This window comes from Medicago truncatula, chromosome 8, assembly GCF_003473485.1.
Source record: "Medicago truncatula cultivar Jemalong A17 chromosome 8, MtrunA17r5.0-ANR, whole genome shotgun sequence".
Taxonomy (NCBI): domain Eukaryota; kingdom Viridiplantae; phylum Streptophyta; class Magnoliopsida; order Fabales; family Fabaceae; genus Medicago; species Medicago truncatula.
The window spans coordinates 44,376,429-44,447,287 of NC_053049.1; the positions used below are offsets into that span (position 1 = coordinate 44,376,429).

At 32.3% G+C, this 70,859-nt stretch overlaps 8 protein-coding genes across 10 annotated transcripts in view; 3 read left to right on the forward strand and 5 right to left on the reverse strand.

The window, feature by feature from the left end:
* Positions 1-525, forward strand: part of LOC11438455 (chaperone protein ClpC, chloroplastic) — a 5,281-nt gene extending 4,756 nt beyond the window's left edge. The window contains exon 10 of the mRNA XM_003630534.4: positions 1-525. This exon is cut by the window's left edge and continues 947 nt beyond it. Coding sequence (XP_003630582.1) covers positions 1-232 — 232 coding nt within the window. The 3' untranslated portion in view covers positions 233-525.
* Positions 526-6,498: 5,973 nt separating this feature from the next.
* Positions 6,499-14,031, reverse strand: LOC11430156 (dual specificity protein phosphatase PHS1). Of its 2 annotated transcripts, none has more exons than XM_013591496.3 (11): positions 13,703-14,031; positions 13,362-13,433; positions 13,068-13,210; positions 12,174-12,369; positions 11,421-11,597; positions 11,154-11,317; positions 8,906-9,986; positions 8,119-8,265; positions 7,792-8,019; positions 7,517-7,674; positions 6,499-7,049 (listed from the first exon to the last, which is right to left on the reverse strand). In XM_013591496.3, the coding sequence occupies exons 1-11, from the start codon at positions 13,847-13,849 to the stop codon at positions 6,689-6,691; spliced, it is 2,874 nt and encodes a 957-aa protein (XP_013446950.1). In that variant the 5' UTR covers positions 13,850-14,031; the 3' UTR covers positions 6,499-6,688. The 2 variants fall into 2 exon arrangements, with proteins under 2 accessions (XP_013446950.1, XP_024629396.1); XM_024773628.2 differs by having other exon boundaries at positions 13,068-13,253.
* A 9,193-nt stretch (positions 14,032-23,224) lies between these two features.
* On the reverse strand, positions 23,225-30,850 carry LOC112417442 (magnesium transporter MRS2-F). Its single transcript, XM_024773136.1, has 6 exons — positions 30,461-30,850; positions 30,305-30,373; positions 30,055-30,183; positions 23,950-24,095; positions 23,588-23,708; positions 23,225-23,503 (listed from the first exon to the last, which is right to left on the reverse strand). The coding sequence occupies exons 1-6, from the start codon at positions 30,848-30,850 to the stop codon at positions 23,225-23,227; spliced, it is 1,134 nt and encodes a 377-aa protein (XP_024628904.1).
* A 2,303-nt stretch (positions 30,851-33,153) lies between these two features.
* Positions 33,154-36,620, reverse strand: LOC11436964 (serine carboxypeptidase-like 45). The gene is made up of 10 exons (XM_003630525.3): positions 36,277-36,620; positions 36,043-36,144; positions 35,872-35,967; positions 35,506-35,598; positions 35,319-35,398; positions 34,748-35,035; positions 34,496-34,620; positions 34,063-34,155; positions 33,859-33,976; positions 33,154-33,472 (listed from the first exon to the last, which is right to left on the reverse strand). Exons 1-10 carry the CDS (start codon positions 36,527-36,529, stop codon positions 33,323-33,325), a joined length of 1,398 nt encoding a protein of 465 aa, XP_003630573.1. The 5' UTR covers positions 36,530-36,620; the 3' UTR covers positions 33,154-33,322.
* Positions 36,621-38,920: 2,300 nt separating this feature from the next.
* LOC11442988 (acyl carrier protein 4, chloroplastic) lies at positions 38,921-40,855 on the reverse strand. Its single transcript, XM_003630523.4, has 4 exons — positions 40,690-40,855; positions 39,758-39,853; positions 39,555-39,683; positions 38,921-39,315 (listed from the first exon to the last, which is right to left on the reverse strand). Exons 1-4 carry the CDS (start codon positions 40,756-40,758, stop codon positions 39,190-39,192), a joined length of 420 nt encoding a protein of 139 aa, XP_003630571.1. The 5' UTR covers positions 40,759-40,855; the 3' UTR covers positions 38,921-39,189.
* Positions 40,856-41,786: 931 nt separating this feature from the next.
* Positions 41,787-45,232, forward strand: LOC11442987 (mitochondrial phosphate carrier protein 3, mitochondrial). The gene is made up of 6 exons (XM_003630521.4): positions 41,787-42,297; positions 42,717-43,078; positions 43,275-43,318; positions 44,108-44,322; positions 44,447-44,571; positions 44,934-45,232. The coding sequence occupies exons 1-6, from the start codon at positions 42,004-42,006 to the stop codon at positions 44,971-44,973; spliced, it is 1,080 nt and encodes a 359-aa protein (XP_003630569.2). The 5' UTR covers positions 41,787-42,003; the 3' UTR covers positions 44,974-45,232.
* A 426-nt stretch (positions 45,233-45,658) lies between these two features.
* On the reverse strand, positions 45,659-51,748 carry LOC11435625 (CCA-adding enzyme). Its single transcript, XM_003630520.4, has 14 exons — positions 51,565-51,748; positions 51,395-51,461; positions 51,132-51,242; positions 50,953-51,050; positions 49,766-49,849; positions 49,509-49,642; positions 49,301-49,373; positions 49,162-49,207; positions 48,911-49,020; positions 48,708-48,815; positions 48,572-48,631; positions 47,689-47,750; positions 46,668-46,980; positions 45,659-46,203 (listed from the first exon to the last, which is right to left on the reverse strand). Exons 1-14 carry the CDS (start codon positions 51,643-51,645, stop codon positions 46,000-46,002), a joined length of 1,551 nt encoding a protein of 516 aa, XP_003630568.2. The 5' UTR covers positions 51,646-51,748; the 3' UTR covers positions 45,659-45,999.
* A 12,946-nt stretch (positions 51,749-64,694) lies between these two features.
* On the forward strand, positions 64,695-68,089 carry LOC11433206 (transcription factor bHLH137). 2 transcript variants are annotated; one of them, XM_003630518.4, is made up of 8 exons: positions 64,700-65,272; positions 65,370-65,555; positions 65,755-65,820; positions 66,112-66,180; positions 66,275-66,364; positions 66,472-66,654; positions 67,222-67,356; positions 67,459-68,089. In XM_003630518.4, exons 1-7 carry the CDS (start codon positions 64,976-64,978, stop codon positions 67,312-67,314), a joined length of 984 nt encoding a protein of 327 aa, XP_003630566.1. In that variant the 5' UTR covers positions 64,700-64,975; the 3' UTR covers positions 67,315-67,356; positions 67,459-68,089. The 2 variants fall into 2 exon arrangements, with proteins under 2 accessions (XP_039684358.1, XP_003630566.1); XM_039828424.1 differs by lacking the exon at positions 66,112-66,180 and having other exon boundaries at positions 64,695-65,272.
* The last annotated feature ends 2,770 nt before the right edge of the window (positions 68,090-70,859 follow it).

The window sequence follows — 70,859 nt, forward strand, 5'->3', positions numbered from 1 at the left end:
GAGATTTAGGGAGAGAGTGGTCGACGAAGGTTATAATCCTAGTTATGGGGCCAGGCCTCTAAGACGAGCCATAATGCGACTTTTGGAGGACAGCATGGCTGAAAAGATGCTTGCTAGGGAGATTAAAGAGGGCGACTCTGTTATAGTGGATGCTGATTCTGATGGAAACGTGATTGTACTCAACGGTAGTACTGGTGCTCCAGATTCATTGCCAGATGCTCTTCCTGTGTAATATGGTCATCTTTGCCAAGTTGTGTACTTGTTTTAAGAGCCATAGTCTGTTTTGTTGTTGATGAACATAAAGCTTTTTATTTGACTATTGGTAGTCTAAGGCAAGTTTTGGCCATAGCCAACAAAGCAAAGTAGAAAATGGTTGGGGACCTTGGATCGGCTGCATAATTGAACAATTTCAATTCTTAATGAAAGCCCAGCATTTCAAAGTGATTTTACAAGTGCTAGGGGTTTGGTGGTCTCACATTATGTATTTCCTAAGGGAGTCTGTAAAAACTATTTTTAGATAGTTTATATCGCAATATGTTTAATTTAAAACAATAAATATATGACATTGGCGGATGATAGTGGTAAGAGTGGGGTGCGGTTATCATGCATAAGGAATCCTTATGCACCCTGCATAAATCCCAGTCCATTATGCCAAAACCATTTTGCAGTGGAAATGGTTTCTGTGAGTTGTACTCCAAAACCACGTACTTAATGGTTTTGAATTTTCTTTTTCATCAAAATTTCAAGAATTGTTGATGAATCAAGATCGTTGATTTCTCTTCTTCTGATCAATTCACAACAATTGAATAATTCAAGAAATGAATTGAAGTTGTATGGATCTCTCGCCGTCGTGTGAACCGCTAAGAATCCTCCGGTCGGAGAGTTCTGCATATCTTGCCAGCGAATTCCGCCGGTTTAACGAATTCTTACAAACCGCCTTTATCGGAGAATTCAAAATCAAAGGAATCACCGGGAAATGGATGTTTCCGTCCTTCTCCTTGAATAATCAACGGCGGTGACGGTTTCTTGAATATTCCGACGGAGTCCACAACGCCGATTTCCTTCAACGCTAACACATCTTCTTCGATGGGAGTGTCAATGCACAGAGCTTTAGAATTCGGCAAAAGTGAGCCTTCTCCGATGAGATCCTGGAAAATAGAGGCGTAGTGTTCAACGGAGCGGCGCCAATTCTTGCTGGAGAATGGATCGCCGGAGGTGGAGAGATGAGAGGGGGCGGCGAGGTTGAGATTTTCGGAGAAGAAACAAAAATCAGAGGAGTTGCATGATCCGCCACGGACGGTGACGATGATGGCGAATCAAACAGCGAAGATGAGATCCAACATGTGATGGTTGTGAAGTGTTTATGCAGGGTGCATAAGGAAATGACTTATGCATAATAACTTTGCCCGTAATAGTGCTTCTATTGCAAAATGATGTTAGTCATGTTCGGATAAACAACTTAGTTAAGTGCTTATAACAACTTAGTTATGCATAATAATTTTGGCCCCCTTATTTTAAAAATCGGAATTTTACCCCTTCAATTCAAAAAATTTCAGGAGTTGGCTGATGCGGCGATGCTGATATGGTTAAATAATATTAAAAATATATCCACCTATTTAAATTATTTATATAAAATATTCTGAATTAAAAAAAAAGATAAAAAAATAATAAATAAAAAATGTAACTTAAAATAATAATAATAATAATTTCCTTCAAAATATCATTTTCCTTATATTTTCCTTCAAAAAAAAAAAAAAAATCCTTTTCCTTATATTTGCGTATAAAAATCCTTTCCAATCCTTTCTTCCTTTTTTAATGGATTTTTTTCGTTTATTCTAATTTTTTTTCCCTACATTTTATCTCTATTTTCTAGTATTTTTCAGACTTTTTTTTTTTAATTTTATGGTATTTTTTAAAGTTTTTTTTTCGTTTTAAAAGAAAAATTAAATTTTGTAATTAAAAAATATTTAATTTAAATAATTAATTAGGTGGATAATAAGATAATATTTTAAAATCCATATCATCATTGCCACATCAGCCAAAATGCACTTTAATGTGGTGGGGGGCAAAATTCCAAAAAACATTAAATTGGGGTAATATTCCGAATTTTAAAATTGGAGGGATAAAATTCAGATTCAGTCAAAATAGGGGTGGCAAAATTGCACTTAAGCCTGAAAAGTATTATTAAATTCTTTGTGCTATATTAATGTTGTGCTATATTTTTCTTTAGTATTTCTTGTCACTGTAAAATTTTACATCATCATTTTTAGTCTTTGTAAAAAATTTCCGTCATCATTTTTGGTCCTTAAAAATGTTAAAGGAAGATGTTCTCGAGACTAGGTATGACAACAAAACCCATACCCGCGGTTACTCGCCTGAACCAAACCCAATTTGACGGGTTTTTCCCGTTTTGACTGGGTTTGGGTATGGGTATATGTTTTCCCCGATTTCAAAACACGGGTATGAGACGGATAACGGGTATATAGGTACCCATCCCGAACCCATACCCATATCCGTCCCAAATGTAAAAAATTACTTTATGTTGATATGTCATGTTAATAAAAACTACCATTGATATTTAAAGGATCAACTAAATCATTCAGTCTAACAAATGTTAAAGTGAGAATATTGTTGGATAATGTATTACAATGTTGCTCTTGGGATGCAAAAAAACTTCTATTTTTTATTAAAAAAAATTATTCGATACGGGGATGGGGATGGGGATACCCGAACCCGTCGGAGACGGGGATGAGATTCAATTTCTCATCCTCGTTGGATATGGGTAGGATAACGGATAAGTATATGAGAATCGGATATGAGGACGGAAAAGGTAAAACCCGTCCCCACCCTGCCCCATTGCCATGCCTACTCGAGACTAAAATGTGCGTTTAGTTTTTTTTTTTTGTAAGGACTAAAATTTATACAAATCAACTCATTTGATAGCTGCATCTTAAGAAATCAACCACATTTGACAAAATTAAAGCAAATGTTACAAAATAAAATTCCTCTCTACTTGATGAACCAAATCTTCTCTTGATGGAATCATTGAGATAAAATTGTCCCTCAAATGGTAAGAATCAAAATTTGTAGACAAACGGGAGTAACTATTTAGTTTTCCTGTTTTACATTATTATCTATCTTTCTCATTCTTGACATTTTTCCAAAATGAGAGCAACATGGATGCACCACAAACCCATGAAGCAAAAGATGCCTTAATTGAAGATGATAACGTGATTTCAATAGAAGATATGACACACCGGAGTTTTGCTCAGTCGGTAGGGATATTACATATTATATGTAGGGTCTGAGTTTGAACCCCGGACACACCACTTCTCCATAATTAAATTGTGAATTCTAGCAAAAAAAAAAAAAAAAAAAGATATGACACACCATACATGTCTCACACAAAAATCAGTTTAGCATTAAAAAATAAACCTAATATGTTAAAATGATAACAAGAATAAGAACCCAACCCAGCCTGTATGTAGAACAAAATGTACTCATATTCAATCCACAGCACATAATTACAATCAGACTTGAAAAACTGAATACTAAAAAGTGGTTATTCATCCTATAAAAGGCGAAAAATGATTCAAGGCCAAAAGGAGAAAACTCATTTATGTAACCACTTTTGATCAAAGAATGATCTCATATGTCAGAGATTATGTGGAGATATTTGTAGAAATGAACAAAAATATACCAAATGAAAAAAAATGGGGTATGCTTTAATATACTAATAGTAAAAGAGAACGAGGTTAAAACAATTTAATGTATTCAATGCACATAAAAAGAATTCCCTCATTCACATTTTGACATTTGACGTGAAGAAAGAATATGATTATAATAGGATAATTTTGTAACCAAAAAAATAGGATAATTTGAATTTTTCATTAGGAATATTTGTTTTTATTTGTCAGGTAGCCTAGTGGTTAGAATTCATCTTATAAGGTGAATAAGTGGGAGGTGTCCGGAGTTCGAACTCCGATCACTGCATATAATAATGCATTGTCCTACCAACTGAGTTATGCTCACGGGACAAAAGGGAATATTTGTATTAGAGTTCAATTAACAGACTGGATTAAAAACACATACAAGATTGATTTAATTGATCATTCGGTCTTTTAACTTAATTCTTTTTTTCACAATGACCCATAACTAAAAACATCTCAAACTGATCCCTTATATACTATGCTGTTATCTATTTTAGTCCTTTCCGTTAGTTTTTAACCCTAAATATCTAAGATGAATCAACATTATATGTGGTCCACCATATACCTTATTAAAATTTTAATTTTAACCCTTTGATCTTTTTTAAAAAAAGAGAACCCTTAGATCATGAAGATGGATTGTAGCTAATAGTGAACCACCTACAACTAAATTTGTTTCTCTTTCTTCATCTTCTTCCTTCCTATCCTTCAACATAATCATCATACCAACCCATAAACAAAAACAAAAACACACAAACCCAAAAGAAGAAGAAAAAAACCTTCAATTTTTATCCACCATTGTTCTTCCTTTTATTGATTTTGAAGAAACACACAAACCCACCTACTACTCCATTTTTATTTCATTATTCTTCACTACAAAATCAAACTCACCAGCCATCACCGTTCTTCCCTTTTCCCTCCATTTTCATTTCATTACTCTTCATTTCATTTCATTACCACTCCAAGATAAAAAAAATCACCCTTTAATGCTTCTTCTTTTTCTCAATCTTTGACCCTTTTCTCTTTGACACTCTTATATATTATCATGTTCAGATTCAGATTCATTCACATAAACATGAGATTCAGATTTAGACTCCGAATGAAGAATCGAAGTGAGATTATCAAGAATCTATGGGCTTACGACATGGATGGATCACAATGGTTGGTGTGGGAGGGGGTGGAGGAGTGGACGGTGACGATTTAGTTGGTGGTGGTTGTTTCATGGTGAAAATGAGAGGAGAGTGACTGTTGCTCTGGCATCTGGGCACTGTGTTGTATGCGATTCTTGAATTACGGTGATTTATGTGTATTAAGTGTGTGTTGTTGCTGGAGGCAGAAATGAATCCAATTTTCAAACTTAAGAAAATGAATTTAATGAGGAAGAGATGAATTAGGGAAGTTTTAACTTTCTGAATTGTTGTGTTTCAATTGTGGTTTTTTTTTATATTAACAATGGAATGTGATTAATTTAAGATTTTAGTGAATGGTGAAAGATTCAATTAATTTTTGTTTTCTTTGGGTTTGTTTGTTCAATTTTTATTAGGATTATATGAACTTAATATTTAGGATGATGAATATTAAGAGGAAGAAGATGAAGGGGAAGAAGAAAATGAATTTATTCGATCTTGGTGGTTCAGTGTTGTACACAATAGACCTGCAATTGAATGGTTGAAATCATATCAAAAATATTAGACATTAAAAAATTAATTGAGAGGACCAAAATACGTAACAATATAATACATAAGGGATGAGTTTGAGACGTTTTTTACTTATAGGATCATTATGAAAAAAATAATTAAATTAAGGGACCGAAATATCAAATAAGCCTACAAGATTACATGAGTCATCCAAGTCATACAACAATTAATGTAACATTTATATTCCAAGTGTACTTTTTCTTTTTTTTTTGGTAGAAATTCCAAGTGTGCTTTTTTTTTTTTTTTGATAAAAATATTCCAAGTGTACTTATTTCCCTTTTACTTGGCAAATAAGTACAATATAGAATATTATGTAAAAAAGAAGTATAATATAGAATTTAAATACAGATGCACTTAGTTGATTGACATCACATACATTGAGGCTTGACCAAATTTAAAAATCTCCTTATTCAATTATTTGAAAATATATATATTTTTTTGAGTGAATATTTGAACATATATATGTATATGGAGTATGTATGTGTGTGTATATATATCTATTTCTCTTATTTCATTATACAAGTACGTGTTATGGTACTATAGATCACGGAGAAAAAAACAAAAATGAAGAATCAAGCTGTCTTCACATTTCTCATAGTTTTGATGACGATTTTCTCTTTTGGCTTCGGTATATGTAAGTATTCCTGTATTCTCTACATTTCTCAATATTTGCGTGTGTCTACACAACACACCACTAGCTTATATGTTTTGATAATTGGTGCAGATGATGAAGCTAGCAAGACAGAGAAAGATTGTGCAACAGTAATAGAGCAGACTAATTGCGTTAACATACAATGTGGTAATGATTGTGCCTATTTCTTTCCACCAGAGACACATGGATCTTGCATTACACCAAATCATTGTCGTTGCTTTTACAAGTCTTTTTATTGCCAACCAGATGAAAATGTTTGAGGGCCTAGCCCCCCTTACCAAAAAATTAAATAAAAGTATACTCTATTTTTCAACACTTATCTTTGCTTAATTGTGTTCAATGAGTTGTAATTTCTTGTTATATTTATTATCCACATATTTAAACTGTATGAACAAGAGTTAGTTGCATAATTGCATCATTAACCTCTTAACCATTACGTTAGTTGGCCTGTAATGTTAATTTGATTACGATAACTCTCATGCAAAGAGTTTCAAACTTCCGATGAACATATCAACAAATAGGGACCGCCTGCAGCCGTCGGACCTACTTTCAAACTACGAAGAGAAACTACACGAAGACAGTTAAAGACAGGCATTTCACGCCTTTGGCTTCTTCATAACAATTAGTAGTTTCTACGGATCTATTATTGAATGAGAAGACCTTTGTGTGGGGCTGACACTCCCACCACGACTAATCTTCAAAGCTGTTAATGCCTTTTGGATCTCCATTGTCATGGCACTATCTACACTACCAGATGATAGCTTTCTATGCGATTTCTGCAGGTGTAGCTTAAGTGAGCTGCTGCTTAGCCCAGCATTTTTCCCACAGATGGGACAAACTTTCATCGTTGGTTTTCTCTGCTGCCATTCCATTGAAACCTTCCCGTGTAGTTTCTGATCCAATACTTGTAAGATTTTTGCAAAACCATCATTTGGCTGTGCTCGACGGTGAACTCGTTTCAGTGTTTGCCATGCTTTTGATAAAGTATACTTCCTGCACAGCGAAAGATTTCAGTTCATAACTTCCTCAGCATTAATAATCTTAAGACCACGTTTGAATACAGTTTAATCAAACACTTATAACATACGCACTTATTATATAAGTATTTATGTATAAGTTACTTATAACAAGAAATAAAACAAAGTGAAATTGTTTTCATAAACTATCATGGACATGTCACAAGTTGTTTCCATAAGTTCTTGCAAATGGTCTCACAAGTGCTTATTCCTGTAGATAAACAAAATAAACCATTCCGAACAGACCGAAATATCAAACAACACAAATTTTGGTTGCTGATATCATCCATGAAAGAATTGATGACTACACAACTAGTTTGTTCAAAAAAACTCGGCTGCAATACATATTAAGATTAACTATTTAAACACAGCAAATTAGCAATACAATATTGAATAGATTTGGAACATTGTATAATGTCCTAATAGTTTGCAATTTTTACTTACTTTCTGAGCATTAGGTAGGCAAGGACCACTGTAACACTTCTGCTTTTCCCTTCAAAGCAATGGACTAAAATCTTCTGACCTTTTTGTTCAACACAATCTATAAAATCACACGCTTCTTCAAATATGGTGGTGATGTTAAAATCTTCACTGTCAAACACCTATTCAAATGGGAAAGTAAATAAAACCAATACGAATACATTCCTGAAATAACCTAAAATAAAAAGTGAAGTTGTAATAGAAAATTATGTTGTAATACGAATACATTCCTGACTTACAGATAAATTTTTGTATTCAAATTGATCAGGAAATTGAGTTTCAGATTGTCCGATTTCATTTGTACACAAACACAAAATATGCGTGATTCCTAAGTATTGCAGAGTGTATACAGATCTTGCAGCCAGTGCCCCACCAATAAACAGACAGCTTGTAACAGCAGATGGTTTCTCTGTACTTGCAGCATCAGATATCAATGCAATTCTCTCAAGAATATGCTCAAGTCTGACCTGAAAATTGAAAGGATTATGCATCAAAAATAAGAATCCCTCATAAGTGGTAGGAGTCTAGTTTATTTCAAATTTGAATCTGCTGAAAGTGAAGATAACCTTTAGCTCATATGCGTCAACGACACTGTTATTATCACTACCCTCGAAGAATCCGGTATTAAAGTTGTTCTCTTGGCATAGCTTGATGGCGTCATTTTTAAGCATTTCATTCCATTGCTCCAATTCTTTATTAGATTCAGCATCAACCTGAAATTATGATAAACTATAAAACTCATGTAAGTTGCTTTAATATTCGTCTTTTCTAATCACCCTTAGACATTTGATTGGGTTGGTAATAGGACTCCTAAGGGAAGAAGCTATAGAATACTAGTTGTTTATTTAATAATATTATAAATTAGTAACTGTTACTTGTGTGCAGTAATTGCTGTCTGCATCAATTGTTATCTCTACTAAACTTCTATGTAACTGCTATAGGGAGTTCATATTATAAATAAGATGCAGAGGAAAAGAAAGGATTCAGGGATTGGGATAAAGGATTGGTAGGGAGAGACCAAGCTCTCAATTCTTGGAGGGGAGAGAACCAAGACTCTCGAATTTCTTGGGATTCTATTGTAATATTACTATTAATTTATATTTTGATATCTGTTTCTATCAAATTGGTGATAAATGTTTGATTTGAAAACATACACATTGTCTATATTAGTCAATTTTGTGTATAGACATGCAATAAAGTCATCCAGTTTTACATAATAGAGCAATATGCTATAGACGGATTATGCTATCTAAAAAGGAAATTGGAAAAGATTCAAGAAATCAACAATATATAGTACAGACCAGCATTACAAAACCATGTGACTAGTAAACAAGGTCATATTATAAGACCAACCTTCGCAAATTTATTGAAGTCACGGAGCTTAGCAGTCAAACGGAGATTACGATGTGGCTCCCCATTTCCTTTGTATAACTTTCCATGCCAATTTTCTCTTGACGCAGGAGTCGAGTCACCACAATCTCTATTACAAGAAGACAATGTCCTTGAAGTAGTTCTCTGTGATTCTGAATCAGTAAAATCTTGATTGTTATCGTTAGCATGCCTCTCCTTACTTGTTGGAGAGGAAAAAATACCACCACCAGCTAGTGAAGGCGAGTCAGGAACCAATGAGTTCTCTTTGTCAGGTTCTGCTGAAGATATTTTGCTTATAATATTCATAAATAATCGTAACAAGGTATCAAGTCTTTGGTGAAGGGTGAGTAGGAATATATGGAATCCCTGTAGATCCCTAAGAGCATCTCGGAAACCAGTGCGGAATGCATGAACTGCTGATGTTACTTCACTTGCATATATTTCACTTGTATCCATGTCTTCTGGTAGATGAGATCCTAATTTCCCTCCGGTTATATCATGTAACAAGTTTGATGCATACTCAGAACTATTGATCAGCAACTCAACCAACTTAGGATAATTAACCTGATCATTTGCACGTTTTCCAGCTGGGGGTCGCCGAGGAACACCAGAATCAATGACTACAAGGTTAAGGTCAGAAGACATTGATTCTCCCGATGTTTGACTTTTAAGGCTCATGTCAGTGGATCTTGGTGATTCCATGGCCTCTGAAAGATCAGAGGCTTGTGATATCAAGCCAGGATTATGGGAATTCAATCTGCAATCTACTGAACTTGACCTTCTTTCTTTTTGAAGTGCCTTAATCACCTTTGGTCTATATCGATTAATTGCTGAATCCAAAGCTGCTTGTAGTGTATTTGTATTTGCGGAGATCATCTTTTCAGCCAACAACAAATTTGCAGAATTCCCGCGCCACCTAAGCTCACGGCAAGGGAGCCTATCTTCATTTCGGATGACCAAGTCCAGCATCAATACCTTGCCAAGAGCTTCTGATGTTTTTTCTGCAGATTCCCGTGACTCAAAGGCACTAGTGTTTTCAAGCAAAGGCGAACCATGAACATAACTGCGATAAGATAGTAATTTTTTAGAACAAACAATCAAAATTTATTTGTACGTTTCTGTGTGTAGCTGTACTTTAATATTTCTCACTAGGGCTCACCAGTACAATGTGCTGCAAGTACATAGCCTCCTTTTCTTATTATAAATAAAACTAAGATGTATAGTGCTAATCATTGACATATACATAGAGATAAGGGTCCTCTAAGATCCTTTTCGCTTTCTACATATACTAAATTTAATTTCTCCCATTGTCTTTTCATGGTACTTACAGTCTTACACTATCACTCCATTGAGGCTAGATGTCTTCGCAATAAAACACTTCCTTTTAACAATAAGGACTCTTGATATATTGCTTATCATCACAAATGGAGAGAACAAATAATTAGTTACTTTTTGGTGGTTCCCACTGCACAGAAACTGTTACTGTTATATAGGAATTTTTCAATGGTTTCATACTTGCATAAACTCATAACTTATGAAATTCAAACCCAAGCCAAGCATGTACAGCAGTACAACACAAATTCACCAATAAATGGCAAAAGTAATAAATCACAGAGGTTGGTATTTTGGACAAATTTCTCTTAAAACGGGGAATATATTATGTATCTTTTTTTAACGTGCCTTTAACATGCTAACCACTCCTGGCAGGACAAAACTTTCTATTGTCGTTGAAACCTTCATAAAGGCTTCCTCTGTCCAAAGACTAAAGCTTATATTCCAGGCAATCTTGATGATCAGTACCATAAGAGGGAGAAACATGGATATACAAAACTCAATCAAGATTTCCACAAGAATAAACCTTTCATATTTTTCTTAGATACTAGGAGAATCTGCCTTACACAGCATGCTTGAGAAGCTAGCCAAATAAAGAAAGATATGGCAATTGGCAAGTATCAAGAAAGATACTTGCATTGCATTGTTATACAAGGCAATGAGACTTTCATTCATGAGAGAGAACAATAGTATATATATCTAAGATTTACTCCAGGCATGTAAATTCTCAGTCCAGTAGTCATGTACTGAGCATATAGGAATTCAATAAAAAAAAGCGGCACGATGGAAATATCTGCCAAATTTAAGCCGAAGTTATTGGAAACGTCTGAGTGAGAAAAGATGTTATGTGCAGACATGTTATATGCCTCGTCATTTTAAAATTAAATTTGAACCATACCTCATTAAAAACAAACATCGGCTAAGCTCAAGTGCTTCCAAAAGTTCAAAACACGTCACTTCACCAGCTTCATCATCCTCAGAATTTGCCGCCGCTTCTCTAGCTTTTTCTGTAGCTTCCTTTATTTGTTGCCATTCTGAACTGGTATTGTGAATGACTCTAGCCTGCACACTCCAAATAATAAATGAGAATGGATATGATACAATTACTGTCTGATAACCTACACTTGAAGATGAGGTGCTTGTGTTATACAAACCAATGGGTTACCTGCGGAGTTTGGATTCCCAGCCACTTAGCCAATTCATATCCGAGACGTTCAGATTGCGTTGCCATTCTTGATGATGCTATTTTTATAACAGCTGCTGCCTCTTTTGGAGAAGCATCAACACTCCCTTGACAATTGAAAAAGGCAAAGAAGACAACACCTCCAGAATTCACGGTTACCTATGTGCACGGAAATGAGGAAAAGTTAAGGCAGGAGTTGAGAAAATACACAAATGATGCACACTTCTCTCTAATTTAGTATTACATGCAAAAATACAACACAATCACTAATGTTGAGCCAAAAAAAGAAAACCCTTATCTGCACAGCTCACTTTAAAGAAAGAACAGGATAGGTGCCGATACTGTACATCTAAGTGAAAATGTATCGGGCAGATGCTAAACTAGCAAGGTCATTATTCTTTAAAACTTTAAAACTAACAACTAAGAACATGATCAAAGCCACACTAAATCTTTATTTATTTGATTCTCCGTGTTAATCTAAAATATCATGGATCAAGGTTATAGTGATAAATAAATAGAAAGGCACAAATAAAAGAAATCCAAAATGGATATCAATATGCAGGATGCAAATTGGTTTAGCATTGAGACCAATGTTGGCAATGAATGACATGCAAATTACATCTAAGATATCAACCTTATTTTCTATTTACTCCTCAACACTGAAAGATTTCTATTAAACACGGAGAGTATTATATTGATGCTTGTGTACATAAGCAGTGTAGAAAATTGATGAACCTCAAGAGCTTTATTCATTTCATCCTCAGAATATTCGTTGCTACTGCCGTGCTCAGTATGGTGCAGGGAAGAGAGCCCATCCCAAGAAATGGAGCTTGATTCAACATCCAACATTTCAGCTTTACCAAGCCTCTCCCACAAGCTAATTTCTGTCTGATCTGGGTGTTTATCACATTTTGGATCCTCAATCGATTCTCTAGTGCAGAACAAAAATTACATTAAATGAACGTCACAAGCAGATATGGGGTCAACTTCTAAAAGCCATAATGAAAATTGCTAAAATCACATTAGTCCTTGTTGTACAATTTTAGGGACAAAATTGAATGACCTAACAAAGGACTGATGTGATCGAGTATTTTCGATTTCAAGAACTATTTCGGAATATTAAAATTTTTAGGGAATAAGTTTACCACCCTACAATTTAAGGACTATTTTAGTGATTCACTCGAGATAGAAGCTTTAAACGGGTAAATACCGAAGTTGGTCGTTGAAATTCTAGAGTTGTATCAATCTAATACTCCACATCATCAATACTTCAAAATGATCTTTGAAATTGAAAAATGCTAATCAAGTTCGTCGCACTGTTTGGATCTGTTATCAAATGCATCCCTAACATTGTTCACTTATTTTCATATTCACCTCCTAGAATACCAACTCAAAGCCGTTCTTGTTCCTACAAATACTAACATAGGGACAAATTTGATTAAAATTTTGTAATTTCAGAGATCATTTTTGAATATCGATAATGTGAGTAACTAGATCGCTATAGTCCTATAATTTCAACTACCAACTTCGATATTTACTTATCTTGAAACATATTACCTAAAATAACTAAATCTCACACTAGAATTGATAAGCAATGAGAGAGAATGGCATATACAGTAACTAACATACATATAATTAAAAGGCATGTTGGTTGAAGGACTACGAGGGAAGCCAGAGGATCGATACTTTGAAGTGCGTTTACGAACCAATTGAAGCCATTGTGTGAACCTAAACGATGGCCCTGCAGTTATATCTCCTAACATATACAAAGCCTGCATTGCCCATTTCCACCATTCCACAAACAATGTCAAAAAGCTTCAAAATTTAAACATTTATCAATAATCCATACAGTTACACTTGCAATTCAAAATACCCTAAATTGAAAATTTTAAATTAAAAAAGGAGGAAAAATTGAAGACTGACCCGAGAAGTTTCTGTGAGAGGCAATGGAACCTCAATCTCAGATTCAGCTTCGTCACTTTCAAATTCCAATCCCTTCTCACACGCACAAAAATGTTGATGTTAATGTAAAAATGATCACAATAAGATCTAATAATTGATATGCAATGCAACTATTTGTAAATGCAGATGACATTATAATTTATAATTGACAATACAGAACATGATTGTGATGATTTAAGAATATAATAAAGTTGAAGTCATGATTATGATAACATGAATGAATATAAGTATCATTTGTTAATTTTTATTTTATTTTTTATTTATTTATGTTGTTGAGTATGAAAGAGGGTTTGTGTGTTAACCTGGTTTTGATCTTTTGCCATATGGTATTGGTATATGATTGTATAAAAATATTTGGTATTTGTGTGAGAAAAATGGACGGAATATGAGGCAAAATGAAGTGCTTTTTTCAAGGAGATGGAGAAAGTGAATTGTGATCCATAATTCATTCATACATAGAATACAATACAATACAAGAAACACACAACAATTCAATTAATTATTGTACTTTGGGTGGTTGTTGTATTGTATGATATGATAATAGTAACAAATTAACAAGAGTATGGTACAACGTAGTATAGAAACATGGGACAGTGTTCCATTCATTTCAGCGTGGAAGTGGGTCATGTCAGTTAGTTAAATAGAGTTTCAGTCGAGTAAAGCAAATCTTGACGGTGATGGAATCTGCACCATCATCGTTTCAAATTGCTTGCGACCATGCCACGTAGAATACCATCATTTTTTTTCTTTCTAAAGTTTTGTCTTTGAAAAATACTAATAAGTTTCCTAAGACACAAATTAAGATATCAAATGTTCTTACTCAAAAAACGATATCAAATGTTCTTCTAAAAAATCTAAATGTTTGGTTTAACTAGTATGGATATCTGTGCCAAGTACGGGCTAGAACTTCTTCATATTTGAGGAAGATAATGTTGTGATGTATCAAATATAAGTTATAGTTTAACATTGAGTAGAAGATTGAAGGTTGAACAACATATAAGTGAAAAAATTGATACACTTAGTGCCTTAAAATATTGGGTGAAAATGTGGTATCGTTCTTATTTGTGTGGTTCCTCTCTATTTGATTCAATTTTGTGGGGAAAGGAGTGAATCAAGGCGGTAGATCACAAATGCAGAGAGTCTCATACTTGAGGAAGAGATGTTAATGTGTCAAGTATAAGTTAAAGTTTTGTATGAACGCAAGAGTAAATTTTAAAAAACATCTAAATGATATACCCATATACCTAGCTAATTCCTTAAAGTTGTATATTGGATGGAATAGTAGATTTTGAAGAAGGTATCAGTAAAAAGACTCATATACTTGATGTTATAAGATTTTTTTGTAAGGATGTGGTATCAATCTCACTCGTGTGATTTCTAGTCTAATGTGGGAATCATACCCAGTGTAGGATTCCCCAGTAGTTCCAAAATTATGATGAATTTTTTTGTTAGTTTTTAGATCCTCGATAGTCCCCCAACAACTCAATATATTTCGTATACTCTCACAGACAAAGTACACACTCCTTATTTTCTCCCTTATCATTTCTCTTATGTTAAAATTTATTTTCATGCTGTATTTTTATTCAACCTCTATTATTTTTAAATTCCTTTAATTTTGGTATTTGGTGGGATGTAAAAATTAAAAAATGCAGATGTGTTATGCTGAATTTACAAAATACATGATTATTAAACATTTTAAAATGATAGAGTTTTTTTAATCAAGTCTAATTTGTTGGTAAAATAATTACTCAAGATTCCTCGTATCCTTCAACAAATTTATAAAATTAACGACAACTCGTATTATTCACTGTTCTCTTATGGACAAAACACACTGCATATTTTTTTCTCTTATCATTTCTCTCATATCCAGTGTCCTTTTTCGTATTCATTTTGTTTCTTCTAATTTTTTTTTATCTCTCCTCGTGAAAGAAAGGAACATAAACATACATCCACAAAAACATCATCAACCCAAATTTTTGAACATGTTGTGTCTCTATTTTACTTTCCATGACTATGTTACATAATTAAGAACACATGTAATCACACAGTTGGTTAAAATATGGTAACATTTTCAAGTGTGAGTTAACATTCTACATATTGAATGAAAGAGTAGATTTTGATCGAGATAGAAATGAGATGACCCATTTACCTAGTGCCTATAAGCTTTTATTTGAAGACGTTGTGTCAATCTAACTTGTTTGGTTTCCATTGGCATAACATGATTATCCAACTTAATGTAGGCTATATTGGAAGGCCTAACATTATGATAAACTGATTTGTTAGTTTTTGAATGTCATTTGTTTGATTTGTTTTATCTTAAATTTTAGTTATTAGATGTCATTTGCTTTAATGCTATATTTTTTGTTATTCAACCTTATTTTTTTTTTTAAATTCATTTACTTTTGGCATTTGATGGGATTTTACATTAGACAAATGCATATGTATTATGTTAAGTTGATAAAATACATGCTTATTAAAAAATTTAAAATGATGTGATGCTTTTTTGGTTTAGTATAATTTTTCTTCTGGAAAATATTAAATTTACGTTTTTCCATGTTGTTCTCTTTCATACCATTTATTTCATTCAACTTGTATTATTTCAAATTCTTTTATTTTTGGTCTTTGGTAGGATTTAACCTTGGAAAAGCACTTTTATGTTATGCTAAGTTGACAACCTACATGTTTATTATACGTTTTTAAACAATGTGGTGTGTTTTTAATTGAGTCAAATGTTTTGGTAAATTAATTATCGAGAAATTCTCAACCCTTTCAAGAAACTCATAAAATTACCAATAACTTTTGAAAAATGTGTTTGATCGTGTAATTCCAATAATAAAAAACAATTAAACCAACAAAAAAAATTCAGTCAAAAATCAAGATGAGAGATGGTTCATGTACAATGAATATTCTATTTATCATGATTAATTTGAATTAAAAATGCATTTTCTAGTTCATTGTGATTTTCCGACTCTAAGGGTTTAATCTAGTGGTAAAAAGACAAACTTTGGATTTAGAGGTTCCAACTCATGATAGAAAACACATTACATATCTCTTTCTCTTATCATTTCTTTCATATTCAATGTCCTTTTTCGTACTCATTTTGCTATCTAATTTCATTTATCCCTTCTCATGAAAGAAAGAAACATAAACCTACATCCATGAAATCACCACTAACCCACATTTTTGAACATGTTTGTGTCTCTATTTTACTTTTTATGACTACGTCACATGATTATGAATGCATAAAATTACAAACTTGATTAAAATACGTTAATGTATGTAGTGTGAGTTAACGTTCTACATATTGGAAGAAAGAGTAGAAATTGATCGACATATAAATGAGATGATCCATATGTCTACGACTTTAAGGTTCTGCTTGAAGATGTAGTGTCAAATTAACTTGCTTGATTGTTATTGGCCTAACATGATTACCCAACCCAATGTAGGTTCCACTGGAAATCCCGACATTATGATAAACTCTCAGGATTTAGTCTAGTTAATTGTGATTTTCCAATTAGAGGTTCTGAATTAGTAGTAAAAAGACAAACTTTAGATTTAGAGGTTCTGAATTTTGAACACTGCTAGTATCATTGGAGATAGATGAAATCATATTTCATACCTTTCACAAAATCAACATTCGTCGACATATTTTTTTATTAAAAATAATTTCTTTGTGATTTTGGTTTTTTATTTTATTAACTTCGTTAAATATTATACCTAAAAAATCGTTAGTGCATGATCATTAAAGAGTTATCGCATGTATATTTTTATTTATAAAATTAGACATAAATGCATTAAAAAAATTGTTATTAGAAGACATTTACATGCATTATGCTATTAAAAGGACACATCATACTTTAAAAAAAATTGCAATACAGACTTTGTTGAAAATTAGTAAAATTGGAATAAAAAATCATCGGTTATTGCTCAAATTTAATTTTGGGTAACATTCGATTCTTCTTCAAAACTCTGTTATTATTATTTCTGTAATTATATGATTTTTCCATTTTATCGAATAATCTTTCATAAAAAAAATTTCGATTAATCTTTTTTCTTCTAGAATATGCTAAAATTTAGGCTTTCATTTTGAATCAAAAAGTTGAGATTTTTCATTTTTAATTTTTTTTTTAATTTACAATTTAAAAAAAAAATGATAAAATGTTTTGATGAGTTAGGCTTCGGAAGCTCATCAGGGTCAAAACAAATCTCATGGCTCAAAGAGCATTTAGAGAGGCACTTGTAAATCATTCACTAAAGAAGTCCTCGCGCAGGCATCATAAGTTAATTTTTTTTTTTGTTAAGCCAGGAGATTGGACAGGCATCAGGGTGAAGCAACAACATCCCAACTAGGTTGGCACCCTGCAGAACCCCCATCCTATGCCGCCAATCTTAGATAAAAATTTTATTAAAAAAAAGGGAAAAAAGTACATGAGGGGGGACTAGGCCAAAACTCTCAAAAAACAAAGCAGAAACAGAAAAGGAACATAAAACAGAAAGAAAACGTACAACAAACGTAAAAAGAAACATATGTCAACGGGAACCTAGGGCAAGGGAACCCTCTCCGGTCCAAGAAGAAGTCAGTCTGAAGAGTCTGAGGCAACACCGATAACCAAACCTTGCCTTGTATCGAATGACCCAAATTCGCTAGAAAGTCCGCACAGGTTCCCAAAAGATGGAACATGTGCAAATGTTACCATTGACTCCGCCAAAAATAATAAAAGGCTTATGCGACATATAAAATTCATTTATCACCTGAATTTGATCCTGCCTGAGAGCGGGTTTTATATGGCGGTGGCTTGCTAATCTAAAGCTGCTTTTTAACTTGCTGCTTTTGTTTCTTAGAAAGAACCGGAGTGAAGGGTAACTCCGCGTTGACTTTGTCATATTCACGGACACGCATCCAAAGATCCAAGTCATGTTGAACATTTAGGGGGGTGTATTGGATTGAGATTTTAAAAGACTGTTTTGATAGAAAAAATCTTGAAGATTTTAAAAGACTTTGTTGGATTGTATTGATTTTGTGGGATTTTAAAAGACTTTTTTTGAAAGACTTTTTACAATCAAGATTGTTTGCAAGATTTTAATGGATTCATGATATAGATTTTAAAGGATTTTAATGGATTTTAAAGATTTTAAAAGGGTCAATAAATTTAAAGATACAGTACAGACCAAAAAATCTCAAAAACAAAAGTACAGTTATTAATCAACCGAAAAAAACATTGAATCAATGAGTGTAATATTTCTTCAAAAAAAAGACTATTAGATAATATACTACTAGCAGATTGATTAATCTTAAAAATCATGGACATATGATATCAAAATAAATAGATCTAAAAATAAGTTATGTTAGTTTATTGATTATAATAATTTGATTGAAAAATGCATGTTACATCTAGAAAAATGCAAGTAGAAAAATTATTATAATACCAATGAACGTAAAGTTGTGATTTTTATAATAATTTGATATATAGGTAGATGGTAAATTAACCACAAGATTATACAGTACATTCTTTTTTTTTAATGAACGTAAAAGTCATGTTAAGAAAAGTGCAAGTTAGAGGAATGATGATTTCGACAATAAGTTTGCCAAACAAAATATATAACCTGCCATTGTTACAGTAGAACAGAAAAGAATTTGGAAGAAACGTAAAAAAAAAAAAAAAGATTTTGGTAGAGTATTACAAAATCTAAAGGCTACGTGTGGGAGATAGAAAAGTCTCAAGGCTAGGTGTGAGATTGTTAGTAGGTACATTTTACACTAAACAATCTCACAAAATCCATTACTCACAACAATCCATTAAAATCCATAGAGTTTTGAATACCATTAGACAATTTTTAAGTTATGCAAAATCTCAATTGAATACCACTGGATTTCATTGGACTCATTAAAAAATCTTGAAAATCCTAATTGAATACCACAAGAATGTTTTACATTCCTTAAAAATCTTGATTGAATATCACAAGACTTTTATAAAACAAAAAAGTCTTTTAAAATCCTTTGAAATTTCAATCCAATACACCCCCCTTAGATTGCTATGTGGTTCAAAAACAGTCAAAATTCTGTCTCCATTTTCATCATTCCATGTATGCTCAACCGTGTAATTGGCATTCTGAGCAATACGCTCCATCTCTAAAAAAGTGGCAGTGTCGTCCGGGATGGATCTGACAACAAGAGGGCCATCGTGGGGACTAGATTGCACGTCATCATGCACATCATCAATATTAAATTGAGTTGGTGGCACCATAAGTTAAATCAATTACCTTACTGTTAAGTCAATTCTTTACCAATTGATTCTACCTTCCTTTGTAATGCTACTATTAGTAATTTAGTATTAACTTATAAAAAAAATATTAAAGACATGTTACCATATTTAAAAAAAATCATGATAGCAATTAAAATATTAATACTAATAATATCATTCAATTCTCCTTTTAAATGTTGTTTTTATTACTATTTCTATAATTATATGAATTTTCCATATTGTTAATTTTTTCTTTGGCTTAAATGTCACTTTGGCCTTATAACTAATTTTTTTTTTTAACAAGCGAAAATGAAATATATTAATACTGACACCGTAATTGTTACCGCACAAGGTGTGCCACCTTGTAACTAATTTTAAAGTTCAATTTAGTACCATAACTTTAAAATTGGTCAATTTAACCCATAAACTTATTTTAAAATCTCAGTTTGGTCCCTTAATTTTAATATAAGTCAAATTGATCTCTTAAATTGTGTAAGTTAGCACAACTTGATCCTTTATCGTATAACAAAATAGATCTTTTTTAATAACATGAACAAAAAAAAAACACCATTAAATAGAAGCAAATTTGTATGTAGTACAAACCTATGCAATATCATTTTAAAAAAAAGGAATATGTGTAAAAATATGATGACATATTCAATTTCATTATTTTTAGAAAAGTAATAAAGACCTGGAAGTTATATTGTTGTATATTGTATGATTATTTTTAGGAAAAATGATAATGAGCATTTATTCCCTAAAATGATAATAATAACGAGTATTTATGTATCTTTATATTATTTTTGTTAACCCTATGGTTCCTAAGAGAAGAGTTCAACCGCGAAGTAACTAAAATTTGGGTTTTCCCAAAAAAAAATTATTTGATGGAGTTCATAAACAACTTGAACCAAAATACATGGTTTTCATATTTATTTTTTTAAATTACTATGATTACAATTTCAAAATCAATCAATTATAATTTTTCAAATTTTTTTAAATTACTATGATTACAATTTCAAAATCAATCAATTTTAATTTTTCAAGTTTGTAGAAGTGTTTTCAAAGAATTGTTTTTTCCGAAGAAGTCAAGGATGGAGCGAATATTGTGGAAAGAGTTAAATATGGAGTCGATTTTAAACCATTTGTGATTGATTATAAGTTTTAATAATAGAACGAATTCTCCTTAAAAAAAAGAATGAATACAAAGATATGGCGTTGAATAAAACATTAGTATTTTTTTTCTAAAAAAAATAAAAACACTATACACTAACGCAAGGTCCTATACACTAACGCAAGGTCTTATTTTTGTTTTTTATTTATACGCTCATCAATTAATTAACTTTTTCTACTCAAGTATCTATTTTTTTAATTATAAAATATTAGTTTTGTTGTTTTCTGTTTTAAATAAATCAAAGGAGCCATAAAAACAATTTTTTTTGGTATATACAAACGAAAATAGAAACATGAATAAATATTCGGTCAAAAACAAATAATATAGAAACAAACACCAAAAGAAAAATTTAAATGAGAATATGAATAGAAAATAGCAACATAAGAAATCACAATAAAAAGTAACATACAAATAATAAATGTTAAACAAACAATAAAAAATAAGAAATAAACAAATAAAAGAAAAAAGAATAGGGTTGAAAGCAATGATTTTTTATGGGAGGAAGATGTAGATGAAAATAATGAAAAGCAAATTGTCTCTGTATATAGAAAAAAAATCATGTCATAATCAATTTTGATTGACTCATGAAAAATAATGAGTCATTGATCCATTTTGATTGGCTAATAAAAAGTAAATGATTCAATATCTATTTTGATTGGTTGATAAAAAAGCATTAAATGAGATGAAGAGCATGAAGATGCCACATGTACTATCACTCATGACAAATTCTATGGTACACCCACTATATTTGAGTGTACCGGTACACCCACTCTTTAAATTCATAGTTAAATGAGTTGTTTTTTTGAAAAAAATAATATTATTTTTTTATCATTTATAATTATAATAATTAAATCTTATTCATCAAAAGTGTCAACGAAATAATTTTTTATTTTTTTAGATTTTTATCACTCATAATTGAGAACATTCATTATTTTTTACGATAATATGTAAAAAAAAGTTACTATGATTCTTATAAACAATTAAATGATGTTTTTTCTTATGAAATGTTGTTCTATAATATATAAATATTGACAAATAGCTATTTACTACATAAAAAATGGTCGTTCATTTATAAAATTAAGAAGTAGAATACTGATACACCTCATTTTGTAAGTGTACCGTAGAAGTTCCCCTTTTATATATCGTGGTACATTATTTATTTATGGGAAATGCTAACCAATGTCCCCGGAGCACTGGTTAAGGATAATAAAAAGGGAAATTATAGGTTAATTATTGCATTGAAAATTGTTTAATTAATCTATAAATAAGTCAACAAAACTTCCTTTTATGATAATAATTTCCTTTTTTTGTATGTTTAACCCGTGCCCCAGGAGCACCAGTTAACATGACCCTTTATTTATTTGGACTTTGATTATGGTCCTGATTATGATCCTAAGGCCAGAATTGATCATCCATCTAATACTTGTTCTGCACTAGTTTTAAAATCAATGGTCATGTCAAATAATTTAGGGTTGGTTTTGTGAGAAAGTTAGAGACTTAAAAGATATTCTTCTCTAGGTGTCATGTTTAAATTTCTCATGTCCTAACCTTTTTTTTATCAGATCTGATCATACAAAATTTTGCTCTAACTTTAATTGGACTTTTCATTAATAGATATTTGAGTAGGTCTCGCAAATTAGTATGTCCCAGCGATATCAATATTTTATTTATATATAAAAAAAAAAACATTGTCATGTCAAATATACATTCCCTTACGTAAATATTGAGAGGAAATAATATTCTAGTACTAACCCATAAAAATATTTGGGCTATGGATCAAATTGTTATTGTTTAAAAATAAAATAAAAATTTGTCAACAACGTTGAGATATCTGTCCTTTTTTTGGTTCAAACTTGTGAAAATGGTAACGAGGTGAGAAACACAACTTATCTTGGTCCCTGGGATTTTTCACTAAAAGCATGTTTTGATTATCCAGGTATTTAATTTGTTCTTGTTGAATATGATATATGTTTGACGGGGATGGATCCTTTCATGTGACACGAGGGTCCATTAAAATCTCCACCATTCATTGCAAATGAAAGAGACAACTTGTTTAGCAAAAAAGTGAATTTACATTGTTGAGATCTAAACACATGATAAAACAGGAAAAATCATAATCTTTCCCACATCAAACACATTTCAAAAGTAAATATAAAAAACACAATTTTTTGCACGTTCCTCCCGAAGTATATTATTGGGCAAAAATATGTTTTTCTTTCGGTGTGGATGTATATTTTCAAAATCCTATACGATGTTCCATGTAAATTGATTCAACATAGAACACACAGTATTTTTCAAACAAAATGTAAAACTATTAAATCTTAAGGTTTATGTTCAAGAGAAAAACAAAGAATGCAGCAAGTATCTCCTACTAATAATTTACAAATGAATTAGTAATCTAATTTTCTCTATTAAGACAACAAATATCTTTTTTTACCAAACCAAATAGAAGCAAGGAATAATAAGACGCAACCTAAGACCGTGCCTCCAATTGTGGCCCAAAATTGACGAGGTTGTCCATCGAAGAGATCAATATGAATATTCATGCCAAACAATCCAACAACCACAATACCTGCATTCACTATCATGTTTATTGTGTTGAATATTATTGATACTTGTAGAAGCTGATTTTGCTTATCATCTAACATTATGTTGATGTAGTCTTCTGTATTATCCACATACTCACTCAACTTAACAAACAAGAAAAACCAAATATCAGTGATATATCCCATGTAAGGTTAAAATGAATAAAAGAGTTCAAATGAAATACATACACTGGATAATTTTTGCAAAATTCCATTTATCTGTGCAAAATATGCTTCTAAAAGCATCTCCAATTCTTTAACATCCGGCTTAGGATCATATGATTTGTCTTTAATCGAACCTGATTCATCACTAAAATTAAGGAACAAAATGTGAGCATGACTCGTATAATTGCAATGCAGAACTATATGTTTCAAAATAGATCGCTGTTATTTATTAATCAAATGATGTTAATATTTTTTCTTCTTCGTAAATCATTAACAAAATTATAAGCACAAGACGAAAAGGTTAAAGCACTAATGGCGCCAAAAGTCAATGACAACCAAGTGAAATCCAAAATCTAAAAACACTAGTGTTAATATATAGTTTGTACCTTTCGTCTCTATCTTCATCAGATGTTGAATTATACCCTTCTTTTGCCGATGTTTGCTCTGATAATCGGGCATCAAGTTTTTGTGTCAAGAACATTTCAGCCATGTCATTATCATCATCCAACAAATTTTCTAGTTGATCTGCAACCTGTTAAACTCAAGAATGTTAGAATCCGTTTTTAGTTTTTAAAGAACAATAATTTTTTTCTAACAATCGAAAGTCATGAGCATATATACTCCGGTTGACAGCAAAAGATATTTTCACACATCTATTATGAGATTGTTTGTAACAAAAGCAACTTATGACATATTCAAGGGAGTGTAACATAATGGAATGCTTACTTTCTCATTGATTTGAATAGCATATATATACATCAAAGTGTGACCTTTTGTCAACTATCTAATTATGATACAACCTAATTATAGGAAACTAATTATGACTAATTACAACAAAATATTCTATTCTATCACACCCCCGCAGTCGAAGCGGGAGGTTCACGGACGCTAAGACTGGTCCGAAAATCATCAAAGAGAATGCGAGGAAGTCCTTTGGTGAAGATGTCAGCGATCTGATGTCTTGAGGGAACATGAAGGACGCGAGCCTGACCACGAGCGACCTTTTCCCGAACAAAATGAATGTTCATCTCAATATGTTTAATGCGCTGATGCTGCACAGGATTACCAGATAGATAGATGGCACTAACATTGTCATAATACACCAAAGTGGCCTGATGAATAGGAAAATGGAGTTCCAGAAGAAGATTGCGAATCCAACACGATTCAGAGACAACATTTGCAACACCTCTATATTCAGCTTCAGCACTAGAACGGGAGAGAGTTGGCTGCCGTTTGGAAGACCAAGAAATAAGGTTGTCACCTAGAAAAACACAATAACCAGATGTAGAACGTCTGGTGTCAGGACATCCACCCCAATCAGCGTCAGTGTAGGAGATAAGCTTTGTAATGGGAGATGGGGATAAATGTAGTCCAAAATGTAAGGTGCCCTGAACATAGCACAAAATGCACTTAAGAGCAAGCATGTGTTCCGTGCGAGGAGCATGCATGTGAAGACAAACTTGCTGAACAACATATGATAAGTCAGGTCGAGTGAAGGTGAGATATTGTAGGGCCCTTGCAAGACTCCGATACAAAGAAGGATCCTCGTAAGAAGTGCCGGAGGAGGTGCTGAGTTTCTGCTTGGTGTCAACAGGAGTGGCCGATGGTTTACAAGAAGTCATGCCAACACGTTCAATGATCTCTGAAGCATAAGTACTTTGACTGAGAAATATGCCATCAGGATGACGAGATACTGCAATACCCAGAAAGTAACTCAGAGGGCCCAAATCCTTCATTGCAAAACTCAGATGCTAAGAGTGACATAATTGATTTGCGGAGGACCTGAGTGGAGGTGATGAGGATGATGTCGTCTACATACAGCAGAATGTAGGCCATGTCTGAACCTTGTCGATATATGAAGAGGGAGTGGTCTGATGTGCTATGGCGAAAGCCAATGATGGCGACATAGTCAGCAAAGCGTTGGTACCATGCTCTAGGCGCTTGCTTGAGACCATACAAGGATTTCTTCAACCGACAAACATAATCTGGATGATGGAGGTCGCGGGAAACCCAATGGCTGATACATGTAAACAGTCTCATGAAGATCACCATGTAAAAAGTCATTATGGACATCCAGTTGATGAATGGGCCAGGATTTGGAGAGAGCAATGGTGAGCACTGTTTGAATGGTAGCGGGTTTCACCACTGGGCTAAACGTCTCATCACAATCCACACCTGCAACTTGTGACTTGCCATCACCTACAAGACGAGCTTTATAACGCTCAAAGGAGCCATCAGAATTTTTCTTATGCCTAAAAATCCACATACATCGAATAAGATTAGCATCACAAGGACGAGGAACTAAATCCCACGTCTTATTTCTAATAAGTGCATCAAACTCAGATTGCATTGCGGATTTCCAATTCGGATCGGATAAGGCTAGTTTGGGGTTTTTAGGTATGGGAGAGATGGTGTGGTCGGAGTGAGAGATTGATAAGTTAAAAAATCTTGCGGGGTTTTACAATGCCTTTCATGCTACGGGTAGTGATGGTTCGTGTAGGTGGAGGTGGATGCGGTTGGATTGGTGATGATGGGATAGAGGAAGGTGTAGCGGACGAGCTGGTCGGAGAGGCAGTATATGGGGACTGTTGGTTTATTGAAGAGGTTGGTTGATCAATTGTGGTTGTTGGTGTTGATTGGTTGTGTGCGGCAGGTGGTAATATTTGATTTTGCCACTTGTGTATAAGGTAAGGGTGTATGTCATTATCTAGGAAGTGATAAGAGTTCGGCGAGGGGAAATGCATCTTGGTAAAGGGAAATTGAGTTTCATCAAAGATAACATGCCTCAAAATTATTAATTTTCTGTTTGACAAATCATAACACTTGTAACCTCTATGATTCAAGGGATAACCCAAGAAAACACAAGGAGTAGAGCGGGGCTGTAACTTATGAATGGTGGGTGACGGGAATAAGGGATAACATAGACAACCAAAAGCTCGTAGATGTGTGTAAGTGGGATCACGATGATATAAGAGTTGTATTGGTGACTGATTTTGAAGTGTTTTACATGGAAGTATGTTTAACAGATAAGTTGCCATGTGAATAGCATGATGCCAAAATGACGGGGGAACAGAAGAATGAGCTAGCATAATACGTATCATATTATTAATGGTTCTTATTTTTCGTTCCGCTTTCCCATTTTGTGAGGATGTGTGGGGACAAGAGAAACGAAAAACAAGGCCATGATCAGCGCAATATTTTTGAAAACACTCATTATTATATTCACCACCATTGTCATATTGAAATGTTTTGACTTTTTGCAAAAATTGAGTTTGAATGATTTGAGTAAGTGACTTGAACGTTTCAAACACATGAGATTTTCTGCTAATAGGAAAAGTCCACAAGAAGTTTGTAAAATCATCTAAAAATAAGACATAATATTTATGACCAGTAGAACCTAAAATTGGAGACGTGAATAAATCACTATGTAAAATGTCAAAAGGCATCAATGTCGTAGTTTGAGAACCAGAAAATGACAATTTAACATGTTTTCCTTAAACACAAGAGTCACAAACAACATAAGAATTAAAAGGTTCACAATATATGAACTTATTTTTGCGAAGTGAATTCAAAACAGACACGCCAGGATGACCAAGACGACTATGCCAGAGACTGGATGTGAGATCGGCAAAACTAGAAGGAGTGGTAACTGGATAAAGATCTCCACGACTGTCACATCTGAGAAGGGTGATCCCCGTCTGAAAATCAGAGACAGTAAAACCAAAAGGGTAAAAGGAAACAGAAACATTGTTGTCAATAGTGAGTCGTCTCACAGAAATTAAATTTTTAATAATTTTCGGGGCATGTAGGACATGGTTAGGGTGAAGGGGTTGGTGAGATGTGGTTATTTGTGTGTGTCCGTTGCCGTGAATTGGAATTCCATGGCCACTGCCAACAATAACTTTCTGATTTGAATTACTTACTGGAGAATAAGACGAGAGTTTACCTTGTGATGCGGCCGTGTGAGATGTTGCGCCAGTATCCATGTACCACTAATTATCAGGAGTGTGAAGTGACATGGTGTGCATTGATGTCTCAATGTCTGTCGGTATCTGAGATGAGGTAGAGGCTGCATACACCTGAGGACGCTGTCCTAGAATGCCTGGCTGCTTAGGAGGACCGGTAGGACGTGTCCATTGAGACGTGGGATACGGACACGGAGGCATAGACCATAGTGGTGGAGTCCAGCCCCATTGTTGCCAGGCTAGATACTGTTGTTGCTACTGCCGTCAAGGAGGAGCGGACCAAGGTGAGGGCGCGTTGGAAGCTCCAGACTGAGGTGCACTGCGGTTACCACGTCCCCCTCCGCGACCCTGATGGCCACGGGAACGAAAACGGTTGTCGGAGCGACGTTGCCACGCTGAGAGGTGTCTTCAGCAGGTTTCAGTTGACTGGTGTGCATGGCAGCATGAGAGCCTGTGTTTGCCATCTTAGCCATACCGGCTTCTTCCAAAGTGAGCATGGAGCGAGCCTGATAGAATGCAGGAAGAGGATTACTTTAGCGAATCAAGGTGGCAACACTGCGGTAAGATTCTGGAAGACCCGATATCAGTTGAAGAACCAGACGATGATTGTTGACAGGAGAGCCGACATTTCTCAACTCAACTGGTCATAAAGCATCTTAAGACGCTGACAGTAAGCAGAGACATTGGGAAAATCCTCCATGCGAGTGTTGGAGAACTCTTTCTCAAGAGTGACAGCACGAGCATTTTGATTATTCTGAAAAATATCTTCCAAACGATTCCATGCTTCTATTGCAGTGGAGTTGGGTTCCAGAATAGTGGTCAACAAATCATTGGAAATAGTGGAATAAATCCACTATAGAACAGTGGCATCAAGAGTGATCCATTGTTCATATTCGTTGTCAGTAGTGGCTGGTGGTGTTGTTCCTGTAGATGGGACAATGTTATGCATGACTCGATGTGAGCGAGCATGAATGCGGAAAAGTTCAGCCCATGTTCCATATTAATCCTTTTCCATCTCAAGAATAATAGGAATGTGGTTCCTAATATTCGAGACGGCAAGGGCGGGATGGAACTCCGTTTTGGAACCTCGGTGCTTGGTGAGTTTGGGCTGGACGAAATCACCATTAACAACAGTGGATTTGCGAGTCTCTGCGTCACTGTGTTCTTAATGGTCGAAATCAGACATGGCTGCAGGAGGAACAGCGAAAACACGGAAACGGTAGAGATGGCTGAGAACACGTGAAAAACAAGATCACATATGACGCTAGAGAACCGCAGTTGATGGCAGAGAAATGGTGGAGAAGAACAGGTGTGGTTGTGGTGTTGGTACAGAAGTGGCGATCGAAAATCAAGGATCGGAAAACGCGATCGAAATCGCGTGGCGGCGGCGGCGCGAACAGAGGCAGGAGGGGATCACGTGTTTTGCGGCGGCGGTACAGAGGACGGTAGTCTTGATGCGCGGCAAGCTTCAAGGTGGGAGAAGAGGCTTGCGGCGACAGAATCAAGGTGGGAGAGGAAGAAACACGTTTATGCGTTTTGCTTCTGGTTTCCCCGCCCCCCTTTTTTTTTAAAGAGAGGGATCAGTTAGACTCTGATACCCTTTTTTTGATGCATATATAATTAGACTCTGAATAGCATATATATGCATCAAAGTGTGACCTTTTGTCAACTATCTAATTATGATACAACCTAATTATAGGAAACTAATTAGGACTAATTACAACAAAATATTCTATTCTATCAGGGAGGACCCATAAATTTTACATTGTGAGGGATAAATATAAGTTCACATCAAATACAATATCATGTAACATTTTCCATTCATGTGACTGGCTTAGCAACATTCTCACTGACTCTCATAAACCTAGGTACACAAGTAAAGATTGTAACTGTAAGAGCCTCTTGACACCAAATCACTATATATCTTTTTATGCTAAGTTGCTAATCTCAAATACAATTTGTATAACTGGGGTAGATTAATAAACATAAATGTAACTTTTGAAAAACAGATTTGAATCATCTCCTTCGCTATTTATCTACATCCATCTCTTAAATTTCTATCCCTTAGCTCTCTCTTTTCATTAAAAAATAATAAAACTATCAAGAGAGAGATAGAGAGATGTAGAGAATAGTGAATGAGAGGATCCAATTTGATTAAAAATATGTCAAAAGGAACCCATGCAAAAATTAAGCCATGAATAATCCAACTCTAGGTTATGCATGTTGTCCCACTTAAATAGTTCGGTTGTGGAGTTAAAAAACACCAAAAAAAAATTTAAGGCGGTGAAGCTGGGTTTAACCTCTGAAAACTAACACAAGTACTAACTAACTTACAAACATTTTTCCTATTAAAAACTTTGAAAACCAAAACCAAGCTTTATTTACATACATTATCAGGTATTACAAGTTAGAATTGTAAACAAAAGGGTGCATTAGATGATGAGACATGACAAGAGATCAAACAAAGAGTGAACACATATGGAGAAATAAATGATCACAAGATATCTTTGATGACTATTTATTTACCTTTTGTACGCGACCAAAAAGTGAGACCAAACGATTCTTGATTTGCCTTACACTTTCAAGGTTGAGAGTACTAATTCGAGAGGTCAATTCATCCAAAGCTGGATAAGCCTCTTTTTCTAGCCCTTGAGTCTGATATATATAAACACAACACAAATCATAGAATAGAATGTGTACCCAATAAATTTATATCAACTGTTGAATAAATCTTACAAATATACTAAACGTGTGTTGCATTGCATGAATCACATACCTCAGATTCAAGGCACGTACAAGTAGATTCAATACAAGCCTCAAGAGCTTTAAACTCAAAAGGTAATTGCTTAGGAGCCGACACAACGCCTGCAATGGCTTTCGGTGAACCGGCATCAGATGCATTGTTAGGAGAATCATCGAACAAAGTTTTCGCTTCATAATCACCATCCACATTATTGGCAATTTGGATATTATTAGAACTATTAGAATGAGGAAGCCGCGCTTGAAGATCTTGAAGGAAACGAAGAAAGAAAGGGTTTGTGGAATTAATCATAAGCACTTCATTGGAAGTGATAATTGCTTGAATGTGTTCTAAGTTAACGACAATAGCTTTTTCTCGTCCTAAGATAGAAGAAGGGTTAGAGAGTTTTGGATCAAGAGCTCTAAGGTCACGCGTAGGTAACCCTGTTCGTTGCATGATGGAGTGTTTGTCAATATCTTCAACGCGTGATTCACCTGTCTCTGATACTACCATCCAACTCTTCACCACCATTACAGTACCCTTTCGTCGACACCCTCCTCTCATTGCTGTCGTTACCACCATTGTTGCTGCTTTTCCCTCAACCTTACTATCACGCATCAAAGTGATTCCATTCAATATATGTAGTCTAACTCTAATTTTGATGAATAATAATAACTAGGTCTTCCTATTTAGTTTAAATGTCCATAAATATTTACTAGTTCGGTTATAATAACACTAGAACTTCTCTTGATCCGTTTGATTTGATGATAAGAGGTAAAATCCCACCAAATTCGGCATCATCTGCTTCATTGTGTAACAGATTTGTTCTTTTTTGTTTTGTTTTGTTTGAATAAGTAACATATTTCTGTTTTTGGGCAAGGAATAATTGTAACGTATCTTAGATTACTAGCAGAAATAGATTTTTTTTTTTTTTTTGCTTGAAGTATAATGGTAACAAATTATACTTGTCTTTTTCAATAATATTATTTTTTTTAACAAAAATAATATCAACAATATAAAAAATATTAGTCTCTTAACTTAATTTCAGGTAATAGTTTGGTCCTTTATCTTTTTTTCATTTCAATTTGGTCATTTTTGTCCATTTTCATATACATTTTCAAGCTTCAAGTCTAATATACTTATGCAAACATAGACGAGGATCATAGATTTGAAGACTGGAAGACCATAAGAAAATAAAATCATGAATTTTAAGCTTAAAAATGTATATGAAAATGAACGAAAATGACCAAATTAAAATGAAAAAAAAAAGAAAGATAAAAGACCAAACTATTACCTAAAATTAAGTTAAGTGACTAAAAGTGTAATTTTGCCAAAAATATAATATAAATTCTTATTTTTGGTTTTCTTCCAACTTTCAAAGATATTAACTTTCATTTTTATTTCCTTCCAACTTTGGACCTTCTAATTTTTGTTATAGTCACTATTACATGCAATAGAGCTTTAAGATGAAAATGACATAATTTAATGTATATCGATTACTTTGCTTATCATCGCCGTTGATTTTGACAATAAAAAATATTAACAAATGCTCTAAAACAAATATTTTAAAAAATAATTCTAATTTTTTTTTTAAAACTTGTGTAATCAAACTTTTAAAAGTATAAATTTTTTTATTTTTTCCTTAACTAATGTCCATATAAGAGGAAAATGTGACAATCATCATAAAAAACAATTATAGAATTGTCCCAACATATGGGAAATGGAAAAACAGTCAATGCCTGAGAACATGTAGATCCCTAGTTTAGGGTCACTGTTTTGGAGCTACGTGACACTGCAAAAGGGCCATTATTAAAGCATAGACAATTGGAAAGCTTCTTTTGATCCCATATAGGGGTAGGGCGTCCCATTTTGTCTTGAAAATTATTATGATATCTGGGGACAAACCAAAACAAGTCGCTAAGTGTTGAGTATGATTCATATTCATCGATAATTAGGCAGACATTCATGCGTTGTGGAACAACCGCCTTCGGGTTTAGTCATTTATATGTTGGGTTATGATAGCAACATTACTTATGATGGGCGTGGTGCTTTTGCATTGCGATTTAGGGTTAATTTTGTAATCTGAATTGTATTATTTGAACACTTTTATACTTTGAAACTCAAAAAATTGAATGAAAAAAATTACATCAATCACTTTGATGTAAAGACATAGAGACAATTGACCGACCGAACTCTAAGATCAATTATGTGTGTATGTAAACGCTAATATTTCTAATAAAATACTTAATATAAGATGGATGGAGTAATTAATTGCCACTTAGAGCATACACATCGCCTGCACATATGGGTGGTATCACACTGGCCAATGCTTTTGTGTCATAAAATCATGGATAATTGACATTGAAATTGAGTAGTTAAACTATCCATGGTAGTTACTACCTTCCTTTTCCAGCAATTGTCTGATTTGTGCACATTTTGTATTACTTTTGAGTTTTTTTTCTTTTAATTAATATTTATATTATTGAAGAGAAGCCCAACAGTAATATATATTTATTCAAGCCAACAAACTATACATTTCTCTTCATACATATTTAACTCATGCAACGGTAATATTTTTTTTTTTTCACTCATGCAACGGCTAATTTTTTTAACATATATATTTGATTCATTTTGAGTATATTGTGTGATACATTTTATATATTTTCATTACACATTTTATATATTAATTTAAAATATAATTTAAAGTATATTGTAGTTGTAAGATAAGTGGGACCCATTTTAGAGTTTTAGAGGAGTGGTATGGATATTTAGAAAATGTAGTTGAGTGGTTTAAATAATTGGAAAGTATAAAGTAATATAATATATTATGTGGGTCCCATTTATACCACTCATTTGGGTGGCATGAATGTGGGTGCTCCTATGGACTCAATCTCATATCCGGATATCCCCTTAAATCATTTTTTCTAGCTTTTCTTTTGACATCCTGCACAGTTATTACATTGCTTTACTAACTATAATAGTATAGTATAATACAACTTTTGGGGTATCTTACTTACAATCTCTGAACTAAATCAGAAAAACACTAACAATTTGTCAAAAAGATTTAGGTAAAGGTTTGTTTTCCAAGAATGACTTAAATAAAACAAGTGATCTTTCAGGTTGTGAGAAAGGAGCTTCATGGGAGGCACCTCTGATGGTGGCAAATGTGAGAGTATTTCCATAAACTTGAGTCCATCCACCAACCTAAAGCAAAAAGTAGATAAACTTAAATTAGTTTATGATGTGCATATATTATCTAAGTTTGATTATGTTTTGATCTGAAGTGCTTTAGTTTCATGATAAAAGCTGTCTAAAACTATTGTGCATAGATGCACGCATATATATGACAGTCGTAGCCTGTTTGAATTGATTTATTTGAGCTTATTTATATATTGATATAAGCACTTGAGATACTATTTCAGAGACAATATCGAAACTACTCATGACATGTTCATATGCAGTTTTTAGCATATTTTCACAAACTCTCCTGGATAGCTGTAAGTATTTATATGATAAACATTTATATTATAAGCGCTTAATTAAATTGTTGATCCAAACATGCAAGATGTTAAGTAGTATTTATTATATACCTGATGACCTTCAAACCATACCCTGTAAGGGATTGTTGTTTTAAGTGCTAGTTGTCTTGCTAGCTTGTGAACCAAGGTGCGGCTACCAGTGAGTGGAATTACTGAATCTTGATCTCCGCTATGGTGAGAACAAAACAAAGTAAAATTAGTCATAGCATATATATTTCCGTCAACGAGAAAATGGAATGATTTAATTCTGGTTACCTATAAATTAATACCCTAACTCCAGCTTTTATGATTGATCCAACAACATGGAGTGTTGGTACTTCCAGGTTGAGCATATTGTAGTCCAAGATGCTGTTAACATAATGTAGCACAGTTACTACTGTTTGGTTAATTACAATTGTTGATCCTATTTGGATTGAGTTATCTACAGGCATATGCACTTATGAGATTGTTTGAGAGAGTTTATGGAAACAACTTATGAAATATTTGTAAGTTGTTTGAAAGATTATTTCCATAAGCTCTTCTAGATAGCTTATGAAAACAATTTTACTTTATTTTATCTTTTGTTGTAGAAATAACTTATATATAGGCACTTATATGATAAGCGCTATTGCTATAAGCGCTTAATTCAATTGTTAATCCAAACAGACCTATATATAGTGTTTATTTGTTTTAGGATAGAAGAATATACTTGCTGCAGACATTCCACTTTGGAACTCCAATAAGCTCGGCATGGAGCGCCTTTTGTACATCGCGTCTGTTTAAGTAATTTGTAACTTCGTCATCTACACATACATCTATACTCTCATTTGCATGCTGTTTGGAAAAGTGAAAGAATTTCTCAAATCACAATGATCAAGCCAATTTGAAAATGCAATATCAAAATTAAGAGGTAACTTGGTAAAGAAGTTGCATGAAAGAATCTCCAAAAGACAATACTTACATGGTTTTGAGGACAAATAACTTTGGATTGTGAAAGCACTGAGGAAATGCATACATCAAGGGTAACATCATATTTGTCCACAAACTTGCTGGTTTCTCTGCTTACTTGGCTCATGACCTTTGAACAAAGCAGGGAAATGGAGTTTCTATAGTACTCACTTACATACTGCGAATAATTGCAGCCTGCGGTGAACATTTTGTAAGTTGAATCTGATATCAATCCATGAGACCAGAAGAACTCAGCCCTTGAATTGAAGTCAGTGGCATATTCTAGAAGTGGATTTCCCAACTGCAATAAAAGAGACCGCGTCAACATTAGCAATGTCTTTGGATTCCTGCAGTCAGTACCATTGGATCGAGATCGGACAATCTAGATTTTAACCTCGATATATTAGTTTTAAAAAAAAATAATCAAAATCTGCATTGAAACTGGACCGTCTGATTTCAATCCAACGGCACTGATACGCTGACCACGTGAACGCGTGAGATTATGACGCCGGTTCATGCAATCCAAAAATACCTAAGAAAGAAGCATCAAAACATGGTTGATATATAAGTGGTAGAGTACTTACTGCTATGCCTTTTAGATTGAATATCTTTTCCTTATTGTTGATTCCAATCATGAGATTTGCTAATTGTGGAATGTAATGTCCTAATGTTTATTGACAATTATGTGTGAGAAAACAAATAATATTGATGTATGTATGTTAACCTGCTTTTGAAATTGAATTTATCTTAGAAATGATGTGGCACACTTACCTGCATAACTTTCTCCTGTCAAAAACAAATCTGTGTGTTTGTATTGGGGGAACTTGTTGAACCAATGTAGCAAGAACACAAGGTTGTCCCTAGCTAAAAGAAATCAAATTCAATAATTAATGTCTAATATTTGATTATTCCAAGATTGATATATCAAAACCATACCAAAATATAATCAAATGGAACATATCATATCTCTTAAAGTTATGTTGCATTTTTTTTAGCTTAAACTTTTCTGTTGTCTCAACTTTTTAAAAGCCTAAGTAAGCATCATAAAGAGGAAATTATTTATCTGAAAAGATAAAATAAAAAAACACAAAGGTCTAAAGTGATTGTTAATAATAGTATTAATGCAAGATCAATTACCTGTCACCTCATCATTCACTTTGATATTGGAGAAACTACCTTTAGCATAAGAAAACCCCACTCCAACTGGTGTCTCCAAATACAACATGTTTGCCTCTACATCACAAAGTAACTAAGTTTATATCATAATGGTAAATTCTTGGAAATCTAATGAAATGATCAATACAGTACCTCTATTCCAACTATGCTCATTTTTAATCAGAACTTCTCCATTGGGTCTGAAAGGTCCATTCTCAGAGAATGCACCTACTCCAAGAGAAGAACAACCTGGTCCTGTACAAAACAAAAATAAGCTTGCACATTTGAAAGTTCAAGGAATTTTTAAATCCATTTTTGAACTAAAAAATATATATATATATATATATATAAGTGTAGTGAAGTTGTGGCAAGTTAGAGATTGGAGACCTCCATTGAGCCAAAGGACTAAAGGCTTTGAAGATGGACCAGTTTCTGATTCAACAAAATAGTAAAAGAGATATCTGCGTTTTTTTTCATCAACTGTAACATATCCTGAGAAGTGTTGAAAGCCTATGTGGGGTTGTCCAGGAAGCTTATGAATTCTATCTGCATGAGAAGAGAGACAGAAGATTTCCATGGAAGAACTCAGCTGAAGCAACACCACAGTCATTGCTATGGCTTTCCATCTTTGCCAGCACATCTTTTTAGCACAAAAACTAATGAGAGTAGGACTTAGGAAAAGTTGTATCAGAGAGAAAGAGGTGGGATGTGTTTAAAATACAAAATATTACTGTATGCATACATAATAGGGTTAATTTAAATGTGGTCCACCCAGTGATCCAAGGCTCGATATTTTATTTTTTGATTTTTTTGCAGGCCGGTGTTTAAAAGTCTTACATTGGATAAGATACACTGTTAAGACAAGGTCTTTATAAGTGGCGGACAGTCCTCACCTTATAAGTCGGTTTTCTAGGAGTTGAGTTAGACCAAATCCAAATTCGAAGATGGTACTAGAGCCAACCCAAAATCCATTTCAAGGTAAATGAATAAAAATAAGTAAGAGCATCTTTAATAAAATTGTCTCATTTCTGTGTACTTTGCTGAGCTCTGAGAGAATATGAGCATTTCATAGCATCCTGGGGTGGGGGATATTGCAGGGTAAAAACAGATATACACAGCTCCTTTTTTGTTTTTATCAAAAAGTTGTTTGATTGATTAACAAGTACATGCAAAACTTATCTTATTCATCCACAAAGTAGTTACATTATGAAAATTCCAAGGAAAATAGACTAATAGAGCAATCTTACATACTTCATATAGTTACAAATATGCATTTCTTTATAATGACAATTGGTTCCCTTTATTTTTCATGTACAACAATCTCACATGCTAGCTTAATTAGCCTTTTCATTGTTGGGGTGTGGAGGGTCCTTCATCCATCCATTCACCATATTTCACATGTACATACATACATACAAGTTGTGTTAAATTTGTATGCTAGCAATGCAATAGTTCAATTTATGGATGCTTGTGTTTTGGCAAATATATTTGAGTGAATATGAATGGACCCTATCCAAGTACAGTTGAAAGGAAAAAGATTGTCTAATCTAATAATCATATAATTGCTTGAAAGTCTAATCAATCAATCAATATTGCGCTGTTAGACCATGTACAATGGAAAAAAAATTTCAATACCTTTCAACATCCACTTTTTCAATTCCCAACACTCCACATCATTTTCTCTCTCATAATTCAACACCCATTCAATTTTTACCTCTCCAATAGTTTTTTCATTCAACACCCTACCCCACCACCTTTTATTTCTTATTCTTATTTAATTTTATATTTTTGTTTTTATAATTAACTAAAATTATCGATTATAATTAAATTAAAATAATACAATCAACTATTTATTTTTTAGTTTTTTTTTGGAAAAACAAAATTTTGTAAAATAATTTATTTTTATTTTCTTAACTTAAAATGCGACACACAAATAACTTAAAATGCAAGACAACAAACTAAACACGCGATACACAAATAACTTAAAATGGAAGACAACAAACTAAGCGTACAACACACAAGTAAATGAGTAATCAGAAGAATTTTGGGTGTTGAATTAATTATTATTGGGATCCATTTTCCTAAACAAAGACTAAAACTTTAAAAGAAATGCTAATAATAAGATTAAGAGAGTGAAAAATTTGATTTTTATTCTGTGTCCAAATCAAATGATCCAAGTTTCTATTTGTAGAGAAAAAAAAATCACGAATTTTGATAAAAAAAAATTTTTTTTTTTTTATTTGCTATGAAATAATTGAGTCCAAATTATTAAGAAAATAAAAATCCAAGCAGCCAATCGTAACAAGCCACGTGTCACTGCGGGCCAGACTTTCAACATGTTGAACCTTTTCAACACCTCTCTCCTCTTCCCTCATATTCAATAGCCTCCTCCAATGGTCTCAACATGTTGAATATGGCATTCAACAAGCCATTGTAAATGGTCTTATAGTAGGCACATACCGAGTCCACTATGCTTAGGAAATAATTTAAGGAATAGCAGTGTGATTGTGAACAAACAAACTAGAAAATTGTAATATATGCTATGGAGTTGTTGAAGTTCAATCAAATCAACGGAAGCATGTGGTAAACGAGAAGAAATGGCCCCTACCTTAAAACCTTTTACAAAAGGCTTCATCATTAGCTGTACCACTTTCACTGCCATTTCTATCTATATTATTTATTACCACTCGTAAAAAAAAATCTATATTATTACGGAAAGAAAAATTATTTGAGAGAGAAAGTGATATGATAGATTGATGATTTGATAGAAAAATAGAGATATTGAAAAATGAAATGTTGAATAAGTGTAGAAAAATAAAGGGTGTATAAATATCATTGTTGAACACAAATTTTAGGCACTTGTTCACAATTTGTCTGTGTCTAGGAAGAAATCGGATACATTGAGTGTCAGAGTCCTTATATCAGTTACCTCACCCTTTACCTGGCTTTGTATTCTCTTTGGTGTGATCAAACTTTCTAAAAACCATGTAAGGTACAAGGATGGAGCAATAGACGAACATTACCTATGATCTTGACCTAAAAACGCAGATGACATGCTTATCTTATCTTATCTTAGAGTCCAATAAATATAAAACATTTTCTGTCACCATGCTTGCAACAAATAGCAAGTTAACCAAGTTACAATTTAAAAAATATTCAATCTCCTTCCTAAAGAATATAGGCATAAGCACAAAAAATGTCCAAAAATAAATTTGCTGATGATTATCTTATCTTAACTCAGTTGCTCTTCACCTCTAGAAGTATTTTCCGTAGAGCTTCCATTAGGTTCAACTCTTAAGCTTAATCTTTCTTTTGAATCAATTTCTCTATCAAATCAGCTGCTTGTTGAATTGTTGTGATGTCTTCAGCATTATCATCCTCAATATTAAGGTTAAACTCTTCCTCTAAACCCATCACTATTTCCACCTGCCACATAATCAATTCAATAAGACCATAGCTCTAGCATAAAGAACATTAACATCTAAGAAACATTCATTGTTTCAAGTAATCAACCAAATGACCAAAACCAATAATGTTCATGTAGGTAGGTGTCAGCTCAGTGATAAGAACTTGACCTTTATAACCAACGGAGTTCAATATTTTTTTTAAAAGTAATAAATAATCAAAACTAACAATGTTTGATTGATTACAATTGAATTTCTTACAGTGTCAAGAGAATCAGCACCAAGTTCTGAAAACTTGGTTTCTGGGGTAAGCTTGGTTTCAGGAGTCAAAGCAAGTTGTTTCCTCACAATTTTGCTCACTTTCTCCACTGTCTCAGGTTGTGCCTGAATCTTTTAACAAAATTCAAAGTTATTATTGTTCCTTGCAAGTTTTTTAAAAAAGTCAAAATGAATTTCAAACTTACTGCACAAATGCGGAAACGAGAAGATCTCAACGAAGGAAAGCTTCTCCTTGTACATCCCACAGAAATTGCACCAAAACTTGAAGTTCTGAAAGAAACCTGCATGTATGTTTTAACCACTCAAATTAAAATTTTCACTTCTTCCTCACCTCATAAAAAAAGTATTAAAACCACTGTGTTACCTAGAACAAGCTGACAAATCAAGAGTTTCAAAGTCGTTATATAACCCATGTTTTATCTATATGATGTCCACCACCAAAAGTATATTCATTATTTTTAATATGAGTTTATCTACTGATTATAACATGTTCATAAGTTATTTTCATAAGCTATATAGGATAACATATGAAAACAACTTATATGATTTTTTTTGACTTATTTTATCTTTTGTTGTAACAATAGCTATGATAAGTGTTTATGCTATAAAGGCTTAATTGTTTATCCAAATAGAAAAGGCAACAAAATACAAAGGTGAACTTGAGATTTAGTATTGAACCAAAACCTTAACAAATTAACGTGTATGTTCTCTTGCTATGTTCTGAACCTACCAATGTAATTAAGCTATATACTTCAATTTCCAACACCTAAGTTAACACGTCCTTGCGTTTAACAAAAAATTTACTATAGAGAAATTTCCAAAAGTAGTTTATTTTTCGGAGAAAACTTTAACCAAGTCATTTCATGCATTTAACATATACTATACCAAAAGCATAGTAACATTTTTTTTTCAAAGAACATCATATACAGTAAGTGTGGAAAAGATGAACATTGCAAGGTCAACCGTGAGCCACAACATATCAAATGTCTCCGTAGTCTTTTACCAACTTATGACACAAAAAATATAGCATTTCTAGTCACACGAACCTATTGAAGTGTAGATACAAATAAATAAGAAGTAAGTATGTGCATTAAGAGAGGAAGATGAAAATTTGAACCTGGTTAGTGCTTGTAGAGAATTTGAAAGAGGGTTGAAAGGTAAGAGAGGTGGCTGAAAGAGAGGCCATTGTATTGAAGCTTAGGAAGAAGATAGAATAGTAAGAGATATGGATTGGGTTGATGAAACGGTAGTAGTAATAGTAGTAGTAGTAGTAAGGTAGATAAGTGTGTTATCTAGCTGGTGCTTAGTTGGAAAGTAAAGCCATGTCAGGAACAAAATTGGCTTATTATGGGTGATGTATGTATGAATGAGTGGTGAACATTTGCTCTTGGAAGGTAACTATCTATCCAATCATCATCATCATGCTAATGCACATTTTCAATGCACATATGTGCAATTACCTTTTTTCAAAGATATAGATTAAGAAAATTAATTTATGAACAAATAAATGTAACAATTTTATAAAGTCATCTTTAATAGCTATTGACTATTAATAATTCTAATATTCTACAACTAGTGAGGTTCCTTTCATATTCATTTCATGGAGACACTTCTAATACCCTTTTTATAACATTTTTTTGGCTTGTATGCCTAAAAATATTTGTGTATTTATGTAGTTCTCTTTTCTTTTTTGGGCTTTAGCTCTCTTTTATTACCATTTTTTTAATAAATGTATAGTATATATAGTGTGATATAATGACTTTTTTTTTTTTTGACAAAAGTGTGATATAATGACTTAAAAGTAATGAACACAATATTAATTTAATGATAATTTAATCAGTAAATAACATATCAAAATTGTTTCTAACTCCAAAACGTGTCCATGAGATTATGAATATTTTAAAATGTTGTTTGATTATGTCAAATGTTACTCACTTCCACCCTTCATCAATTTAGTCGCTACAATATACAACCTTTAGTCAAGTATAATTTACCTAAGCAGGGCTACAACTAAGTTGATTAATTTTTATAAAACATAATACCAAACCATATACATATATATGGATGGAAAACATTGATAATAGTGAAGATTGAAGGTGGGTTCTATAAAAATAAAATAAATTGAAGGGTTATGCATTAACTAACCTGTAAATTGGAAGGCGTTACATAGTCAAATGATAAACGAAAATAATGGACACGATCTCATATATTACCTCTCTACTCTTGAATTAATTTTTCTCTTCTCCTAACTCTCTCCCTTCATATACTCACACGTACACTCAATTTCCAACAACTCCTAACCACAAACATTCCCATTTTGTCGCTAATATTATTACTACGTACTTCTCTTCCACTCAAACAACCATTTTCTACCTTTTAATTTGTTTCTTAGAGACATAAACACAAAAACACACTCACACATAATCAAACAATGGCTTTGTTTGACCAATCATCTCGTCACTCTCTTGTCCCCGTATATCTTTACTCATCAAATGCACTCTCTTGTCCCATTAATCATGCAGGGTTGCCAACATCATCGCATTCTTCATCACTACCACCACACGACTATACTAGGAAAAATGTTCCTATGATCCCTTCGCCAAACGAGGGAATCCGCATGTTTTCTCCTTCTTACTATGCTGCATGCAGTGCCGGTGGCGTTTTCAGCTGTGGTCTTACACACATGGCTGTCACTCCTCTTGATCTCGTCAAGTGCAACATGCAGGTATGTATGCAATATTACAATGGGGACGGGAAATTATTATTAATTAAATTGGCATTGACGATTAGTTTACAATCGTATAAATGTGCGCTAATGATTATTTTACAATCGTCCATATGTGATTTGAACTACGTCCCTCTATCTTAATTAGGTCACACTCTGCGGGCACTTCGTATACAAAACACAAGATATACATACATTATAACAATAATAATAACATTAAGCTTAGCTAAACTTCAATTTAATATTTAATTCTTTCAAAATTTGTTTGGTTCATCATTTGATAAAAATTATTTTATTTATACCGCGATTTGATATCACTCAACACAAAATCATATAATTTGCAAAAATGAGGAAGGAAGGAAGGAATGTGTATATGAGACAAACATGCATACAAAAATAATGTGAGTTGTTATTTTCAGATTGACCCTGCAAAGTATAAGAGCATCAGTTCAGGATTTGGAGTTTTACTTAAGGAGCAGGGTGTTAGAGGTTTCTTCAAAGGCTGGGTGCCAACTTTGCTTGGTTACAGTGCTCAAGGAGCATGCAAGTTTGGATTTTACGAGTTCTTCAAAAAGTATTACTCAGATCTTGCTGGACCAGAGAATGCAGTCAAGTACAAAACTTTCATATATCTAGCTGGTTCTGCTTCAGCAGAAGTTATTGCTGATTGTGCACTTTGTCCTATGGAGGCTGTCAAAGTTCGTGTACAAACTCAGCCTGGCTTTGCTCGTGGTTTGTCTGATGGGTTACCCAAGTTTGTCAAGGCTGATGGTGTTTCTGGGTACTTTTTTTTTTTATCCTAAATGTTAATTGCTTCTAGTCTTTTGTTGCTTCTTATCATACATAAGATATGTAGCATCGACACTTCATATGGATGGTGTGTATGGTGTTCATGTCTGTATCGGTGCTTCATAGTAAATTAGTAGTTTAAGATTTTGTACCCCCCAAATTTGATCAAAATTTCATATGATGTGCAGGTTGTATAAAGGACTTGTTCCTCTTTGGGGCCGTCAGATACCATGTAAGTCTCTTAAGTCATGTCCACAGTTTTATATTTGGATGTAACAAACTGATTATAAGTTAACTAAGTGGTTGGACACAAGTGGCTATTTAATGAACTCCAGTTAAGGTCGAATTGATCGACTGTACTTGAATTTGAACCATGGCTGGAACAATCCTACACTACTAGAAAAATTAAAATTAGCGAGGAAAATTAGTGACGGAAAAAATGAATTTTCTCACAAATTCCTTGGTCGCAAAATTTAGTGACGGAATTAGGAGGGATTTTACGTTTTCCCTCACTAAATTTCCCTCACTAATTTTTGTTTTTTTAGTAGTGCTAGGTTATGGTTAACTTACCTCTCGGCCAAACTCCATATTACTAAGGTCCGCTTTCTTGAAAACTAGAGTTAAGACAAAAAAAACATTAGCTCTAACAACTTAGCAGTGTATAAAGTACAACTTAGTACTCTCTTGTTAGATAAAGACTCGTCAAAAAAACTATTGTCTAGAGAAAGGTGAAGAAGGTACCTAGCATTAGCAAAGACTTGAAAGAATGTAGAATGCATTAATTTGAATTGTGTTTGATTATCTTTACTTTTTTGTAAGGAAAGAGGACAACTAATAATAAGTTTTTCTGTTTGTTTTTTGTGTACATACACGTTACATCTTCTGTTGCATTCAAAATTTCACGCTTCTTGTATTTTGCAATTTTAAGTTGCATTCTATTTTGTATATATCTTTTACCTTTTTTTTTGTTTTTCTCTGCTCTTCCCCCTCACACTCACACATACTTTTTGGCTTGTGTCAGACACAATGATGAAATTTGCTTCGTTTGAGACTATTGTGGAGATGATCTACAAACACGCCATTCCAACCCCCAAAGATCAATGCAGCAAAAATAAGCAGCTTGGAGTGAGTTTTGCAGCAGGATATGTTGCAGGTGTACTGTGTGCAATTGTTTCACACCCTGCTGATAACCTCGTTTCCTTCCTCAACAATGCCAAGGGAGCCACTGTTGGCGATGTGAGTTTATGCATGCTTGCATTCATACATACACACATACATATAGAGTAAAAACAGCACCCACCATGTTATGCTGTTCTTGTGTCATATTTTCTTACTTGTCTTTTCACTATTTAATTTGCAGGCAGTGAAGAAGATAGGGGTAGTTGGTCTTTTCACTCGTGGCCTTCCTCTTCGTATAGTTATGATTGGAACACTAACTGGTGCTCAGTGGGGTCTCTATGATTCATTTAAAGTATTTGTAGGGCTGTAAGCATCTGCTCTTATCTGATATATCATCCTACTTCAATTACTTTCATCTTACGAGCACACCTACACCTTAGATTAAAGACATGTGAGACACTAACAACGATACATACAGACACATGTAGTCGCATTCAATCACTTCTATTTTTTTTTAAATTATTATTAGTGTCTGTGTGTCAGCCAGAGACCTATCTAGTGTTCGTGTATGTGTCTTGAGACCCGTAGCCTTCATCATATATATATATATATATATATATATATATATATATATATATAGTTGCTCAATGTTGTACTTACATCAAATGTACCAAGTTTCTGTATTATTTCTCTTTTCCTGTTGATCATTTTGCTGTTTGCTCTTTCAGGCCAACTTCTGGTGGAGCTGCTCCTGCACCTACAAAATAGAAACCATTCAAACAACACATGCCTGGTTATGCAGAAGAGAATTTATTTTGACAGACAAATAATGTTAGGTTTTTAATGCTCCTTAGCTATAGCAGCTTTACCAAAAAAAAAGGCATTTAGTATATTATTAAGAGAATTTTCAAATTTTATCGTTCATTTAACTTTTTTCAATTGGTATTTCAATATGTTTGCCTAGTTGTCAATGTAACAATAGGTTTGAAATTTTCTAAGTTAACTACATATATAATCTTGAAGTTGGTCGTGTTGATGCTATGATGTTAACTACAAAATGATATAGTGTAAAAAACAACAGTACCGCATACTGTAAGAATTCTCTTCTTACACCCAATATACCTATAAAATATCATCGATGAAAATAGTAAAAAATGCTAACAAAAGAAAATTGGTTTTTAAGGAAAAGAAAACAGAGGACAAAACATGTTAGTAGTTCTAAGCAATTATTGTTTACTTAAAAAAAGGACTACTAGTTTTTCAATTGTGAATTGAACAATTCATATTATTGAACTTTCGGCAATTTAATGACATTGCCATCTGAATTTGTTGTACATACAATATTAATGTTAAATTTGGAAGTATAGCGTTTATATCACACCATAAGAACAATATGAAAGTTTCATAATCGATAAAAAAAAAAAATCTACAACTAAAATAAATAAATAAAAAATTGGAACAAAAAATAAATAGGTGAATTTTGTTGGGGATGGATAAGTTTCCTCTTTAATAATTTTTTTTCCCGCCAACTATTTTATTTTTCAAGTTATAACATGGTAAGTCCCACCCAGAAGCTGTTGTTGATTAAGGGCTTGAGCTCAATATTAGAGTCAGGAGACGTTGGTGATTCTACAAATACCACTCAAATGTCAGATGCTGGAATCTTAGCTTCACCGCACTTTGTTCCAAATTTCATTCGACTAGCCGTTCCCCTATGATTGAATGCTTATTGCAGTATCAATTTTCTCTCTATATTAAAACTTCAAACTAGTGTCCTGAAAATTCAATGGTCATTTAGGACTGACCAAGGTGTAGTGGATATACAGTGTCAAATACAACCCTTGCAAACAAGTGTCGTATTTCTGGCAGGTCACCACGAGCTAAGGATTCGTAATCAATTTTTCTGCTTTTCTTGGACAAGAATTTCTTGCAAGAACTTACTTTCAGACAGTCAAAAATGCTTAGAGCTTTTAGGTACATTCCTAATGGGATGAACACCTGTCAAATTGTCAAAGATTAATAATACAAACGACAGGGTGGTGATGTTAATCATTGTCATTAAACCAGCATATCAACAAAGATAGCCCCAAATTCATAAATAACAATCAGATTATCATACTTCAAATATCTGTTTGAGATGTTGAACTCTCTACCATAATCATCAACCATTAAACAATAAAATCAAAATTACAACAACAGTTTAATTTTCCAGATAACCACAGTTCAAATTCAACTTTTGAACTGATACCAGTAGTGCCACTAGGATAAAAAATTTATTCATTCTTTTTTTGCATGTTTAAAGCAGATGCATGTATATGTGCTGTTTGTGAGTGGGGGGTGAGGGTAGTATTGAATATTTGAGTATCATTTATAAGGAATGGTGAATGATTAGGTTCAGTAACATCCTACTCCAGCATAATAATATCAAGATTGTATAAAATCAACAAAAAATATATGCTCACCATGTCTGAATGAGGGGCTTGTGGATAGTCAACCATAGCTCGAGCTACCGAGTGCCTAGATGTCATCTGCAACAGTGACACTTTAACAGACTCTACAAGATCCAGAATCTCATTTTCCAAAGCCTTTGCATTCAGATCGCAAGGATCTGATAATTCAGGAAATCTGATGTCGTGTGGTTTGTTTATCCTCCTAGCTATGTCTACTGCTTCCAACAAATTTCCACCATTATGAACAGCAAGGCTAAATGCAGCAATCACCAAGGGATTCCTCGGTTGATCACTTAAAGATTTATGCAATGCAAGGATACCAACCCTGAAAGCATAGATTTCTTATGAGACTTGACGTGATGACCCAACATGTAATCAGCTCATAAATCTTTCTAATCATGTATATCTGATATTTTAGATCACATTCCACATGGACGCTAATAGTTCTTAGAACCTATTATTAACATTGAAGCAAACTCTATACAAAGAGAAAATAAAATTGTGAAAGTGACCAAACATTATTTCTTAGACTTAGGTGCAACGCTCTTCATCCTGGCACCCAAATCCCATGGCACTGGGAGACAACTTTAACCTCATGGTAAAAAAATAACTTCCCCCAAGGCAAAAGATGGCATAGATGATTACAGAAACAATTATACCCTAATGGTTAACAACCATCTCTTTGTGCACAGGAGAGTAAAAAAGCGGGTTTAATCTCGTGTAAGATCTCGTTTCTGGAGGAAAGAACCCTTGTTCACATTACCCACAAACCCTCTCCAAGTTAGACCCCGTTGATGCATGCAAAAAAGTATCGGGCTAAGATCATGTAAAGATATTACAGAACATTCCATGGCAGCTATAGGCACTGGAAATTTAACAAAGCAATAACAACAGGACAATTTGATAACTTTAACTGCTTCACAAAACAAGAAAGTTGTTGATTAAGGGCTTGAGTTTGATAAATATGAGTCAGGAAACTACTAAACTTATTTGTATAAACAAGAAACAGGCATTGTTGGTGCATGGATCTTACCATAAGCTGCTATGACACGGACTGTTAGGAGCCAAAAGTTTATCCAAATTGAAGAACAAAGACTGCAGATAAAATTCCAAAAATCCAATAAAAAATGTGCCAATGTGATGCAAAAAGTTTGTGTTGAATTGATACTCAAGTAACACAGAATGATACTGAGATAATCTACCAAGCCATATACATATAAGGAAAAATAAAACCCCACCCTAGCCCCTTCCATTTGCTGTTCATAACTCGAAAGTCTTCTGTCTCTTTTTTAATAGGAATATCTTTACTGGTTCAGAGCCAGACCCTAAAAATACTCAAATAAGAACGACTACCTAATTATGATGATAAGTAGTCTAGTTACTCTAGATGAGTATGATATATCCTCAGGTAGTGGAACCAAGGAACTCAATATCATGCATATTCTGGTTTAATACTTATTTGCAAGGATTATGTAAAGGCAGGGTAGAAGGAATTGCATTAGTTGCCTACTCCCTCCATCCCTAATCTTTAGTCTTTTAAGCTTTTCAATTTTGTTCTAAAACTTCAGTTGTTTTAAGAAAGCAGGATACAATTAAGTATGTTTTTCCTTGTATAACCTTACCAGAACTAAAGCCATAGATTTAATAAATTTTATTTTTACTAAATGAATTAAGGGTAAATAAGTCTATAGTTGTCTAAATTTATAGTTTCTTAATAAATGCGCTCAAACCATAAAGGACCAAAGATCAGCATGACAGAGCGAGTACATGTTTATAACCAACAACTGAGTTAGTTTAAGAAACTTGTCTTTTGTATGGTAGACCAATGCATAACTTGAATTCTGCTTCTTTTTTATTTTATTTTTTTTAAAATTCTGCATGTTTTCAGTGTCAACTTCATAAAGAGGAATGGTTACCAAAAGCATATTGGTTCTTTTGTCCCGTCTTCGAAATCCATGACGAACAAAGTAAAGAGCCTGTAATGTCAAAAGCAAACTGAGCTAGCATTCCATGATTAAGCTTTAGAAATTAGAATGCAGAATCATCGACTACCTGAAAGGGAAGAAGAATATCTAGAAGTCCAAATTTCCATAATAGCCTCAAAGAAGCCTCACCAGATCCATATGCTAGCATATAATTCATTTCCATCAGGAGCCTACCCTAAAAGGCTAAAACAGTTAAAGAGGCACCTAAGCCACATAATATTCTCTCAATGTTTAAGTTAAAGCAGAGAGAAGAAATAATATTTAAAATACCTTATCAAGTCTTAATATTGAATATGAAAGATGTTTAACAGAACGAGCGGTTTCAGTTGAAATACTAAACCCCAAGCGAGCAGCAATTCTAATTGCACGAAGAATGCGAGCTGCAGAAACAAATGGAGGCAGAAAGACCTATGTATTCACTATTCAGAAGAGTAGGTATGTCCGAGGAAATTTACACTGCCCAAAATATGAGAAATGGTGACAAAGTAGGTTTTATATCGTGAATCATTAACCAAACTCACCACAATCCTCTTGAAAAGAAGTAGCTGCAGGAACCATAGTTCGGACCTGTTTAATAAAATTATGATAGAAAAGTTTAAATTTCCGACTAAAAAAAAAAGCAATATAAGAAACTACAGAATCAAAGAGATACATACGCACTTTAGCTTTTATAATATCTTCCATTCCTCCCATGTAATCATATACAATTTTTGCAAATGGATCAAACATGAACCTGAAAGAGTGTAAATTTGGTTAACAGCAGAAAGAGCTGTATTGTATAAGTGTAATGTCATAAACAAACATTTGCGGCAAAACACATAAGGGAATAGATTTGCTGCTTTTAAAATTGAGAGAACCGGTGCACGACCCGTTAATTGTAAAATCTCTATTCACACAATTCCTCCAACGAAGATAGTCCTCCTTGTCAAATCCCTTGGGTGCCTCAATATCATGAGCGAAGTGTCTGCCAGGCTTGCGTTTGGCAGTGTTAAAACTTGAAACCTAATAGGAATGGAGAATAAATTTATCATGAAAAGAAGAGTAGGGAAATGTCCTAGCAATCACCCCAGTAAAGATAACTAACGAGAGGTAAAAACAAATTGAGAAACATAGGAATACACCAACCTCAACGATGATACCATCCATATGAACGTGACATATTGGGAACCTTTTACCAACTATCTCACACCATGAAAATGTTCTCATCACCTAAAAATTGAGTCAAGATTCACCTAGCAAAGTTAAGATTTGAAGATGACAATCTCAAAACATATATTTCAATTCATAAATTAGATTTTATGTGAAGTCTGCAAGTTACAACCAGTGCCTATAACTCAATTTCCCTTAAGGTCTAAAATTCAAATTTTGTGAATGGAAAATACAAGGGTGGGAGAGGTTTGTTGCTCATTTAACTGGGTCTACTCAGTTTGAATCTGATTAATCAAAACACCAAATGTGACTTTTGAATACCAGAGATCAAAGCAACACACACACACACACACACACACACATATACATAGGGAGTGACTCAAGTGAGAACTCTTAGTTTTTGTGAGAAATCATAACAAACAAACATAACCATCAGATTAAATTAATGGTCCTTCCTTTCATTGCTCAGCCGTCGTTTTTCTCCGTTAATTCTTTGCATCACAAAGCATCAGTAATGCTATTAAGAAAACCAACAGGCCAAAATAGTGTAACAAATAGAAATAACTCAAATAATGTAGCATCATTAAAGGGAAAAAATAAAAGAGGAAATAAAAAAAAAAACATAGAAAAAGAAACAGAATTTGACAAATCAAAGCAATTCATATAGAAAAAATCACAACTTTATACCTTTAAATAATACTGTTGGGTCTATGCACATGTCAGTTTTCGATTTTTCTATCTCTTTTTTTTTTGTTTTTGTTTCTAATCCAATGGTTTAGTTTGCAAAGGAGAATTGAGAATTTTGTGACACAGTGGTAGGTAACAATGAAGGGGACGAAGCATTGTCTCCCATTCCATAATACTACTAATAATAACCATAATCTAGATTGTTAGTTTTAATTTGTTTTGATCTTGCAGATACTATAGTTCATTTTCATTTCTCACAATGACCAAGTGTTCTCATCAGAGTCACTCCTTATACATATATAAAGGCATATAAAGTTCTTATGTCACATAAACCAGACGCCAATATAAAAACACTTGATACCCTTCTAAGTTCTAACTGCTTATAACTTGGTTCTTGATCTACGAAGTAGTCCAGGTAAAACTACCATGTAAACAAATAATTTAAAAATAAGATAGAAATAGGAAATGAAGGTAACCTCTTTAAGATCCGCTGAAGTTAAAATATCAAAATCTTTTGGTGTTTGCCTTAGTATCATGTCCCGGACACAACCTCCTACAAGGTAAACATTATACCCTACAACAACAACAAGAAAAAGGGTTACCGACCTAGAAAGCTTGGAATTTAAGTAACACGCAGAGACGCAACAAAACATACCCTTTTTCTTCAACATGTTGAGAACCTTTTTAATTGGACTAGCAATCATGGAATTTCGAAATCCAAGCTCTTTTGAATTCATCTTCTTCCATGCCGGTGCCTTCTTATTTACTTGATCAATTTCAACAAACCAACATATAGATAAATAAAAATTTCAAAATCAAAACATAAATGAAACTCAAAAATTACACCTTTAATAAATATTAACACGAAATTAACAATATAGTTATTGTTCAATTCAATTTATGACTAATTTGACTTGCCTTGTTTTAGATTTGAGCTTCTATTACACTCCTCTGGCTCAACAGAAGGTACGGATCTTGGTACAACCTAGAAGCGAAAAAATAAAACATTACACAATTCAACAAAAAAAAAAAAAAAAAAAAAAAGAATGCGAAAAATTAAGTTGAATGTTGAGATATAAGTAAGATACCTTGCGGACACATTGGGATGGGATAGGACGAAGATGAAGAAGATTGGGTTTGCAGACTAATTTTAAGGTCGAAATTGCCATTGAAATGGAAATTCTGGTTTGATCGATGCGGTCGTTGATTGATGCTGTTGTTGATACTTGATGGATAGGGTTTAGGGGTTTTAGGATATTCTACTCTGCAACGGCAAGGCAAGGAATCAAGGATAATTATTTTTAATTCACATTTTTTATTTTGTATTTTTATTGATTTTTTGAGTTAAATGTTTTTTGTCCCTATAAATATGTTAATTTTTAATTTTAATCCTTTCAAAAAATTCTTTGACTTTTCGTCCTCCAAAAATTTTCATCTTCACTTTTTTTCCTTCCTTTTGAGTAAACTCATAAGTATAATTCAAATTTTTGAATAAAATTTTGCAAAAAAATCATAATATTATAAAAATTTCTCCCATAAAAAATTAATTTTTTTAACAAAATATGAATTTTTAAATTTTTTGTGGTTAAAAATACAAATTTAATTTATGTTTTATTAAAAAAATCTATTTTTTTTTCTTTTGGAGTGATTCTTACGATATTATACATTTCTGCACAATTTCATTAAAAAATATAAAAATTGACTTAAAAATATGGATCAAAAGTACTGATTGAAAATTTTAGAGAGACTAAAATGAAAATTTGGTATATTAATAAGGACAAAAAACATATTTAATCCTTATTTTTTTATGGGATTGGATTATGCATCGATCTAAAGAATTTTTTTTTTTAATTTGATCTAAAGAATTATTATTATTTCCTTTTCAAACAAGAGTGTCAAAAACACTATATTTTCAACGACACTCACTATTTTATTAGATAAAATTTGAATGTATTTTATGCTTTAAAGATAGATCTAACATAAAATGGTGAAACTCTATTTATTTTTTTTACAAAATGGTGAAACTCGTATGAATTTTACTCAATAAAAGAGTGAATATTTAAAGAGTGTTTGTATCACTCATTATTTTTTTTTTATTCTTTTGATTCTTTTATGACATAAAAAACCGAAGGGAAATAGGATGCAAGGTTTTTGTCCATGTGAACTTAGTTTATTTGACAGAGGCATTGCATTATATATGTAGGGATTAAGGTTTGAATACCGAACATCCTTACTCACCTTAAAAAAAGTTGACTTTTTAGTTATTAAACTACTTGACTAAAAAAAACACAAGGGGATATTGTATTTTATATGCAAGGGTCGGGGTTCGAACCCCGGACACTCCGCTTCTCCACAATTTAATTGTGTGAACTCTAGCCACTAGACTACTTGACCAAAAAAAAACACAAGGATATAAATTTCAAGTTGGGTCTTGTTAACGAGTGTCCCTATGACACTCTTTAAGCATTATAAAATAAGCAATTATTCATTAAAGAGTAAATTATATTTTCCTCTCGTCAAAGATGCTTGAATTACACTCCCCTTCATTCTTATGTTAAAATATACACTTTCCTCCCCTCTTATTCAAAACATATTAGAAAATATTTTACTCCCCTCCCTTGAGAAACTTGAATTACATTCCCCTTCCCTCTTAAGTTAAAATCTACGCTTTAGTCCCTCAACATTTTTTTTTATTTCTAATAATCTAGCAAAAAAAATAATCTAACACACTTCAAAGAAAAGTAGCATTGCGGGTTCATTTTAATTTAATCAAATTTTGAATACATATCTTTCTCTATTTTTTATTCACAATTTCTTTAACATATAGTTTTAAACTCTATTATAAAATATGAAACAACTGAAAATAAAATTAAAATATGTGAAAAATTCCTAAAGTCGATTAAGTATGGTTATTTAAAAGTGAATTTTGTACTCTACATTATAAAATTAATAACAAAATATTTAAATTTAATTGTCATTGACATTTAAATTATAAAGAAATAAATTTATATTTTTTAAATGGTAATTCAAAATTAATATATATTATAAAAATAATTATTTATGTTAAAATAGATTAAAATGTAATCTATATTTAATTATTAAGGGATGAAGTTGTAATTCAAGCATCTTATAGGAAAGGGAAGTATAAATTTTACTTTTTAAGGGAGGGAAGTGTATATTTTAACATAAGATTAAGAGGGGATAAGAGTGTAATTCAAGCATCTTTGAGAGGAGGGGAATGTAATTTACTCTTCTTTAAAAAGGTCAAATGTTTCGATTTCCAATGCATTGATTATACACATTTTAATAAATACTTACTACTTAATTATAGTCTTTAAAAAGTGCTCCGGAGACACTCGTTAACATTTTCATTTTAGATTTTATAAATGGATCATGTAAAAAGTGGCGAGACTCCCGTTATTAATTTAACTTATTAAAATGAAGAATGTTACTCAAAATTTTTATTTACATAAAATGTATATGTATATGTTTTAATATTTGTTAGGACGTTATTAAAAAAATTGTTTATTTGGTCTTAATCATGTTGTTCTTAATAATTCGAAGTTCAGCATAAACTAATAATCAAAGTTTAAACTCCAGCTCTGAAACAATTTGTTCAAAATATATGTTTCAATTCATTTACATTTAAAATAGGTTAAATTTTTTTTTTTAAAGAGGTTAAATTTGATTTTTTTTTTTCCAACAAAATTGGATTCTTTCAAGCTTAGACCATACTTTTTTTGAAGGAAAGCTTAGTCCATACTTACTACTTAGTCGTTATCATATTTGCTCTCCTAGTATCATATACATGTTTTTATTAGGAATAGTCTCGGCTTTTCTGAATTTAAATTTTGTTACTCAAGAGATTTGTTGTTTTTGTTGCTTTTCACTTCACTTTTTTTTTTCTTCACAATGATTTTATCCCACAGTGTTTTATGATAATTTTTTAACAGGGCGGGTGTTGTGTAATCTCTTGATTGTTATCTTAGGTTTTGGTCTAGTTGTCCTTGTTTCGTCATTTTCTTTTATCTTAATGATTTTTTTAGGGTCCTGCAAATGATAGTAGTGTTGGGGTACAATATAGTTGGGATGACAAAGTTGTGTGCAAACTGCAAAGTTCCAATGACGACTGGTTGGGATGCATAAGTGGAAACAACTCTCTCGTTGGTAAATTTATGGTAAAGTACTGTAGATTTTAAACTTTCAATGCAACATCCATTCAACAACATTAATATAAAGATCCTGAAAGTTTATGATATTCAAATACTCGAATTTGCTGGCACACGTAAAGATGAAATGTGAAGTGATGAAGTCCTATGACAGAGAAAAGCCCAATTTATTTATAAATGATGTCATTTAATCTGAGATGTCCATCATATCTCAAAATCGACGCATGATATCGATTCCTTGTACATGCAAGAACAAGATAGATTTAATTAAAGAAATACAAGGAGTATTCAAACTCATGACAATTTTAATGATAATATAAAGAGGTACCAAAACAACTAAAACATGGTGACTCTGGACCTATTTATTAGGGAAACAAAACAACACATAAGGTTCACACTTTCTATCATATAAAGGAGACAATGATAAGTTGATAACATTTTGACCGATTCAAAAACAACTTCAAAGCTCGCTCATTGATATGACACACTATCAAAATCCCTATACATGAACAAATGCACCCAATTCAGAGATCCATGTCAAATAATAGTAATTCCCTTTTTCACTTTACATTGGACCATGAAATCACAAAGTATATGGAGCAAAGGAGAGAAAGGTTGCTCTACATTACATATATTCCAAGTTAGATGAATATATAATTCAAAATCATTTTTTACATTAATGTAATCAATTTTGTTAATATATATGAGATTTGCTATAAGACGTCATTTATGTAGGTGTTTTTTAACAAGTTATCTTATAGGTATTTGTTAAAAACCAATTTTATGAAGGTGTCTTTTAGCAAGTTATAACTAAAAAGTGGATAATCACATCTTAAAATTATATAGGGGCTTGCTAACTTACACTCACCTAAAAACACACTACACCTACTAGTTATTTACCAGAAAGCCCCTCTAAACACAATTAAATTACTTAAAATTAAAGGATAATTTTGTCAATTTCAATTGATTTTTAAAAAAGATTTATATCTTGTCTTCGGTTCCGTGTTTGACGGCAACCATTATCCTTCGGTTGTATTTTTTTTTTTTCTAATCACTAAAACCTCTTTTTCTGACTAGTTTTTTTTTTTTTTACAATTATTTTGACTAATAAATACAACGTGACTTTTTGGCAGATTTTTTCTGACTAGATTTTTTGACTAATTTTTTCTCTTGACTAGTAAAAACAACATCAACAAGAAATAAAATTAAAATAAAAAGTCAAATGCATCTAAAAATCTTTAATTTTTTCTAAAGTGGTCATTTAAGTTTCAAATGTCCTAAATAAGTCCTTTTAGATTTTGAATCGTTTCAAAAAAGTCATATTGTAGATAGCATAGTTGGTAATTGCTTCATTGAATTTATCTTTGGTACCAAATCTAGCTCCTAACACTCACTTAAAATTAATCATCTTTTTAGGCATGACAAATGGTGGATAATGTTCTTTGTTGCTATCATCTGAATCATCATCATCATCATCTAAAAGGACTTGTTTGAAACGATTCAAAAACTAAAAGGATTTGTTTGGAACTTTTTAAACTTAAAGACCACTTTAGGACTTTTGAAACTTAAATGACGATTTTAAAAAAAACGAAAAACTTAAAGGACCTTTTGATGCATTTGACTAAACAAAAACATTGAATTGCAAGTTAATTTCAGATTTTATTTATGTTAAGACACAATCATGTCCTTAATTAGGAACACAATCATGTTCACGGAAATTATGCCAAATAATTAGGAACACAATCATGTCCTTAAGTTAGTTACAAAACTACTCTTCTTTTTAAAATTAATTTAAATATAGACAAAAGGGTGTTTTATAAAGGTTTTTTCTATATTATTCTCTCTTGTTTAGAGGGTATTTACCCTCTCATGATATCAACCAATCAAAATGTAATATACATTGACAACGTTAAATGTCTTAAATGAGTCAATTTTAAAAAAAAAAAAAAAATCAATTATAATCATAAGTAACTTTTAATACTTTTAATTTCTATTTAATTATAGACATGATTACATTAGATGTCCTTTTTCTTATTTATTTGTAACATTTTGTTATTTTATCTTTATTTTTTTTTCCGTTTAGGTCTTTTATCTCTTATAAAAGCACATATACATTCTTTTTCTCTTTTTTTTTTAAAATACATAATATTATTTTTTAAAATATATTTTTATTAAAAATGAAAAAAAATACAAAAATATGATGAAGATATTCATCATCTTCATCTTCTTCCTTTGAATCTTCATCATCTTCATGAATCAAAAAATTTCTACACAAATATATCTCCAAATATCATGAATTAATGTTATATTCACCTCAAATCTTCTTTTAAACACAAAAATCAAAACCCTGTACAGAAAGAGATTTAGTTTCATCGAGAAAAAGAAAACATTGTCACATCGTATATTATTATTATTATTATTATTATTTTCTAACTCAATATTCAAACCCGACATAAAAATAACCCCAAAATTGAGAGTAGTTTTGCACATCAATTTTGTTGTTTCAGAACAATCTTAACTTTTGTAGAGCCTAACCCTTCCGCCAGTGACTAAGTCTCCACCATCCCGCCTTGCAACATTTGTGAAAGATTTTGATTTTTGTGTTTAAAAGAAGATTTTAGGTGAATATAACATTAATTCACGATATTTGGAGATATATTTTAGTAGAATTTTTTTTATTTAAAGAAGATGATGAAGATTCAAAGGAAGAAGATGAACATCTTCATCATATTTCTTGATTTTTTTTCATTTTGAATAAAAAATTAGAAAAAAGATGTATATGTGCTTCTAAGAGCGATAAATGACCTAAACGGGAAAAAATAAAGATAAAGGACCAAAGTGTTACAAATAAATAAGATAAAAGATCCATAATGTAATCTTGCCTTAATTATATTTAGGTGTTCAGTCTTAATTAATTTACACTACATGACTAGCTTAGAACAATTAAAATTTCACATCAAATTTCTTTCATCTGAATGTCCTTAAATTTATCAGTTATATTCATAAAATTTATTATTCCCATTTTGATTGTTCAATTTTGTCGTTCCCAACTGTCGCATTTTTCAATTTTCGTGAGAATCGTCGTCGTTCGTTTGATTTCAAATATCGTGAAAATTGTCGTTATTTCCAGTACCACGTTAGTATGATGACATGATTTTTCTTTTTGATTTGATATTTCTTGGTTGTGATGTAGTTAATTATAACAATTGAGTAAGTCATCTGTTGTACTTTGAGGGCTGCTAGCAGGTGTTGCCGCTGTGATGTTGTGGGAGTCTACTATATAGCATTTGTTTGGATGCTGCTGAAATGGTTATGTGATGAGGCTTTTGTTCTTTTGTTTAGACTTAAAGGCGTTGGCTGATAGTGAGGCAGGTCTATGCGTGTTAGCAGATTTTATTAGGTTGGCTGCTTAAATAAAAAAAAATAAGTCACGATACATGACGCAGTTCTAGGAACAACGACAATTCTCACTATAATTGGAAATTGCGGCAGTTTGGAACGACAAAATTGAACAATCAAAATGGAAAGAAGAATGAAAAAGAAACAATAATTGATCAATAGCGAAGAATAAAGAAGAATAAATTTGAATGAAGGAGATGTTTTTGTTCTCACGTTCAGGGTTCTAGAATGAAAGAAATTTTATGAATGTAAGTGATGAATTTAAGGACATCCAGATGAAAGAAATTTGATGTAAAATTTTATTTGTTGTTATAAGTCTTGTGGTGTAAATTAGTTTTTTTTTTTTTTTTTAAGGATTGTGGTGTAAATTAGTTAAGATTGAACACCTTAATATATATAAAAAAAATCATTTGTTGTTTAAAAAAAAATAAAGTATTAAAAGTTACCTTATGATTAAGATTAACTCTCCTTCAAAAAAAAAAAGATTAAGATAAACTCTTTTATTTTTAGAAAAAATCTACTCATTTATTTGATATTTAATGTTACATATGTATATTACATTTTGATTGGTTGATATCATGAGAGGGTAACCTAGGCCTTACCTTTGGTAAATAACTAGTAGGTGTAGCTTGCTAACTTGCACCTTAGTGTTTTTAGGTGGGTGCAAGTTAGCAGCCCCCGTAAATATATGGGTTAAATATATTTTTAGTCCCTACATTTTGCACTCCTTTGATAAATAGTCCATACATTTAAGTAAATATTTTTAAAATCCTCACATTTTATATCTGTTACCAAATTTAGTCCCTGCCGTCAATTTCCTGTCCAGTCACCAAACGGATTGTTGATTTGGCAATAATTTTTTTTTTTTTTTTACCATTAAATATGTTTTTGGTCCTTATAAACTTGAGACCTTCTAAGTTTAGTCCTTACTTAATTTTAATAATTTTTTTTAGTCCCTATAAAAAATTTCTGCATTCAATATTAGTCCTTACTCAATCCAATTTGTTTAATTTATACTCCCTCCGTATCAAAATATAAGCAAAATTCACTTTTTAGGTTCATTCATTTAATGATGTATGTGGTGTATATTATAAACCACATACATCATTAAATGAATGAACCTAAAAAGTGAATTTTGCTTTTATTTAGACACGGAGGGAGCACTTAAAATTATTGCAAAAAAATTGATTTCTACACTTGATAATATCATTGTGATCACACACACAATTGTTGATTTTATCTATCGATAACTACTGAAAAAAATCTAAAACGAATTAAACATACATATACACAAAAATATATAATATAAATATAGAATAAACAATCAATTTAGTATAGCTGATCACTCCTCTACTTCCATTGCTCTTATTGAAAAAATCAAGCTAAATTCGTTTTTATGGTTGAAATTTAAGCAGACTTTTTTTTGTTATAGTTATACTGACCGGTGGAAACATCCACTTCTGTGAATAGGTGTATAGGTGTAATTTATTTTCTGTTTTGTTGTCGTTGTTTCTTTAATGACACTGTGACTGTGTAAATATTTTCCGATGGTTCTCCTTTTATCCGCCTTATGCAGGTTGAATCACTATGGTTTAATTCATATCTCATTTTGATTTGTTAAAAAAATAAAAATAGCCGATCACTCTCCCACAAATTTAATTTCTAGACTATTAGAATCAACTAAAAGCTTCTTAAACAATTATACTGTCCAACTATTTAGTTTTTGGGTCAATAAGATTGATTGTTTTTCATGATAATTGAGGGACTAAATTGATTTATTTTCCATAGTTTAAAGATCTTTTAATTAATTTTAATAGTTTATATTATGGACTAAATTAATAATAAAGTGATTGTTTAAAGACAAAATATTAGTAACTCTTTATTCAAAATATATTGAATCGACACCATGTTACACATGCACATATATGAATCTAGGTGCATGCATGCGCCGCATATGTTACCTGGAAGAAGAAGAAGTAGTAGAAGGCGTGTTACACTCTCCTTTTGTACTCAACTGATCTTGGGCTGGCGCATGATGAACTGACAGCAAATACGTAGGAGATGTAGTACTACAATTTAGTTAAAGTTTCCAAACCCCTTAATCACAAATTAAAGTTTCCAACCCCTTTAGACCAAAAAAAGAAAGAGTTTCCAAGCCCTTAATCACATGCTGTTGATTCTAGGATGTTTTAGGTAGGTTGTCGCAGTTTTTATGATACGATATTTCATTTATTTCTAACATTTAAATCGAGTTAAAACAACTTTTCATCCATCAATGTTCCCATCAATATTGATCAAATTATAAACACGGTTCAAAAAGTAACCATCTTTCTTTGCTAAGAAATGCAAAATGCTCATATTTTATATGACTTAAGATATACCTAACATAAAGTGTAGTGCTTGTAACATAAAATAAAAGCACATAAATACAATTTTGAGGTAAAAAATAAAAAAGAAACTGAACAAGAGAAAAATAAAATATGTCATTCTATAAAAGATTTGTATGAGTTTCTATGAGCACTGAAGTGGGTGACATAAATTCAATTGGTATTTCTCTAAAGTTGCAATTTGTTTTGATTGTTAAAATAGAAACCACAAACATAACCAAATCGCATAATTGAGTCAAAAAAATGTCTGAATATGTTGAAACAATTCTCGAACACTTGAAATTATCGCTGAAATTCTATTGTTATGAGCACTGGTCTTGGTGTTTGGTGCACGAATAACTAAATTTTATTGTTATGATTTCTCTTTCCACCAATGATCATTTCGGTGATGTCGACTCTTTTTTCACGTATGAATCGTATTTATGGTCACTTCTTTTCTCATTGTGTGGCGACTATTTTACTATATAATCATATATTTTTTTAACTTCTTTTTCCGCCAATGATCGGTCCAATGTGACTCTTTTCTCATATGGATCATATTTATGGTACCTCCACAGCAGGCCAGTGTCGTGTGGGCCACCGGGATAGTCATCAAGTGGCTCAGGGTCCACCACCTTCTCCTTCTTCTTTCGCCTTCACCGTGGCTCAGTATCTTCCATTTTCTCGTCCATAGCCTGAAGCTCCTCCTTAAGATCCTGCTCCTCCATTTGTTGCACGTCCACGTCATCTACCATATTCTCTTGCTCTGATTGATGCTCGACATCAGGCTCGACATCAGCACGACGTCCTCTAGCACCCCGACGCCTCGGAAGAACAACACCTTCCTCCTCCAGCCGTTGGAGACGCTCTCTCCTACGGGAAGCATGCCATGCCTCCCTTACGCGCCGAGTATTAGAGGTTGAACCTTCTATAACATGCACACAACACAATCAACACAAAACAGTACAAAACAGACGGTCAAAACAAATACTGGGTGTTTCCGGAATTTATTTTCCGGATTCCAACAATCGAGTCCGGAAAACGAATTCCAGATTGATTCAGTGCAGAGGAAAAAAACAGAACAAATTACTTGCATGCATACATAAATTGAACTAACCTTCCATGTGATGTTTGTCAATGATTGAAATGTGGTGCGTTTGAGCAAGATTTCTCCGATTTTGGTTGGATTTTTGCAGTTCGGATTTTGGGATTAGAGGGAGGGAGAGAGAGAGAGAGAGAGAGAGAGAGAGAGAGAGAGAGAGAGAGAGTAAGTAAAAAGTGAAACTGTAAAAATGGGGGGTGAACGTCCTTTTATACTTCGAATTCGTCCGGAATATGTTATCCGGACCAATAGTTATATGTCCGGATTTTGTTTCCCGAGAGCAATTTAGTCATTTTTGCAGGACGCGTGAGAAGGGCATAGGGTGGGAAAAGTAAAACTCGTCTAATTATGAAATTGAAATTTGTTTGGATTGTTATTAAAATTGAATTGGAGGCCCGTGTAAAATAAACAGAGTCCTCTAACTAAAAGCTACCGTATGACTCAATTAATCTTGCAAAAAAGAAAATGCAATTTTTTTTTGTGCACCATAACTGCAAACTTACGAGATAGCAGTCCCTTTTTTCCCGTGGATAAGGGATATAAAAAAAAAGGTATAGATCCAACCAACCAAACATAACATCCAGAAACAATGCCTGGTGTTTTTAAGATTATTAACTCTTATTTTATACTGTTCTACCATGTGAAATTTCCGGTACATAACTGTCCGGTTTTTGTGGCAAGGACCGTTACAAGTGAGTAACATCACAATCACAATAAAAGTTCAACTTGAGTTTTGTCTCTCCGACACCTTATGAATAACGTTTTTCCTGCCACAATTGAAGCACTTCTACATTTTTCAACATTAACAAAAAAAATAGTGGATATACCCAATCACTCCAATGATTTTAAGATAAACAATGTAAAAATAAAATTTGAGGGGAAAAACATAAACTATGAGGGGTTTGTTCCGCTTACACACAATTTTTTTGAGAGGCGCTTACACACAAATTATTCATACTTTTCTTGAGAATGAAAATGTGAAAATTTTGTTCGTGATGGATTGTGTCAAATATTTGTGGAATATATATTAGACGGTTTCAGAAAATATACAATGTTGTAAGTTGGTGTGGTGGTACAATTGCTTGATTGTAATATTTTGGATGTAAGTTCAAAGAGGGTGCCAAGACCTTTAATAGATTGAGAGAACGCATAACCGCTGCAACAACAACATATTAGTAGAAACAACATATCTAATATTAAATTTGTATAAAAGTTTGACATATAATTTTTATATTCACATAAACTTTTATATTCAATTTTTTTCTCAACCTTTTACCAAACATGAGTATAGTCGTCATTCTCTAACCATGTTTGTTTCTACTGTGAAAAAATAAATTGGTTTTTAAAATTTATTAAGTCCATTCTAAACTTTTTAAAGGTAATATAACTTCCCAACATGCCTTTTTGACTCATGTATTTTGGGAAAATAATGACATATATTTTGTCCTTGATTTTTTTTTTTTAATCTCAAATGTCACATTCTTATCGAAGGTAATCTAAAATATTGAGAAGGTGAAATCAAAGACTAAAATAATGAGAATCTTAAATTACAAGGATAAAATATATTTATTTATTTTCAAAACGATTGAAACCAAAAAGTGATCATATTACATGAATCAAAATGCATATTACCCATAAAAAGTTTAGAATAGACTTATTAATAAATTTTAAAAACCAATTATATAATTCAAAAACCTTATTTTCCAGAATTTTATTTTCTTAGAAAAATAAAAAACTTTAATTTCAAAATATTTTTTTTAGGATTTTTATTTTATTTTTCAGAATATCTTATTTTATTATGAAATTAAAAAATATATTCTTTTTAGAAAAATAAAAACTTATCTTAGTTTCCAAAATTTTATTTTTATTGAAATAAAAAAAAATCTAACATTCAATAAATGAATTACAGAATTTTAAAAAAAAATTAATGAATTAATGAATTTTTTTCGATTTTTTTAATTTCTGAAAATTAATTTTCAGAATTTTTAAATTGTTGGAAGATAGTGTGAAGAAAAATCTAGTGTTGAGAGAGCATGTTAAGAATATGTTCTTCACTTAATCTAATCATTGAATCCAACTTTCCTATGGTGGGAAATGATTAACCTTTTCTATGTGAAATGTCACCTGAAACAAAAGCATAAATTACCATATTTTTAAAATGTTGCCCTAGTGCAAAATGTCGTAAACGTTTTTCATGATCCACAAAGAAGAAGTACAAGTTTATAAGAAATTTTATGCAAGCAAGATACAGCTGGACCTCTCGATTCCCTTTTAAAAAAAATGACTAGACCTTTAGAAGAGAAGAGTTGTTGGAAAATAGCATAGAAAACAGAATTCAATTGTATATAAATTGAGGAGTATATATATACGAGTTTACAAATTACAACTCTTAAATTTATAAAGGACGCTGGGTTATAATCTCTTCATTATTTATTATATATAAAAATAGATGGTTTCATTTGAAGAGAGAGTAACACAAATAAGAGAACACGGTGTGTTTAATAAAAAAAAATACTATTTTAAAATTGGATCTCACCAATCTTTTTATTTGGATTTGTCTCTTGTAAATGAAACCTAAAGAAATGGAGATGATCTGAGTTTTTTGCAATATCGAAATCTAACCACTTAGGTTTATTAAACATCAATAATGTGTTTTTTAGTAGTGATTCTTTCGTTTCTATGAAAAATACTTAGGGTACATGTTAAAGATTAAGGAATAGTAATTTTGTCTTAAAAGTTGTGTATTTAAATTTTTACACAAACATAACTATTTTCAAATATAAAATTTTTATTTTATGTTCTTTAACATGTGGTCTTGAGGCATACTAGTTAGCAAGACCGAGAAAAAATAGAGGGTTCTATCATTAAGATGTTTGCTGCCTAAAGACCTATATATTACTAGAAATAATATGCACTAAATTAAAATTTTAGTAATAGAATCTTTCATTTTTATCCAAAAGCACTCTTATGAGATAGTAAGAGATCTCTTTTATGTTAACAAGAAGTCATGAGTTTGAATTCAAACATGAGAATACAACGATGTTAAATCTCTTCGGTCATAGTTTTGTCACCTATTACAAAACTTATCAATTGAACATTTTTTATTTATGGCTACAGTCCACAGGGCTCATTTATTATTATTGACAATTAAGTTATGTTAGAGAAAAAACATAGAGGTTGATGAGATTAGACCGGTCAAATATACATGTACTGGTCTCTCTGCATGGGAATTGAGTTAATGGTTAAAGATTTCAGCTATTTTATTTGTATATGCCACAATATGTTTATATATAGGTCTGTCCTCTGAGTTTATGTGACAGACCAACTTTTGCTACTGAGTCCAACACTGATACCTGCTTCTGCTTTTGAGTGAGTATCATCATCACCAACACCAGCAACAGAAACCAGTGTTTTCCTTTCCTTCTATCATTTTCAAGAGTCCTCTCATATCTTGATAACTCATATGGCAGCTTTTTCATACCAATACCAACAACCCTTTCTTGTTGACTCTACATACTTCACCAATATAAACACTTCTCTTCCTCCTTCTCATCTTTTTCATAATCATCAAGAACTCTCTCTCAGTAATCAAGAAACTAGTTGTGTTGATCAAAACTCTAAGAATAGCATAAGTAACAACCAGAGTCCTGAATCATCCATGGTAGTGGACAATCTTGAAAAGGGTGAACAAGTTACTCAGAAAGCTGTTACTTCTATGGAGAAGAAAAGAAGAATCAGAAATAAGACTTCTTTGACTAAGGTAAATTTGATGCAGTTTTCTTTACCCCCTTTTTTTCTATATGTTTCTGTGTGTGTTGTTTCATGTTATTGATTTTGTTACTTTGTGGTATTTGTAGGATATCTCAAAAGAAGAGAAAAGCAAAAAACAAAAGAAGAGTAGTGGTGAAGGGATGAAAGGAGAGGAAAAGAAAAAAGAAGAGAAGAAGGATCAAAAGAAAAATGTTGAAGAAGTTCCAACTGGTTATATCCATGTCAGAGCAAGAAGGGGTCAGGCAACAGATAGCCACAGCCTTGCTGAAAGGGTATGCAATACAGTTTTTACCTATGAAGCCCTAACACGGACACAAACGCCGAATGTAATAACATGCCGTTAGTGTGTAGCCGGACAAAAGTGTCGGAGCTACTTAGGTTATTACAATTTACAACTGAAAGGGAATTCCTCAATTGCCTCAAAGTTCATGTCTCATTGTTAATAATTGTTGCAAAAAAAATGGATTTCAGGTGAGAAGAGAGAAAATAAGTGAAAGAATGAAGATATTGCAGCAACTTGTGCCGGGCTGTGATAGGGTGAGTCTTCATTTCCTTTAATTTTTGTACTTTTAATGTTGTTTTTGAAAACTTGAGATTGTTATGCATTTCTATTTCTATAGCAATGACATAGATACTGGACATGACATTGATACCGACACATTGACCCTTGTAATAATTTTCAAAGTACAAGTTATTGTATGTATCAATGTTGTATCGGTGTTGGACGCTAACACCTATTCAGTATCGGTCACGCGTTTAAATTGAAGTATCGATTTTAAATAGGTTTACGTAGGCTCGCCACATTTGATTTGGTTTCATATTAAATAGGTAACCGGAAAGGCCCTTGTGTTGGATGAAATAATCAATTATGTACAGTCCTTACAAAATCAAGTAGAGGTAATGCTGCCAAAGATATAAAAGTTGTACTTTTGAATCATTGAGTCATAAACCAACAAGCCTAACTTTATAAACTTGTATATTTCTGATGCAGTTCTTGTCAATGAAACTTGCTTCAGTGAATCCAATCTTCTTTGACTTTGCAATGGACCTAGACACACTCTTGGTTAGACCAGATCATCAGGTGAGGAAATATAACTCAGTAATTAATTTTCATGTACTTGAATTTATATTAGCTGACTCAAACAAATTTATTAATGATGAAATGAAACTCTGTCATTGAATTTTCAGAGGTTAAATAGCATAACATCACCATCAACACCAATACCACATGTATCATTATGCAGCTCCAACCATGCCACACCTTTTGCTGACACAATTACCACAAGCTTCCATCCTGCTAATAATGACTATGTTTTGGATTATCCAACTTCAATTTTTCTTCAAGGGCAGAGGTCAAATACCTTCTTTGAGGTACCTTAGATCATAAGATTTTAACATATTTAGTAAGTTTGATAATTATTGTCATTATTTTTCTAAGTATAAGTCAAATACGATACTTGCCTTTAATAACTTCAACAATTAATTAAATACTACATATGAATACAAGTGACCAAACAATAATTAATGAGTCTACATTATAGATATTTTGAAATCATCATTGAAATTGCAAAATGTTAATCAAGTCTATATAACACCTCCTTAAATATCAAGATTCATCTTTATGTTTGAATTTTTTATAAAATGGATCTCGGACATTATTCACTTAGTTCAAAATGCATCATACTAACAGTACCAACTCAACGGTGTTATAGTCCCTCTAATACCAACGCAAGGACAAACTTGGTTAATGTTTTGCAATTTTAGAGAGACAATATCATTGTTGAGTTGGTACAAACCTGATTAACATTTTGCAATAGTTATTAAGTAAAATATCCAATTTAGTCATTTTACTTAATAATTAATTTACCTAAAGAGAAAAGAAACAAATAGTACTTTCACCATTTCCTTATTATGATGAAAAGCATATATCATTTTCAGCACACTGATGGACCATTTTGGGACGTAGAAGACCAACGACAAAAGCTTCTTAATCCATATGGATTCGGCAACAACACATGTTCCTTAAATTAATATCAATTTCACATATCTGCCCTACAAGTCTACAAACATGTTGTAAGCTTTCAAATCATACCTTGTAAAGAAATATTTATTATTAAAATATTTTCAATTATTTCTTACAATGTACTAACCCTTTGTATTTTAATCTTTTGTAAGGTTTAATCTTTTCTAGTATAGATAGAAGGAAATTCCAAACAAGTAGCAGAATGAGTGAAAAGAAGAAGGGTGTTATGTTATGCAGGAATAAATAAATAAAATGATCGATGGTTTGAATGAAGGGATTCTATCTGTTCTATGGCATGGTTCCTAGTCCACCAAATTAAAGTAACATATGAACATGATGAATAAAGTGTAGCAAAATTAATGGATGAGGAAGCCAAAAGGACAGAAAATGCCGACAAAATAAGACCATATCTTTTTCTAGATCCTTTTGTTCTAATAATAATATTTGACTCTAAAGTCTTATTCTGTTGCACAAATTTCAAGACACTCTGAATATGAATGAATCCTAGAGATATCATATCAGGTGGAGGACATTGAAATTTATGTAATATCATATGTAAATTATTAGTAACAAGATTAATTCTTGTGTTGTGGTGGTGGTGGTGACAGTTATTCTGTTGAGACAGTTAATTTTCTCACGGTTATTGAGAAATGATTAATGGCTGATGCAACTCAACAGTATTTTGACTAGACATGCCATGCAATTTTTTTGGTTTAGTTAACTTCATGTATATTTGCAGAATCTTCAGAGTTTTGGAATTATTATGGACTTTTCTTTTATTTATTTTGTTAGTTTTTTTACCATTTTGGCTTTCACTTTCAGATCATAGACAGATCCTAGGCTTAGGAGTAGCTATTGGGCCCATTTCAATACGCAACCTAATTAAGCATTTATAACATAAAAATTTATCCTATAATATGTTTTCTCCGGTTCTTATTATAAAAATATTTATTTTTTTTAAAAATGGTTCTATTTATAAAAAAATGTTACAATTTTTATTGTTTAGAAAACTTATTCGACCCCTTATTTAATGCTTCTTTTTAAAATATTTGTAGATGTATTTAATGTTTCATAATTTTTTATGAAGATATATTTGTAAAAATATTTAAAAGGTTACATTAATTAAAAATTACATTGGTTTTGATGTTTTTGGTTTTGTTTCTTATAATAAGAACCAAAGATGAGAGTAAGTATTACTGCACAATCTATTTCTATAATATAACAATAAGATAATGTAAATTTATTTTCATATAAGTTAAAAGTTGTTTTTATAAATTATTACGACAAGTTAACAAAATAAGTTGACGTCGAAAAAAAGAAATTGTAAATACCTTATACATGACATAAAATGCTTTCATAATTAAGCTATCTTACACGGTATAGTCTAAAATATATCCGTAGATAAATATGTTCAAATAAGTCAATTTAAACAAGCTCAAATCATGCAATCATTCATAAAAATACGATCAACTTTCTCCCAAATTCAAATTATTGTTGTTGTTTTTTATTTTTATTTTTTATTATTATAATACTTGCTGGCAACTTTTTATTCCATGCCTGCAACTCATGGGTATGATTTTTTTAATCGTTTACACAGGAAAATAGCTGTGGGTTTTTGCTTTCATTGAAAAAACATCATTAGTTAATCATATTTGTTTGAAAGTTTTAACGTAAGGTCATGTAATAGTTGACCCAGCTGGCTAGTCGATTTTTAGGTCAAGGCGATGACAATTACTCCATCTATTCCTTTTTATTTTTAGGGACACTCCCTCTATTCCTAACCAACTAACTATATATATTGATGAGTAAGATTAGTCCCACATGTATTAAGAAATTATTATAAACATGACATTACTATTTCTCACCCTAAAAAAATATGACATGGACAAATACAAGAGTATAGTTATTTGAGAGTGGTGTTGTCTTTTTGGTTGCAGAGAGTGGTGTTGTCTAACATGCACAAGCAAAATGGATGTGGTTAACTGAATTGTATTCTTAAACTGAACTAAATTGGACCATAAAAAATTGAACCATATTAAATAATTTATGAATTGAACCACAAATTTAAACCAATTCAGTTAACCAAACTTCATTTAAAAATCATTTTTAACTTGTTTTAAACTCTTTATTATTTTCTTTTACAAATGTTTAACCAAAATTTTATTTTAAGAAAAATTACAAATTTATATATATAAAAATAAATAATGTACATATAATATTGGTGTAGTCGTAATTTGATGTTGCGTAATGATAAAGGTCATGGGTTTAATACTTTGTTAGATAATTTTTTATTTAAAAGATAATTTAAATTAATTGATAAGTGGCAGCCACCACCGAACCTCGCCGGAGCGTCACCGTCAGATCACCGAAGAACTGCTGCAGACCGTTGTCCGCCGCCGCATTGGTTGCCGGAGCTTCGCCGTGGACCACCACCTGCCACCCTCTCTTTTATAAATATTATATTATTCTTTTAAATTATTTGTATATTAAATTATTTAATTAAAAATTAATTTAAAAATCTGAAGAAAAAAAAATGCAACAAAAAAAATATGATATGTAAAAATCTCTAAATAAAAAAACTCAAAATAGCTTGCTTTAATATAAAATACGGTTCAAACATATTAAGCCGGTTTCGAACCGGATTTAAACTGAACTGAATGGTTCAATACAGTTTATACACCATGAACACCCTACAATTGCAGGGATAATTAAATCTCTGTGATCCATGACGACTTGACCATGGTCCTCATTTCTCTCCGTTCTCCTGATCTCTTTTAAATTTTACTCTCTCTTTATTTCTCAATTTTTCAATAACTTTTCAGTCTTCTTGCACTAATTTTTGCAGCTGCAGAACCAGCATAACTACTTTGAGTCCTTGTTGTATCTTGTAAAAGATTCAAATGTTTGTCAAAGTTTGTACCCAATGTTGTCTAAAGCTGGGTTAATTAAGGCTAGAAAAGCCACATGGTTGTTACATACTTACATTGATGAGTCTCATCTTATGATTTTCAAATCATGTCCAATCAATGCTGGATTAGGAACACCAGGAACTATTCTATGGGCCGGTCGGTGCATATTTTCCACTTGGCTTCTATTCCTGTAGACAAGCACTAGTAAACTTTTGAAAAGCTACGTACCAGGAAAGCAATATCATAATTTTCAGACACTTCTAAACCAAAACCAATTGAAGAAAGTGTTGCCAATTGTTTTAGGAAAAGAGCACGCAGTAAGGTAATCTTAATACTTGTTATTTCTTCCTCAGTCCATATTAAATGAGTCATTTGCTTATTTCACTCATACTAAGAAAAATGTACAAATGAATGAGAGAAAAAAATGGTTTTAAGATCTCTTGTTAAATATTGGTTTTAAAGGGGAATATCCGAATATATTGAATTGGGAGTGATGAGAATAATATTAATTAGAGTTATAATTGAAAAAAAAAGTAATTATTATTGTATTAATTGCTTTCGGACAATATTTTTTTTTAAAAATGCTAACAATTTTAATAATGTTATCGCAGTTAAATTGATGTTTTGAAACCAATAATCATAAA

What these genes read in the sequence shown, in the direction of transcription:
- LOC11436964 (XM_003630525.3), bottom strand. Translation starts at nt 36,529, where the DNA reads ATGTGCTGGCAAAGATGGAAAGCCATAGCAATGACTGTGGTGTTGCTT. An exon ending in TCAATCTAAAAGGCATAGCA is followed by an intron (nt 35,036 to 35,318) that starts GTAAGTACTCTA and finishes CTTTTATTGCAG; the next exon opens with TTGGGAAATCCACTTCTAGA. An exon ending in TATGGTTTGAAGGTCATCAG is followed by an intron (nt 33,473 to 33,858) that starts GTATATAATAAA and finishes TTTTTGCTTTAG; the next exon opens with GTTGGTGGATGGACTCAAGT.
- LOC11442987 (XM_003630521.4), top strand. Translation starts at nt 42,004, where the DNA reads ATGGCTTTGTTTGACCAATCATCTCGTCACTCTCTTGTCCCCGTATAT. An exon ending in TTGGGGCCGTCAGATACCAT is followed by an intron (nt 43,319 to 44,107) that starts GTAAGTCTCTTA and finishes GGCTTGTGTCAG; the next exon opens with ACACAATGATGAAATTTGCT. An exon ending in AGGGAGCCACTGTTGGCGAT is followed by an intron (nt 44,323 to 44,446) that starts GTGAGTTTATGC and finishes TTTAATTTGCAG; the next exon opens with GCAGTGAAGAAGATAGGGGT.
- LOC112417442 (XM_024773136.1), bottom strand. Translation starts at nt 30,850, where the DNA reads ATGGTGGTAACGACAGCAATGAGAGGAGGGTGTCGACGAAAGGGTACT. An exon ending in TTTTTGGTCGCGTACAAAAG is followed by an intron (nt 24,096 to 30,054) that starts GTAAATAAATAG and finishes TGAGTTTAACAG; the next exon opens with GTTGCAGATCAACTAGAAAA. An exon ending in GATGAAGATAGAGACGAAAG is followed by an intron (nt 23,709 to 23,949) that starts GTACAAACTATA and finishes CCTTAATTTTAG; the next exon opens with TGATGAATCAGGTTCGATTA.
- LOC11442988 (XM_003630523.4), bottom strand. Translation starts at nt 40,758, where the DNA reads ATGGCCTCTCTTTCAGCCACCTCTCTTACCTTTCAACCCTCTTTCAAA. An exon ending in TCTCTACAAGCACTAACCAG is followed by an intron (nt 39,854 to 40,689) that starts GTTCAAATTTTC and finishes ACATACATGCAG; the next exon opens with GTTTCTTTCAGAACTTCAAG. An exon ending in GTGCTGATTCTCTTGACACT is followed by an intron (nt 39,316 to 39,554) that starts GTAAGAAATTCA and finishes ATTATGTGGCAG; the next exon opens with GTGGAAATAGTGATGGGTTT.
- LOC11433206 (XM_003630518.4), top strand. Translation starts at nt 64,976, where the DNA reads ATGGCAGCTTTTTCATACCAATACCAACAACCCTTTCTTGTTGACTCT. An exon ending in GCCACAGCCTTGCTGAAAGG is followed by an intron (nt 65,556 to 65,754) that starts GTATGCAATACA and finishes AATGGATTTCAG; the next exon opens with GTGAGAAGAGAGAAAATAAG. An exon ending in TGGTTAGACCAGATCATCAG is followed by an intron (nt 66,365 to 66,471) that starts GTGAGGAAATAT and finishes TTGAATTTTCAG; the next exon opens with AGGTTAAATAGCATAACATC.
- LOC11430156 (XM_013591496.3), bottom strand. Translation starts at nt 13,849, where the DNA reads ATGAATTATGGATCACAATTCACTTTCTCCATCTCCTTGAAAAAAGCA. An exon ending in TGGCAAAAGATCAAAACCAG is followed by an intron (nt 13,434 to 13,702) that starts GTTAACACACAA and finishes GCGTGTGAGAAG; the next exon opens with GGATTGGAATTTGAAAGTGA. An exon ending in AACATGCCTTTTAATTATAT is followed by an intron (nt 12,370 to 13,067) that starts GTATGTTAGTTA and finishes GTTCTGCACTAG; the next exon opens with AGAATCGATTGAGGATCCAA.
- LOC11435625 (XM_003630520.4), bottom strand. Translation starts at nt 51,645, where the DNA reads ATGGCAATTTCGACCTTAAAATTAGTCTGCAAACCCAATCTTCTTCAT. An exon ending in TTCTTTTCAAGAGGATTGTG is followed by an intron (nt 49,021 to 49,161) that starts GTGAGTTTGGTT and finishes TTGTTTCTGCAG; the next exon opens with CTCGCATTCTTCGTGCAATT. An exon ending in CCGTGTCATAGCAGCTTATG is followed by an intron (nt 46,981 to 47,688) that starts GTAAGATCCATG and finishes CTATGCTTTCAG; the next exon opens with GGTTGGTATCCTTGCATTGC.